The sequence below is a fragment of the Hypanus sabinus genome, chromosome 18, assembly GCF_030144855.1.
Source record: "Hypanus sabinus isolate sHypSab1 chromosome 18, sHypSab1.hap1, whole genome shotgun sequence".
NCBI lineage: Eukaryota > Metazoa > Chordata > Chondrichthyes > Myliobatiformes > Dasyatidae > Hypanus > Hypanus sabinus.
This window is the reverse complement of record NC_082723.1, coordinates 26,286,364-26,358,452: the sequence shown is the minus strand read 5'-3', so window position 1 is coordinate 26,358,452 and position 72,089 is coordinate 26,286,364. Positions and strand designations below refer to the sequence as shown.

General features: G+C 43.5%; 1 protein-coding gene across 1 annotated transcript; it reads right to left on the bottom strand.

Annotated features, from left to right (window-relative positions):
• Nucleotides 1–30,327: 30,327 nt before the first annotated feature.
• Nucleotides 30,328–55,527, bottom strand: LOC132377494 (WD repeat-containing protein 38-like). Its single transcript, XM_059943771.1, has 11 exons — nt 55,466–55,527; nt 54,190–54,232; nt 53,777–53,991; nt 50,256–50,376; nt 48,956–49,072; nt 47,213–47,310; nt 42,049–42,129; nt 39,413–39,535; nt 36,701–36,850; nt 36,484–36,531; nt 30,328–31,160 (listed from the first exon to the last, which is right to left on the bottom strand). Exons 3-11 carry the CDS (start codon nt 53,840–53,842, stop codon nt 31,053–31,055), a joined length of 912 nt encoding a protein of 303 aa, XP_059799754.1. The 5' UTR covers nt 53,843–53,991; nt 54,190–54,232; nt 55,466–55,527; the 3' UTR covers nt 30,328–31,052.
• Nucleotides 55,528–72,089: the final 16,562 nt, after the last annotated feature.

Genomic DNA, 72,089 nt, shown 5'->3' with positions numbered 1-72,089 from the left:
CTGCAAGAGAACTAGAATTAAGGCACAGATTCTGCTCCTGGTCCTCTGGTGGACTTGGAAACAGAAGAGGAGCCAGCAGCACTTGAAATTAAGTTACAGATCCCAACCTTATGGCCCATATAGTCCCACCTGGACCGTAGTTCTTCATACCCCTCCCATCCACGTACTTAACCCAGCTTCTCTTCAATTTTGCTGTAAAGTATTTATTTACTGAGATTGTTCCTTAAAGTTGTTATAGCCGGGGATGGTAATGGGGATAAGCTCCCACAACCTATTAAATGCTCCCAATGGTGTGCATCTCAAATAGCCTTCGACAACTAAGCCCAGCTCCTGGCCTTCATATGTGGCTTAGCTTCTAAACCCAGTGGAGCTGTTTCTACTGACAGGAGAAAGGGTAGAGACTCTTACTGGCACCTTAAAACCAGTCACTTTAGGTAGATGGGGCTCAACAGCCGTGGTTGACAGCTCATCTGGGAGAAGGAGAATTCGGATCTCAAACTTCCGCTGGCTTGCAGCTATACCCACTCATGGGGAAGGCTTCGTGCCATACTATTACTCAGCTTAGTCCCAGGATCATAGCCCTCCATACCCCTTCCATCCATGTACTTATTCAAACTTCCCATGTTGAGGTCAAACCTGCATCTGCCACTTCTGCTTTTCCACACACTCACCACCCTCTAAGTTAAGTTCCCCCTCATTTTTTTTTTAAACATTTCACCCTTAACACATGACTCCTGGTTCTTCAGGCGTTCAGAGTCCAGTTCTGTAAGGAGTCTCGGTACGTTCTCCCTGTGGAATGCATGGGTTAATTGTCCTGTGATTAGGTCAGAGTTGTGTGGTTACAGACGTGGTGTGGCTTGAAGGGAAGGAAAGGTCTACTTGACACTGGATCACAAAATGGATAAATTGCAGGCTGCTTCCAGCACAATTTAAGTTGCATTGGTTGTTAGCACAAATGACACATTTCACTGTATATTTTGATGTAAGACATGTAAACATAGAAACATGGAAAACTTACAGCACAATACAGCCCCTTTGGCCCACAAAGCTGTGCTGAACATCTCCTTACCTGAGAAATGACCTGGGGTTACTCATGGCCGTCTATTTTTCTAAGCTCCATGTACCTATCCAGGAGTCTCTTAAAAGACCCTATCGTATTCGCCTGCACAACTGTCACCAGCACCCCATTCCACACACTCACCACTCTCTGCATAAAAAACTTACTTCTGGTATCTCCTCTGTACCTGCTTCCAAGCACCTTAAAACTATACCCTCTCATGTTATCCATTTCAGCCCTGGGCAAAAGCCTCTGACTATCCACACAATCAATGCCTCTCATCGTCTTATACACCTCTATCAAGTCACCTCTCATCCTCCATTGCTCCAAGGAAAAAAGGCAGTATACATGTGATAAATAAATGAATCTTTGAAATGAGATCCCCTCTAATACAATCTGGAAACCAATGTCATTAACTGGTCCTGATCTGCTGCCCACACTGACCTCACTCATATCTTACCCTCTTCAGAAGGACAGTGTCACTGGTGATCAGACACCATCTCAGACTTCCCTGACTCCTGCTACCGTGCATCACGTGGTGGAGCTCGACAAGTTCATGCAGATCACTTAACAACCTGCAACGCTGCAGGTGTGAGCAATGTTTGTGGCTTATCTGCTTGAATGTCAGCAACAAAAGTGCATTCCGTTTCACAACACTGTCTTCAACGCGGCTGCACAGAAATCTCTTCCAGAGTGCAGTCAGCAAAACGTGCAGCAGAATTCAGCAGGGAACACAAGTCCTCCTGGGTGCTAGTATTTGATTTCATGTTCCTCTTCCTCTTAAGCCCATTTCCCCTACTGGGCCTGGACCACCGACAGCAGCTCACTGGAGGCCTCTGTCCTGGGCCGAAAACTGATCAGCTCTTTCATCACACAATTTCATACGGCTTCGAGGCGAAGATCCCTCCTCTCCCAGAGATGAGCTCTTTGGAGCTTCCGTTGGCATTTCTGTAGCTCTGGGTTTTTGCCTTCATGCCCACCTCTCCTCCTTTCACAACATGCTCGGGACTGTCCACAGCAAGATTATTATTTAGAAGTACGGCATGGTAAAGGCCCTTCAGTCCAGCGAGCTCATGCTGGCCAATTACGCCCAAGTGACCAAGTAACCACTAAATGTGGGAGGAAACTAGAGCATCCAGAGGAGATCCACACGGTCACCAGGAGAACCTACAGACTCCTTACAGATAGCGGCAGGAACGGAACCCACGTCACTGCTGCTGTAATCCCATTATGCTAACCACTACACCACTGATCCAACATGATAAATATCATATTGTGATATTTAAAGGGCATTTGGACAGTTACATGGAAAGGAAAGGTTGACAGGGATGTGACCCAAACACAGACAAATGGGACTGGCTCAGTTATGCAGCGATGAGATGGGCCAAAAGGCCTGTTTCCGTACAGAGAGATAGATACATGGAGATTCGCAACATCAAGTTCAAATTTATGGTCATCTGACTGTACACATCTACAACCAAACGAAACAACGTTCCTCTGGACCACAGTGCACCCACAAAACAAAATATTACCACAAATGAAGTTAATAAATACAATTTAAAATGCATGTAGTGTGTAGGTCAGGTAAACAGTGAACCACAAACAGCTTGTTGTCCTGGTGTTGAGTGTCCTAGTGTTAGTGTCGGTGGTGGTCGGGAATTTATTAGTCTCACAGCCTGAGGGAAGAAGCTGTTACCCAGTCTGGCAGTCCCAGTCCTGAACATGGAATTAAAACATCCAACTGCTTGGCTTCTGTTGGGAAGAAGTCCCAGAGATCGGAACTAAAGAGGGTTTGCGATGCTGAAATATTACCATGAGAAAAGATTCCACTTGCTGTCCTAATAGAGATTCCTCTGGCACGGCTGATCTCGAGGGAAGGTCCTCATGTGCGAGTGATTTCCCTTCTCCCTCAGTGCTGTTGGGGGATGGTGCCGGAGCAGGGCTTGGTAGCCGTGGTTTCTGGATTTGGGCTCGAATTCAGGTTTATGATGCGTTCTGCTTCTGCTTGCTTTCTTTGTTGCTATTCCTGGGTGATTTTTGAGTCGGGACAGCTTGTGGATGACGAACACTGAGCTGAACTGAAATATGCTTTTTGTTTTTGTATTTTGCATTCTGTGCTCTCCTTGGTTGCAGTTTGCACATGGGGGTGGGGGTTTGAAGTCTCTGAACAGGTTGGTTCTGTGGTGTTTTGTTTTGTGACTGTGAGAAGGTGAGTTTCAGGGTTGTAAACTGCATACATACTTTGGTAATAAATGTACTTTGAATCTTTAACGGCTGATAGGACAGTGAAGGAATTACAGTAGGAAATAGGGGTTTGCTGGTACTGATGCTGCAAAGAGAATGACATACAAAGAGTTTTGAAATGATTGGAGATAGAATTCCAAGGCCATTCAACTCCTACTAATCTCTGTTCAAGGCCAACCCTTTAATTAATTATTGTCTGAGCTTTGTCACTGCTTACACTGCTTTCTGAAGCAGATATCATTCAAGATGTCATTTCCAGTACACAGATGTACAAAGTACATTTATTATCATATATGTAACCCTCTCTCCACAGCTCATTACAAACTAGACTCGAGAGGTAACTCTGGCTAACTGCCTTGCAGGGGTAACGGCAAGAAGGCCACTTTCAATGAGCAACAAACATCTAGGGTCAGTAGGATCCGCTTCAAGCACACAGGAAAGTTGGAATGTTCCATTGAGAGAACAGGAATTATGGGGAATGCTGTATGAATGCAAAGTTATTGTTTGCCAGGAAATAACAGAACTTACACTGGCAGAAACGTCGAGTGGAAGTATATTTACAGATATTTCAATTTTTATCAATATTAATAGAAAAGAAAGAGGTCCATTACAGTTAAACAAGTCTAACTGTGCACATAAAGATTGGAGCTCGTTTCTAGCTAGTCGGGTGCTTCGCTTTAATTACCCACAGTGCTCAACCCACGTCACCAGCCACAGTTTGAACCCTCGAAGACCGTTACCAACAAACTGGCTAACTCTGAGGTATCGGCACGTCCTCCTTGAAATCATTTGTCTGCACAAAGGAGTTCTTACAACAGGATCTCTCTTTCAGGCGAGATTCTGCGAGCATCTTCCCCCGTGCTCCTCGGCTCCTCCTTCTTCCAACAACCTGCCAACAAATCACCCAAAAACCAACTCACTGTCTCCTGGAAATCTGATGCCACCCCACTGGACAGAATGTTATCAAGACAAACCTGACTGGCCGACACAATATTCCTAAGCCGGGCAAACGACTCTTTATCCTAGCTGAAACCAAAACACTGAGCTGTGAAGTTTAACTAACAGAACACGCTGCATTGTAGAGAAAAGCTGCAGAACATGAAACATTTAACAGCACAACGATGATAATACAAGAAAACATGTTCTTAACCAGGGCATTACATGTACATTATACAACCGTGAGATTCATCTCCTTGCAGGCAACCGCCAAACAAGAACCCCAAGAGAACCCATTAAAAAACACCGCCAAACACCCAGTGTGCATAGAGAGAAACAAACAATAAAAGCAAGCAAACGGCTTTCAAGGCGAAAGTGGGTCCAGAGATGGGAAGCCCGGAGCAGGTCTTTACTCTGCTTGGGGAAGGACGCTGCGTAGCCTCCTCCCTGATGGGAGAGGGACAAACGGTCCATGAGCAGGGTGAGTGGGATCCTTCATGATGTTACTGGACCTTTTCTGACACCTTTCTGAATATGTATCCTTGATGGCAGGTAGGCTGGTACTGGTGACACATTGGGCAGTTTTTGACTTCCCGTTATAGAGCCTTGCTGCCTGCCACAGTGGGGTTTCCCTACCATGCCCGGGATGCAACTTGTTAGGGTGCTGTCTACTGTAAATCTGTAGAATGACGTGAGTAGGGATGTGCATAGTCCAGCTCTCTTCAGAAAACAGAGGCATTGGTGAGTTTTCCTGACTGTAGGATGTGTTCTGGGACCATGAGTGGTTGTGTGTGATGTGCCCTCCCAGCAGTTTGACACTGCTCACAGTTTCCACGGCTGTGCTGCTGATGTAAGGAGGGGTGTGAGTGGTGTGAGTCCTTTGTCTAGTTAACATTGATGAAGACATTCTGCCTGGCACCAGGCCTGAAGCTCTTCTACCTCCTCTCTGTCAGCTAACTCGTCGCCGTTGGTGATGAGCCCCACCACTGTCGTGACATCGGCAAACTTGACAATGAGATTACTCGGGTGTTTGGCCGTGCAGTCATGTGAGCAGAGGGTACAGCACATGGCCCTGGGGGGGCACCGTGTTGAGTATAATGGGGAGGGAGGAGTGGCTGTGCATCCTGGCTGTCTGAGGTCTGTTGGTTAGGAAGTTACACGGTGGTCTATTTAGAATGAGGAGCAGGAGTTTGTTCACCAAGGTCTGTGGAAGAATAGTGCTGAATGCCAAAGCGAAATCCAGAAATGGCATTCTGACAGCAGTGTCCTTGTTTTTGAGGTGTGACAGGGCCAGCTGCATGACAGGTGTCATGGAGTATTCTGTCGGTAATCATGTTGGGGAGTGTCCTGCATGGCAGGAATGGAACTTTTGAAATGTGCCATTAACTGGCCATTCAAAGCCCTTCATGATGACTGGTGTCAGAGCTCCCAACCATTATGTCCTTTTATCACATCACACCAGGATTTGTTCTTCCACGAGTTGAAACGACTTTAAATCTAGAAGAAGATATTTTGGTTTGAAACGATTCTACTGTGGTGACCCACTTCCTAGCACACTCGAACCGGCTCACAAATAGCCAGCGTGCGGGCACAAAGGCCAGGTCCGCAACAAAGGGAGAAAAGCCTGCGGGGGTTTGTGAGTACGTGTCTCTTGGAGCATCCGCGCCCGGGGAGGGCGGGATGAGGGAGGCTTTAAAAGCAAGGCTGTGAAGTTCGAATAAAATTCTCTTTGACTGCAGTTTATCGACTCCGTGTCGTTATTTTAGCGCTGCGTGTAGCACACCACTACACTACAACACATTACACGGATTCAGCTTTGAAAGTTTAAATGAAGCTCCCCTCATACAGAGGCGTAGCAAACGACAGCACAGTGGACTGCTGGAGTTCTGCCCGCCCATCCAAGACTTTGCCAGAAGGCGAAAAAACTGACGAAGTGTCTGTTGAGAGGGTCGTGGAGAGCAGTGCTGGCCAAGGGACTATCAGAGCTCTGCTTGCCAATCCGAGACTTTGTTGGGGGAATTTTGAAGCTGAGCTCTTTGCAGTCGAAGGAACAGCTGTCAACGTTGAGTGATAATGATCTGGAACGTAGAGGATTCCGCCGTTGCCAGAGTGCAGAGATCTCAGGGGAGGGGGGAGATCGGTGATGTTACACAGATGGATGGGCTGAAGCCTCTGAGAATTTTTAAATGGAGACATTGCTGGATAGTGGCATGAGGAGTGAATAGGGCCTGACAGAACCAGCACAGCAAGTTTACGGATGGTGGAAAATGATAGATCAGCCAGGATGTATTCGAATAATAAATTTTATAAATGACAAAGAGATTAACAATGATTCTGGCAAACGATGCTTTGAGTCAGAAGCAGAGGGGGACAGCTATGTGGAATTCTCTTCCCCTTGAGCTGAGAGATAATTTTTTTGCTTATATAGAGTGCAAACATTTTCAAATAATTCCCGTCCCTCTAAACTGCCTTAAAATGACTTAAACACGAGGAAATCTGCAGATGCTGGAAGTTCAAGCCACACACACAAAATGCTGGTGGAACGCAGCAGGCCAGGCAGCATCTATAGGAAGAAGTACAGTCGACATTTCGGGCCAAGACCCTTTCGGTCTCAGCCCGAAACGTCGACTGTAATTCTTTCTATAGGTGCTGCCTGGCCTGCTGCATTCCACTAGCATTTTGTGTGTGTTAAAATAACTTATACTCTTCTCGTTCAATAATAATTATTTGTTTTAATTAATAATATCTCATCAGGGAACCCCACCACCCAGGACATGTTCTCTTCTCGTGGCTGCCATTAGGAAGAAGGTACAGGAGCCTCAGTGCCAACACCACCAAGGTCAGGAACAGTTATTACCCCTCAACCATCAGGCTCTTGAACCAAAGTGAATAACTTCACTCAACTTCCCTTGTCCCAGCGTTGAACTGTTCCCACAACCTATGGAGTCTTCGTCTCGCCTTGGCAAGAGTGTCTGAAGTTGAAAGATCTGAAAGCTGATGACCTCAGGTTACATCACTGATGATGTGTCCCAGTGCATCCTGCGACGTATCTCATCATCAGCTTATGTTAATGGTTGCACTGTACTGCTACCGTCAAGCAACAAATTTCACAAGATACGTTGGCGATAATAAACCTGATTCTGATTCATTATCTCAGGGAATAGTTTATTCTTTTGCTGCATATTAGCCATTTAAGTTAACACTCCAGTTGTATCGTTACTGGTTAAATTGCACTGGGAATTACTGAAGAGCAGGTGTCAAACTGCAGTTGCGGGATTCGTGCTAAGAAGTGTGCAGTCTGGAGAGCCCTGAGGTCATCAGGAGCTGATAATAAAGATATCAGTATCTGTGCAGATCTGGATTGTTACCAGGCAACTACAACAAGGAACAAATACAACACTCCCAGGGAGTTCTCTGACAGTGTGAAAAGCAATGATTAATTTCAGGGGAACGGCAGTAGTCAACTGGTGTTAGCAAGGGATTAATTTGTGAAATAAAAACCAGAAGTGAAATTTAAAATATCTCTTTAACAGCAGCTGGCAGGAACAGCTTTTCCTTAAACGTGGTGAAAGAGATGGTCGTGCAGTAGCTAGTGTGACACGAGTACTGCTCAGGGTGTTCTGGAGTTCAGAGTTCAATTCCAGCGCATTCTGTAAGGAGTTTCTACGCTCTCCCCATGACTGCGTGGGTCTCCTCACAGTGCTCTGGTTTCCTCCCTCAGTACAAAGACATACTAGTTAGTACCAGAATCAGGTTTATTATCACCGGCATGTGACGTGAAATTTGTTAACTTAGCAGCAGCAGTTCAATACAATACATAATATTGAATAGAAAAGGTAAATAAATAAAATAATAATAATAAATAAACAAATAAATCAAACATGCAAAAAATAGAAATATTATATATGTTTAAAAGTTAGGTAGTGTCCAAGGGTTCAATGTCCATTTAGGAATCGGATGGCAGAGGGGAAGAAGTTGTTCCTGAATCACTGAGTGTGTGCCTTCAGGCTTCTGTACCTCCTACCTGATGGTAACAGTGAGAAAAGGGCATGCCCTGGGTGCTGGAAGTCCTTAATAATGGACGCTGCCTTTCTGAGACACCGCTCCCTGAAGATGTCTTGGGTACTTTGTAGGCTAGTGCCCAAGATGGAGCTGACTAGATTTACAACCTTCTGCAGCTTCTTTCGGGCCTGTGCAGTAGCCCCTCCATTCCAGACAGTGATGCAGCCTGTCAGAATGCTCTCCACAGTACATCTATAGGTTAATAGGTCACTGTAAATTGTCCTGTGATTCGGCTAGGGTTAAATAGTTGGACTGATAGGCACTGCCAGTGTTGAGGGGCCTATTCCATACTGTATCCCAATAAAATAAAATATTTAACATGATAACCTAACAAGACGATCACTGAGGAAACTTTAAAATAATACCACTAATCACAAAGCTAGGCTTCTCTAACACACAGCCGGCTCTCTGCAGCTCAATGGGGTGACCCGGGGTTTGCTCTCTCCACACCGGTGTGAGAAACCATATTTAGTGGCCCGCTGAGCCTCGTTTACCCTTCAGCCATCAAAGTTGAAAGCGCATTTATTATCAAAGTATGTGTAAATTATACAAGCTTGAGATTCATCGTGCAGACAGCCACAAAACGAAGAAATGCAATAGAATCCATGGTAAAAACTCACACAACAAAGACCAACAGACGTCCAGCGTGTGAAGAAAGGACAAATTGAGCAAATGATAAAAGAGTTAAACAAATAACAGGCAGAACATGAACTGCAGAGTCTCCGATAGTGAGGTCACAGGCTGCGGGGTCAGCTCAGTACTGAGGTGAGTGACGCCAGTCCAGGAGCCCGATGTCTGCCAGGGAACCACTGCCCCTGAGCCAAGACTCGTGCACCTCCTGCCCAATGGTAGTGGTGAGAAGAGAGGGAAACAGGTCAAATGCAGGCAAACAGGACGGGCTCAGTGAAGTTGACCACACTGGTTCGGGAGACCACATCAGCATTTGCTTCTCCGCATCAGCCTAGGCAGAGAAGTGAAGTGAACTCTGGCTCGTTTCAGTCTCCTGAACCAGCGTGGACAACTTCACTCTCTTCACTGACTGCACAACCTACGGGCTCACTCTCAAGGAATCTAAAACTCATGTACTCAGTGTTATCCAAATAGAACAAAACTTTACTGTCATTGCTCGAGACAATGAGAATGGGGTGCTACTCCAGTCTGTGAGAAAACAACATTTACAGTGCATGAGGTATGGCTTTAGAAATAAAAATTCCCAAGTCACTTCAATAGTCCTTGAAAACAAGCAACGCACACAAAATGCTGGAAGAACTCAGAAGGTGTTTCGGCCTGATACGTCTTCTGAACTCTTTTCCATAGATGCTGCCTGGCCAGCTGAGTTCCTCCAGCATTTTGTGTGTGTTGCTCGGATTTCCAGCATCTGCAGATTTTCTCTTGTTTTTGATAGTCCATAACACTCAAAGGTGATTGGCAAGCCGGGGTGTGGCATTATTCAGCTGCACAACAGCCCTCGGGGAGAAACTGTTTTTCAGTCTCACTGAAAATGTTACCATCATTAAATATTAAATGTAGGCATTGAGGGTTGTAGGTTGTCTCCAGGTCTGGTAGTTGATGTTCTGAGCTGTCCTAATCACCCATTGGATCTGTAGCTGCAGCTGGAGTCCCATACTGTCGTTCCATATGTCAGTATGCTCTATCACATATCCATAAAAATTGGCCAGCAATGTTTGAGGCAGATTAGATCTCCTTAAGCATCTCAGGTAGTCTAGTCACTGTTGTGTCTTCCTGACTGTTGAGATTGTGTTTATTTTTTGTATTTATACAGTTTGTCTTCTTTTGCACATCGGTCTTTTTCTGTGTGCAGTTTTTCACTAGTTCTATTGTATTTCTTTGTTCTACTGTGAATGCCTGCAGGAAAGTGAATCTCAGGGTAGCAGTAGGTGACAGCATATACATACATAGATAACAAATTGACTTTGAACTTTCAACCAAAATGGCCCAGCACTGTTAGCCAAATCAAAACGTGACTGCAGGTTGATTAAGTGTTTAGTGTCTCTGAACAGGATGGATTGTGGAATGTTTTAGATTAAACTCTAAATTAAACACAGTTCACACTGGCAGTGAAGTGTCAGTAATTACCAGGGGGAGGTCAAGGAGCATGATTTCACAGTTCCTTTTAAATTCTTTCCTGGGTTGTGAGCCTCACTGGCAAGACCAGCGTTTACTTACCATCCCTAATTACCCCCAGTGCTAAGAAACTTGCTGGGTCATTCAGAGGACAGATAAAGATCAAACAAACAAATACAAATTTACCCTGATACCCTGACTTGCATGGAATGAGTTCCAGAGGGCAGGCGCAACACCCTCTCTCTATTTACCACTGCCAATTGAGAATGGATTGCCAATTACCAATGATATTTTAATTAAGTAAATAACAAGTTAACAGCAGCCAGCTGATTTTAGGTTTGCTCCTTAATTAAACCTTACAATCCCTTAAAAAATTAATGATTTTCCCCTTGCCTTAGTGCCTCACGTAAAGCCCTTATTAATAAAGCAGGAAGCCTTTTCTGGTTTTTTTGATGCACAATGCATTGGCTTGAATTGATTATTAATATTCAATGTCTGTTTATTTATTCATTTTAATTTTTGATATTAACTTAACACAATTCATGTGCCGGATCATATGGTCTTCCCATGACCATGATCGTCTTTGGCAAACAAGAGGAATACAACTATGTATTTCATTATTCCAACGATCCATAGTTAAATATAAATCAGATTTCCAAGTAACTGCGATAACTTTTTTAGCTACTGCCAATGCAATTTTTATAAATTTTTTTCTGATACTTATTCAATTTAAGTCTGGACCCGAAACATTGACCACTTCTTTCAACAGATGCTGCCTGACCTGCTGAGTTCTTCCAGTTTTTTTCCCCAAATTAATTATTTATTTATTTATTTAGAAAATTAGGAAGAATGAAAAATGGAAAAAAGAAAAATAATATTGATCCTCCCCCCTCCCCTTAACCCTCCCCCCCTTAACCCTTATCTAAAGAAAGAGAAAAAAGAAAGAAAGAAGTAAAAAGAATGCCTGGATATCGGAGGATCCCCACATGCTCCATGGAGTTCAAAATAATTTTAATATTTATTTTTACTTTCCCCAATTACTTTATAATTTTATCTTCAAAGGACCTATATATTTAATCCCATCTTTTGTAGGTATGGGAGCCAAATTTTCAAAAATATATCATATTCATTTCTTAGATTATATGTAATTTTTTCAAGAGGAATACAACTATGTATTTCATTATTCCAACGATCCATAGTTAAATATAAATCAGATTTCCAAGTAACTGCGATAACTTTTTTAGCTACTGCCAATGCAATTTTTATAAATTTTTTTCTGATACTTATTCAATTTAAGTTTCAGTATTGTCCCTTCAATATCTCCTAATAAAAATAACATTGGACTATGTGGGAATTGTACTCCAGTAAATTGTTCCAATAAAAGTCTTAAATTTATCCAAAATGGTTGAATTTTAAAACAAGACCAAGTAGAATGTAAAAAAGTACCAATTTCTTGATTACATTGAAAACATTGGTCAGACATATTTGAATTTAATCTATTTATTTTCTGTAGTGTTATATATAATTGATGTAAAAAATTATATTGTATTAATCTAAGTCGAACATTTATTGTATTTATCATACTATCAGAACATAATCTTGACCAACTTTTTCCATCAATTTTAATATTCAAATCAGATTCCCATTTTTGTCTTGATTTATGAATTCCAGATTCAATTGTCTGTTTTTGAATCAAATTATGCATACAAGATGTAATTTTTTAAATTTTTCCTTTTTGAATTAATATTTCTATTTCGCTAGGTTTTGGCATCAACATTGTTTGACCCAGCTTTTCTCGTAAATAAGCCTTTAATTGAAAATAACAGAAAAGAGTATTGTTTGACATTTTATATTTATTTTTTAATTGATCAAACGACATCAATATACCTCCTTCAAAACAATCACCTATATATTTAATCCCCTTTTGGAACCAATTATTTAAAAGTTTATTATCCATTGTAAAAGGAATAAGCCTATTTCGAATTAAAGTTCTTTTTGCTAATAAAGATTTCTTTATCTCATCATCCATATTTACCTTATTCCATAAATCAATCAAGTGTCTTAATATAGGAGATTCTTTTTTTTCCCGTATCCATTTGGATTCCCATTTATATATAAAATCTTCTGGTATGTTTTCTCCTATCTTATCTAATTCTATTCTAATCCATGCCGGTTTTTTTCCATCAAAATAAGACGCAATAAATCTAAGTTGATTTGCTTTATAATAATTTTTAAAATTTGTAAGTTGTAACCCTCCTAAATCAAATTTACACGTCAATTTTTCCAATGATATTCTTGACATCTTTCCTTTCCAAAGAAATTTCCTTACATATTTATTCAGTTCTTGAAAAAACTTCTGAGGTAATTGTATTGGTAAAGTTTGGAATAAATATTGCAATCTAGGAAATATATTCATTTTTACAGCATTAACTCTACCTATTAATGTTATTGGTAACATCATCCATTTATCAAGATCCTCTTTTTTTTAATAATGGCAAATAATTTTGTTTATATAAAATTTTTACATCATTATCAACTCTAATACCTAAATATTTTATCCCATTTATTGACCATCGAAATTGAGTTACTAATTGACATTGATTATAATTTCCTTTGGTAAGAGGTAAAATTTCACTTTTATCCCAATTTACTTTATACCCTGATACTTTCCCCTATACTTCCAATCTAAAAGATAATCTTTACAAAGATTGCAATGGGTTTGTTAAATAAATCAAAACATCATCAGCAAATAAATTAATCTTATATTCTTCTTGATTAACTCTAAAACCCCCAATGTCTGAATCTGTTCTAATTAATTCAGCTAATGGTTCTATTGCCAATACAAATAAAGTAGGTGATAATGGGCAGCCTTGTCTAGTTGACCTCGTTAAGCAAAATGGTGTTGAAATCTGACCATTTGTAACTACTTTAGCTTGAGGATTAGTATTTGAAGTTTTAATCCATTGTATAAAAGATTTTCCTAACTCATATTTTTCCAATACCTTAAATAAAAAAATCCCATTCCAATCTATCAAATGCTTTTTCTGCATCCAAAGCAACTGCCACACTCATTTCCTCTCTTTTTTGTGCCAAATGAATTATACTAAGTAACTGGGTTATATTATCCATTGATTGTCTGTTTTTAGTAAAACCTGTTTGATCCATATGTATTAATTTTGGTAAATAATTAGATATTCTATTAGATAAAATTTTTGCTATTATTTTATAATCTGTATTCAACAAAGAAATAGGTCTATATGATGTTGGTTTTAATGGATCTCTATTTTTTTTGGCAGTACAGTTATGATCACTGTTAAAAAAGATTGTGGGAGTTTATGCATTCTTTCCACTTGATATATTAATTCCATAAAAGGAGGAATTAATAAATCTTTAAATTTTTTATAAAATTCAGGAGGAAAACCATCTTCTCCTGGGGATTTATTACTCTGAAGTGATCCTAAAGCTTCTTCAACCTCTTTTAATGTAAAGGGCCTATCTAATCCTTTCTGTTCTTCCAAATTTAATTTTGAAAGGGTTATTTATGATAAAAATTTATCTATCTCAGCAATCTTATTTTGTGATTCTGATTGATACAGTTCAGTATAAAATTATTTTAAAGTTTCATTAATTTCTAAAGGTTTATAAGTAACCTTATTTACACTTGTTCTAATTGCATTTATTGTTTTAGAAGCCTGTTCTGTTTTCAACTGCCAAGCAAGAATCTTATGTGATCTTTCACCTAATTCATAATATTTCTGTTTAGTTCTCATAATTACTTTTTCTGTACGATATGTCTGGAGTGTATTATATTGTAATTTTTTATTAACAAGTTGTCTTCATTTTTCTTCTGTCATATATCTTTGAGATTCTTTTTCTAACTTTATGATATCTTTTTCCAATTGATCTATTTCTGCCATGTATTCCTTCTTAATTTTAGATGTATAACTTATAATCTGACCCCTTAAATATGCTTTCATTGCTTCCCATAATACAATTTTATCTTCAACTGAATGTAAATTTGTATCCAAAAAAAATGAATGTTTTTTCATAAAATCACAAAAATCTTGACGTTTTAATAAAATTGAATTAAATCTCCATCTATAGATCGATTCCTCCTTATCCATCATTATCATTGTCATTTTCAAGGGGGAATGATCCGACAGTATTCTTGCTTTATATTCCACACTTTTCACTCTATCCTGAATATTTTTTGATAATAAAAAGAATCAATTCTTGAGTAAGTTTTACATCTATTTGAATAAAATGAATAATCTCTTTCTCTTGGATTAATTTTTCTCCATATATCAATCAGGTTTAAATCTTTCATTTATGATAATGTTAGTTTTATTTCTTTTGATTTTGTAGCAACTTTAGTTGACCTATCCAAAACTGGATCTAAACAAAAATTAAAATCTCCACCTATTAATATTTTATCATGTGCATCAGCCAAATTCAAAAAAACTTCTTGTATGAATTTTACATCATTTTCATTTGGTGCATAAATGTTCATAAAAGTCCATAATTCTGAAAAAATTTGACAATGTATAATCACATATCTCCCCACAGAATCAATTACTACATTTTGTATTGTAATTGGTAACGTTATATTAACCAAAATTGCAACTCCTCTCGATTTTGAATTAAATGCTGCAATGACATTTCCAACCCAATCTCTCTTTAATTTCTTATGTTCTGTTTCTGTTAAATGTGTTTCTTGTAAAAAAAAAGCTATATCTCCTTTCATTTTCTTAATATATGTTAAAATTCTTTTTCTTTTCACAGGTCCATTAAGTCCATTAACATTAAAACTTTAAAAATTAAGTAAATTAATCATTCATAATACCTTGGGAACTCTTTGAAATTCTCCATGTTGCTATGAGTCTCTCCCCAATCATCCAGGCAAAAAAGAAGAAAAATAGAAAAAAGGTAACTAATATATAAGAAAAAAAACAAAATACCCCCCCACTAATGTTGCAAATAAAAAGAACACAATGTTACCCACCCCCCCCCCATTTTACGGGTCATGGCAATCGTCATGATTGTACATGTGAAACTCGCAGCCATCGATCAGGAGCTCCTCCAGCTCCCCCGCAAAAAAAAAGAAAGAAAATATATTAGTGAAGAAAATAATTAATGTCTCTACTCCCAATTAATACTCCTTAACTATTTTTGTTTTCCTTATAAATGTCCATCAAATCCAACCTTATTTCAGTCTTCATCATTAGTCCACTTCATTTCTATAACTCTTTATTCCTCTTCATGGACATTAAATAATTCTTGTACCAATTTCTCCACTTTCTGGTAATCAACAAAAGATCTTCTTTCTTCATTATCCAGGAAAATTATCAATTTTGCTGGGTAGCTCAATAAAGATTTATAGCCCTTTTCCCATAAAGATTTTTTCACTGGATTAAATTCCTTCCGCCTCTTCAGAAGATCGTAACTTATGTCTGGATAAAAAAAAACTCTTTTCCCTTCTATTATCAATGGCCCATTTCTCTTTTTAGCACCTTGAGTAGCTGCCTTCAAGATCATTTCTTTATCTTGATACCTTAAGCATTTTATCAAAATTGATCTTGGATTTTGATCTTGTTGAGGTCTTGGTCTTAAAGCTCTGTGTGCTCTTTCAATTTCAATTACTTGGCTTCCTTCTTTCATTTCCAAAATTTTCGGAATCCATTCTTGAAAGAATTTTATTGGATTTTCTCCCTCTGTACCTTCCATAAGACCAACAATTTTAATATTATTTCATCTACTAGAGTTTTCAAGCGCATCAATTTTTTCCAACATCTGTTTTCTTTTTTTTGTCCAGGCAAGATTATTGTCTTCTATCTTATCTATTCTTTCAGTGTTTTCTTCAACTTTTACTTCAATCTCTTTAACTTTATTATCCATCTTCTTTTGTTTTTCCACCACATTATCGAGTGTACTCTGCATCCTTCTTATATCTGTTCTTATAGCTTTTAATTCATTCATCATATATATCAGGATATTTCTTATGTCTCCTTTAATCTCCTCTTTCTTTTCCTCTTCTTCATCCTCTGCATTTCCCAGAGAGACTGATTCCACTTCCGATTCACTTCCAGCTGTAGTTGGGATTTGTAGTTTTGTTAATATCTGTTCATGCATACTTGTTTCTTCGCACATGCGTTGTTCTTGCCGTTTCTTCTCAGAGTCCGCCGAAATTGCTGCAACTTCCTGTCCGGCATCATCAGAAGTACCATGCACTTCACCGGGAGGAGATTCAACTTGAGTCCAAGGCTTCGCTGATACAGTTAGGCCTTCTTCCCCGCCGATTTGCGCAGTCTTCAAAGTAGTAGCTTTCTTCTGTTTCGGTTTAGGAGCCATATCCAAAAAGAGTCCTGAGTTACTCATAAATAGTTTCTAGTAGGTATTTATTAATTCTTCTTCAATTAAACCCTATTTCATTACTTTTTACGAGGGAGCTGGATTCCCAATGTCTCGACCCTACATCATCACATGACGACCCCCTCATCCAGCTTTTTTGTACGTCTTTTCTACAGAAGGTTTGCCGTTGCCTTCTCCTGGGCAGTGTCTTTACAAGACGGGTGACCCCAGCCATTATCAATATTCTTCAGAGATTGTCTGCCTGTCAGCAGTCACACAACCAGGACTTGTGATCTGCACCAGCTGCTCGTACGACCATCCACCAGCTGCTCCCATGGATTCACGTGAGCCTGATCGGAAGCTAAGCAGGTGCTACACCCTGCCCAAGGGTGACCTGCAGGCTAGCGGAGGGAAGGAGTGCCTTACACCTCCTTTGGTAGAGATGTATCTCCACCCCGTCACCCATAGATTGATTATTAATATTCAATTTCTGTTTATCAGTTCATGCTAATGAATTGTGTACAAAACTGTGCAATCAGTTTGGGGGAATACCTGTCTTTTTGTACACGATTCATTGGCTCAAAATGACAAACAGAAATTAAACATTAATAACCAATATACACCAATAAATTGTGTACAAAAGGATAGGTGTTGGCACGCCCTCTTCCCACTGTTATCATCAGGTAGGAGGTACAGAAGCCTAAAGGCACACACTCAATGATTCAGGAACAGCTTCTTCCCCTCTGACATCTGATTTTTGAATGGACAATGAACCTGTGAACACTACCTCACTACTTTTTATATTTCTGTTTTTGCACTACTTATTTGTCTTGTCTTGTCTTGTCCATTCTGTACCAACAGCTGCCACTGGGCTAATAACGTGTAGGAGCAGTGTGTGGGTAAGTGCTTTGCTCAAAGACACACACGCTGCCTCAGCTGAGGCTCGAACTAACGACTTTCAGATCGCTAGCCCAAAGCCTTAACCACTTGGCCACACGCCAACACATTAAATAGTTATTTAATTTAACTATTTAACATATATACGCTTACTGTAATTCACAGCTATTTTCCTATATTATCATGTATTGCACAAAGCTATCAGATTTCACGAAGATATCCGGTGGTGCAGTCCCACTTCGAGGTGAGTGGTCTTGAGTTCGAATCCAGCTGATTCCTCGAACCCTTTCCATCTGAGCTGGGTTGACCATCGAGCTGGCAGCTCAGCCTCATTAAAAAAAGACAAGAATGCTAAAGAAGCAGCAAGATTGCCCCCAGTGCACCACCAGGCACAGAAAGGGACAACAGAAGACAAAAATGTCGGTGATAGTAAACCTGATTCTGATTCTGTTATAGATTAGGAAACTCCTCTGGATTAGGAGTTATGAAACTACGGATAGTGTGGTTATAGATTAACTAACCAGACTTCGGAAAATAAAAGCTGTAACATCTGCTTGCATTTGATTCCTCTCCCGATCTTCTCACTGCTTCCTTTGGGCAGGAGGTACTTGGAGCCACAGGTGAGAGCTGAGTGTCCGGAGGGGACCGAACATGAGTGAGCTGCCCCAGAGTGGACCCAAGCCCCAACACCAGAGGTGCTACGTCTCCCCAGACACCGCACGTACTTCAGCGTATCCTCTGAGTGAGAAAGGTTTGGTTAAGGTCACCCCCAAATCTTTGCATCAGGTAAGGCGAAGTGTAAACGGAGCACAGTGGATATGGGCCACAGGTAATAGACACAAAATCAGATTTCAGTATTATTTTATTTGTTTATTTGAAGATAAACTCACTGGCCCAATGACTCGTGCCGCCAAGCAACCCAAACCTGATCACAAGACCAATTAACCTAATAACTAGTATATCTTTAGACTGTGGGAGGACAGCTACACGATTCACAGGGATAACATACAAATTCCTTCCAGATAGAGCTGGAATTAAACTCGGAACTCCCGCGTTACCCGCTTCACGACCGTGATGTACTGCGGTGTATGCAGTTTCATTGGTATTATTGACTATTTTGCATCAGGAGTACTGTGCAATATGTATAAAACACTGCAGGAAACGTATATTAAAAATTAAATTAAATATGTAGTGCAAAAAGAGAACACAAATAGTGAGGTAGAGTTCCTGGGTTGGTTTATCGTCCACTCGGGAATCTGATGATCAGCAGAGGCAACCCAAGAAGACAGATTGGGGCTAACACGTCACAAAGCTGGTGTATTAAATCAGAGAAAAAGCAGTCGATATTAACACTAAACATGTCAGGCCTTGCTGACACAGTGCAGCGCAGTATCCTTGGTCATAAACACAATTGACTGACAGGGTTTTCCACAGAGCCACTTTTCATTAATTATCTCCCTTGCTGGCATTGGGCCACTGATCTGCAGGCCCCAGCCTTTGTTCCCAGAGAACCGTCCGGCAGAATTGATGCCTTTGTCCAGCTGTCGCCCGCTCCTGTGAAGGGGACGACTTCTCTGCGGCAGTGACAGAACAGTGTTCCCATTCACAGCTGGGCAGGAGCCTGAGGCATGTCTCTCCCCACTGGTCTGCTGTGCAGGCCCGGCTAACAACGCACTCCATTGAGCACAATAGCCGGAGCCACGGCCCCTGACTCACACTGCGGCCTTTCAGCAGCACCCACAGAAGTGACATTTTCCCTTTCAACCCTCCAGTCATGGCAATGAGAGAAAGGCTGTTCAGAGCAAGGACAAAATTCCCTCCCTCACTACAAGCAGTCTCATTTGTATTCCAGTATAAACCCCACACAAATACTGTGAGGACTGGTGCCTCTTTCACACGGAGAGAACAGACAATTTTAGCTTAGAACATACAACACTTACAGGCCCTTCAGCCCAAAGTGTTCTGCTGACCCTTTAACCTACTCTCCCAATTGGTTGTCCACTTTTCTTTTCATCCATGAGCCTGTCTAACAGTCTCTTAAATACCCCTAATGTATCTGCCTCTGCTAGCACCCTGACAACACGTTCCACACACCCACCACTCTCTGTATAATTCACGAATCTATTAAAAAATCTCTTAAATGTCCCTAATGTATCTGCCTCTACCACTAATCCCGGCAGGGTGTTCCACACACCCACCACTCTCTGTGTAAAAAATTTGGCAGCTCTGTACACTGGAATGGAGGAGCAGGTGCGATGGGCTGAATGGCCTAATTTCTTTTAGTATTATGTATATTCCCTTTCCCGATACTTTCCTCCAAACACTTAAAGCAGGGCTTCCAAACCTTTTTTAGTCCCCTGGACCAAGACTATTATAGCAAGGGGTCTGTGAATCTCTGCCTTAAAATTAGCACAGATTAGCAATTTCTCCCCTGGGAAACAGTCTTTAACTGTCCACTCTGTTTAAGCCTCTTATCATTCTATACACCTCTATCGAGTCACCTCTCATCCCTCTTCAGTTCAGAGAGAAAAGCCCTAGCTTGCTCAAACTCTCTAATCCAGGCAGCATCCTGGTAAATCTCCTCTGAAACTTTTTGAAGTGACATTTCTAAGTGGGTAATGGAGAAAGGCTGAACAGCCGGCATGTTTAGTCACTGGAGTGTCAGAGAATGAGGGGTGATCTTACGGAGGTGTATAAAATCACCAGGGGCATAGAGGCGGTCAGTCCTTTCCCCAGGGTAAGGGGATCTAGAACTAGAGGTCTGAAGTTTATAGGGAGAGATTTACCACGCAAACATGAAGGGGCCATCTTTGTCACCACGAGGGAGATCAGACTGTGGAACGAGCTGCCAGAGGAAGTGGTTGAGGCAGGTACAGTAACAACATTTCAAGGACACTTGGGTAAGTTCGTGGGCAGGATCAGTTTAGATGGAAATGGGCCAAACACGGGTACGTACAATCAACCTATAAAAATATATGGGGATAACAGGGTTATGGAAGGCAGTGGTCCCAGTGCGGGTTGATGGGAGTAGGTAGTTTAAATGGTTCAGCACGGACTAGATGGACCAAGGGGCCTGTTGCAGTATTGAATTTTCCATGACTCTATGACAGTTACCTATACATTGTGTTTTATATGATTGTTTTTATATTTATATTTATTGTGGTTCCTTAAGGTTGTCATAGCTGGGGGTGTAATGGGTTCAAGCTCCCACCCACTTATTTATTGTTCCCACTGGGGTGTGCCTCAAATAGCCTCTGACAACCAAGTCCAGCTCCTGGCCTTCACGTGTGGCTTGGCTACTAAGCCTGGCAGAACCATTTCTACTGACAGGAGAAGAAGCAGAGGCTTTGCCGTTCCTTTGGGTTCTTCAGATACGTGGAAGGGGGGAGCCTGCTACAGGGGCAACAGCTGGCTCTCCATATCGTACTGCCCAGGCTTGTGTATCTAGACAGCCAGGACACAACACCCATGGTCAACCCTGACTGACCTATGGTCAATCCATCTCTCTCCGTGTTCTTTAGGATTACTCTGTCTTTTCTGCTGCATCATGTCCGGAGTAACGATCATTTCATTCTCCTTTGCACTCGTGTACTGACGAAGGACAATAAACAGTCTTGAATCTAGAGTAGGATCTTAGGATCAGTTGGGCCGAAGGGCCTGTAGGGTCAACAATAGAGTCATAGAGTCACAGAAGCATACAGCACAGGAACTGGCCCTTCAGCCCATCTAGTCCATGCCAAACCATTTAAAATGTCTACTCCCATCGTCCTGCCCCAGCGGAGAGAAGCAGAGAGAAAAGGGGAAATCAGTTACTACGGGGAGAGATTGGTTCATCATTCTGCGCTGTTCGGTAACCTGTCCGTCTTCAATGCATTCACTCACTTGTACACCTAGAACAGTGATGACCGTGACCAGCTGGGATCTTGTACAGAAAGGTTCACGCCACTCACTCTCCGAGTTATTCGTTTCAATTATTTTAATTCCCTATTTAAGGTTTTCAAACAAGTTCCATAGAGCAACACACACAAAATGCCGGAGGAACTCAGCAGGTCAGGCAGCGTCTGTGAAATGAATGAACAGTCCACACTTCGAGCCGAGACACTTCTCCAGTGAAGATGCCCAAATTAAAAGGTGGGGGGAGGGGACAGAGGCTAGCTAGAAGGTGACAGGTGAAGCCAGGTGGGTGGTAATGGCCAAGGGCTGGAGAAGGAGGATCTGATATGAGAGGAGAGTGGGCCATAGGAGAACAATGTACAATGCTTTCAGAATTCCCTTTTGTCATTGCAGCTGTGCTGCCAGTCTGCCTCAAAAAGGCAGCACCCACCGTGAAGAACTTTCACCACCTCGGACATGTCCTCTGCTCATTACTACCATCAAGGAGCAGGTCCTGATAAAGGGTCTGGGCCTGAAACCTCGACTGCTTACTCCTGCCACAGACGCTGCCTGGCCTGCTGAGTTCCTCCAGCATTTTGTGTGTGTTGCTTTGGAATTCCAGCATCTGCAGATTTTCTTTAGTTTATGAAGGTACAGGAGCCTAAAGACACACACTCAACGTTTTAGGAATAATTCTTCCCCTCTGCCATCAGGTTTCTGAATGGACAATGAACTAACCCAAGAACTATTTTTGCCATGTCTTTATACTACCCAATTAATTTAATTTCTATATTTTTTAATTGTCATTCATTGTGATTTATTTATTGCAATGTACTCCCAATGCAAAAGAACAAATTTCACGACGTATATCAGTGAAATTAAACCTGCTTCTGACCTGTCAAAGATATCTTGGCAATAGAGGAGTCTCTATGTCCACAAGCCCTTTGAGTTGCAGGGATTTTGGAAACGTCTCTTGCAGTTGTACAGAGGCTGAGAATGAGTGGCTTTGAGTGTATTCACTCCCTTAACTGTCCTCCCACCCCACTCTCACTCCTCAGGCGGGCTGCAGGCTCCCCCTCCCCACAGGTGAGAAAGGCCTGTGACCGGGGGTGGGGGGGGTACATCAGCTTTCGTAACTCCAGCGCACATCTGGATCGGAGATGAACCGTGACAGAGGACACAGCTGGAAGCAATGTGCTGATGGACTGTTCTCAAGTTGGATCGGAAGTCTGGGAAAAATTGCTCTTTTTTATTTATACAGCACGGAAACACAATGAGCCCACCTGACCAATTAACCTACTGACTCGACATTGGTGGGAGGGCCACATCGTCTTGGGGAGAACGTATGAACTCCTTACAGACGGGGCAGGAATTGAACCCAGTCACTGGGCGCTGTAACACTGTAACTCTAACGCGCTGCCCCTTTTCCGAGTCGAATCAGCAAGGATTGAGCTGAGGTGGGGGCACCGCCCGGTGGAGAGAAGGGACGATTAGGGTGGTGGACAGACGAACGATCAGATTGTACTAGGGATGAGCAAAGAAGGTGTGAGATTATTCATCCTGCAAGGTTTTGCAATCACTCACTGTGATCAGGGCAGCAGTTGGTGAAAGGATATTGCCTGGTCCCAAGGCAGACAGCTTCGTCAGGTGTCCAAGATGCTCCTTCTGCCCCAGTCTGGGGGCTGGATGTGAATAGGACACTGCCTGCCCATCAGAAGCACCAGAATCTGATCGGTAACAACATCAAACATTATGAGGAGAGGCAGGAGAATGGGGTTGAGAGGGTTAATAAATCAGCCTCGATAGAATGCCAGAACAGACTCGATGGACTGAATGGTCTAATCCAGCTCCTACAAACAGTGTAGAGCCGTACGGAAGCAAAACAGGCTCTTTGGACCTGGAATTCATACTGACCATGTTTCGGGAACAGTGCCTCACCCTCTGCCAATCTGAACAGTCCATGAACCCTTCCTCACTATTCCTTGTTTATACTATTTATTAATTACTGTGACTTGTAGCAAATATCATGATCGCCTAAGACATAGGGCACAGCACATAATGACGATGATACAAAATAAATGCTCATTTTATTTCACATCTGTACTTTAAACTCTAACTTTATTTTTTACATAATTATTTACAATTTGTTTGTATTTATTGATTGATAAATACAGCGCAGAACTGGGACTTCCAGCCCAACAAGCCGCGTCACCCAGCAACCCACTGATTGACCCTGGTCTCATCAGGGGACAATTTACAAAGACCAATTAACCTGCTAATCGGGAAGTCCTTGGCCTATGGGAGGAAGGCGGAGCACCCGGAGGAAACCCACGTGGTCATGGGTGGGACGTACAAACTCCGCACAGACAGCAATGGAATTGAACTCTGAACTCTGACACCCTGAGCTGTATCAGCTTTGTGCTAACCACTACGTTAGTTACCATGGCACCCCACATCGCCCCCTGGCCAACACACCATAGCAAATTCCTAATACACATAAATGTATTCAGTGAATAAAGTTGACCCTGGGTCCTTTGCTTATATCTTGCACTGTCCAGCTGCCACAAAATGATAAATTCCATGACATACATCAGTGACAATAACTTGACTCTGATTCTGAACTCTTGTTACATTCTCCCACGTTCCCACCAAACCCATCCCCGCCCAGTTTCTACCAAGTTAACTACAGCAACCAATTAACCTGTCAAGCCACGAGCGTTTGGGGTGTGGGAGGTGGCCACAGTATGAATGTGCAAACTCCTCGCAGACAGCGCTGGAGGACAGCATTGAGCCTGGGTTGCTGGAACTGTAAGGCAGCAGTTCCACCAAAGTTCGAAGTAAATTTATTATCAAACTACGTATATGTAACCATATACAACCCTGAGATTCATTTCCTGGTGGACATAATCAATGAAAGACTGTACTGACAGAACAAGTAACCAGTGTGTAACAGGCAACAAGCTGCAGATACAGGAAGAAAGAAAATAAAACAATAATCACAATAATAAGCAATAATTATTGAGAACATGAGATGAAGAGTCCTTGAAGGTGAGTCAGTGATGGGGCGAGTGAAGTCGAGTGAAGTTGCCAGCGGAGCCAGCTTCCAAACCTCCAGGTGTTTTCTGCACAAGGATGTGACCCTTGATATTTGACCCTGGCTGGATGCCCAGGCAATTTCCATTTCCAGGAATGGTTAAACGTCAATCTCACCAGAGCTGGAGTCACATCAGGACTACAGGTCCCCTCCCTGAAGGACAGCACCAAACCAATGGGGTTTATGATGATTTGGTAACTTTATAACCTCTGAACCCTAACCCTAACACCCAGGGAAACTCAATATTCACAAATCCATGAGTCCGAATAGGTTTAATATCACTGACTCTGTCATGAAATGTGCTGCTTTGTGGCAGTGTTTCATTGCAATACATTAAAAAAATACTACAAAGTGCAATAGAAATGTATGTTTTAAAATTAGTTAAAGAAATAGTGCTAAAAGAGAGCAAAAATAGTGAGACAGTGTTCATGGGTTCGTTGTCTGTTCAGAAGTCAGATGGCAGAAGGGAAGAAGCTGTTCCTGAAATGCTGAGTGTGTGTCTTCAGGCTCCTGTACCCCCTTCTTGATGGTAGCGATGAGAAGAGGGCACGTCCTGGGCGATGGGAGTCCTTCCTGGTGGTTGCTGCCTTTTTAAGGCCTCGCCTTTTGAAGATGTCCTCAATGGTGGGAGGGCTAGTGCTCAGGATGGGGCTGGCTGAGTTTGCAGCCTGCTGCAGCTTCACACCCCCTCTTCCTCCTTACCAGACGGTGATGACACTGGTTAGAACGCTCTCCGTAGTACATCTGTAGAAACTTGCCAGAGTCTGTGCTGTCATACCAAATCTCCTCTACCCTCTAATGAAATATAACCACCCGAGGCCAAAGACTGCCCGCCTTGGGGCTGAAGGACTGTATATGCGCACGGGTGGGAGGGAGGGACGAGGCTTGTTTTTTTGCTTGTTGTGTTCTGTGCTGTTCTGCCAAGTGTTGTGGGTATGCTGCTATGTCGGCGCCAGGAAATGGGGCAACACTTGTGGGCTGCCCTCAGCACATCCTTAGGTTGAGCTAGTTGTAAACACAATTGACATGTTATAAATAAATTAATCTGAAGCTGAATCAATTCTCTACTTTTAGGCCTATTCACTGAAATTTAAATTCTCTGACATCCTCTAGACCATTACTTCCGGACCATTCTTGCAGATCCAGATCACTAAACCCGAGGATAATCTATATTCAAATCATCTGCTTTCTGCAAAAGAAATACTCTTGTTGGAACACGACACCGGGGAACACCACCACCACCTCCCCCAACACACACACACACTCTCACTCACACACTCACTCACTCTCTCACACACACACACTCACTCACTCTCACACACACACACTCACTCACTCTCTCACACACACACTCACTCACACCTGTAACAGCAGCTCAACTTGTTCATCCGAAGTCTGCAGCCACGCTGCTCCTGGTGGAGCTCTGCTGCCCCCTAGTGTTTACAGCTTTTGTTGCATCTTTACAATCCCTTCACAACCAGAAAAAAACATCTGAATTTTCAAAAAAATTCTAAGTAACCATAACCACAGATGGACTGTCACTTCTTTTGCCTTTGTCTGTCATTAAAGGAAATCTGTCTACTTTACACACAGCCTTCACGTTATAACATATAACAATTACAGAACAGATACAGGCCATCTCGGCCCTTCTAGTTGTGCCGAACACTTACTCTCACCTAGTCCCACTGACCCGCACTCAGCTGATAACCCTCCATTCCTTTCCTGTCCATATACCTATCCAATTTTACTTTAAATGACAATATTGAACCTGCCTCTACCACTTCTACTGGAAGCTTGTACCACACAGCTACCACTCTCTGAGTAAAGAAATTCCCCCTTGTGTTACCCTTAAATTTTCGCCCCCTAACTCTCAACTCATGTCCTCTTGTTTGAATCCCTCCTACTCTCCCAGAAGGGCAGCATGGTAGCGCTTTGCATTTCAGTACCAGCTACCTGAGTTCAATTCCCACCACAACCTGTAAGTAGTTTATATGTTCTCCCCATGACCAGGTGGATTTCCTCCGGGTGCTCCGGTTTCATCCCACAGTCCAAAGACCTACTGGTTGGTAGGTTAATTAATCATTGTAAATTGTCCTGTGATTAGGGTAGGGTTAAATCAGGAGGTGCTGGGCAGTGCAGTTCAAAGGGCCAGAATGGCCTTCTCCATGCTGTATCTCAATAAAATCCAAATAAAATAAACAGGAAAAGTTAACTGGTGAATTGGTAAAATGGTTTATTATTATTGTCATAAGTATCAAAGTACAGTGAAAAACTTTGTTTTGCATGCCATCTACGTGAAACATCATCGAAGGGAAGCAGCATCCATCAACAAAGACCTTTGCCACTCACACCATACTTGTTTCTTGCTGCTATCATCAGGAAGGAGGTACGGGAGACTCAAGACTCGCACCACCAGGTTCAGGAGCAGTTACCATCCCTCAACCATCAGGCTCTTGAACAAAAGGGGATAACTACACTCATTTGCCCATCCAATGAGATCTTCCCACAACCAATTATCTCACTTTAAGGACTCTTTATCTTGTTATCTCCTGTTCTTGTTATTTATTGCTTTTTATTTATATTTGCATTTGCACAGTTTGGTGTCTTCTGCACTCTGGTTGATCTTTCACTGATCCTGTTATAGTTACTATTCTATAGATTTGTTGAATATGCCTGCAGGAAAATGAATCTCAGGGTTGTATATGGTGACATACATGTAATCTGATAATAACTTTACTTTGACTTCGACATCCATCCGCATAATTTCATTACACAGTGCACTGAGGCAGGACAAGGTAAAACAATAGCAGTAAAGTGCAACAGTTACTGAAAAAGTTCAGTGTAGGCTGGCATTAAAGTGCAAGGTCACAATGAGCTAGATTCTGAGGTCGAGGGTCCATCTTACTATTTGATAAAATGGGACGATGGACTGTTCAATAGCATCGTAACAGCAGGATAGAAGTTGTCCTTGAGCTTCATGGACAACCCTTTCAGGCTTTTGTATCTTGTGCCCAATGTGATGGGGGGGGGGGTGGAGAAAGAGAGAACGTTCAGTCTAGGTATGGTCTTTGATTAATCTGGCTGTGTTACCAAGGCACTGAGAAATGTAGACACAATAATAAAACCAGCAAATCAGACAGTATCTGTGGAAAGTGAAACAATTCTGGTCGGAGACCGTTCTCTGCAACCCTTTCAGATTTCTGCCATCGATCACTTTTTTTGGTTCTCATCCACAGTCATATAGTTCAGAGGTTCCCGACACTTTTCTGCCATTGAGCCTGTAACATTCACAGAGGGGTCCGTGGACCCCAGGTCGGTGCCCCTCCTATAGTTGATCATTATCTGCCCTCAGAAAAGCCCCAGGATCCACCCGCTCCAAGGGTAACTAGGATCATGATGCCAGGAAAACACTTTTTCCAAATTTGACTTTCTATCCTGGTGACTTGAATCCTTCATTCAACTCCTTCCTCCCCAGGTGCTGTCTGGTCTGCAGTGCAATTCACAAAGACGAGCAACACTACCACAGCACAGAACCAGGCCCTTCAGCCCATCTAGTCTGTGCAGAACTGTTATTCTACCTAGTCCCATTGATCCACACTTGGACCATCACCCTCCAAATCCCTCCCATCCATATACTTACCCAAACTTCTTTTAAATGTTGCAATCCAACCCACATGTACCACTTCCACTGACAGCTCGTTCCACACTCTCACTGCCTTCCATGTGAAGATGTTTCTCCTCAGGTTCCCTTAAATATATCACCTTTCACCCTTAACCTATGACCTCTAGATCTACTCTCACCCAACCTCGGGTGAAAAGCCTGCTCATACTTACCCTATCTATACCCCTCATAATCTTGTGCATCCCTTCAAATCTCTTCTTGCTCTTCTCCGTTCCAGGGAGTAAAGACTTAACCTGTTCAGTCTTTCCCTATAACTTAGCTCCTCATGTCCAAAGAAAATCCTTGTAACTTTTTCTGTGATCCTTGTAAATTTGACCAATAAAGACTTCTGATCTTGATTTTAATTAATTTTAGTAATGCCTTCTGGTTCCTTTGGCAATGAGGTCATAGTTACGTGCTTGCTTCCACTAAGCCTCTGGCGTTTGGGGCAGTGATCCACAGCAGTCTCCAGAGCCTCCTTCATCGTGTCAGTAACTTCCTCTCGGTTTTCACTGTCAGCCATACACATCCCGGGTGGAGACTCAGAAACACCGTCACACTCAGATGTAGAAGGATTCTTCATTGCTGTTTCCGTAACAATTTTGTTTTACCAGTCTGTGTTGTTATTCCTGGGCTGACTCCCTGAATCACAAGGCCCCGACTCCAGCCAGCATCGCTCTCCAGGTCATTGAGGCACGCAAGCCTCTGAAACACGACTAGATTGTGATCCTCTTGGAGGAATGAGGTCAGAAAAGGTTTTAAAAAGATTGCCTTCTCATGTGGAATGTGCTCAGATTCTGACATCTTCATATTCTGTTGAGCTAAGATATTAATTTAAACTTAATTTATCCTTGTCCAAAGAAAGATGGCCTCTCTGTCTGAGACCTACCTGGATGTAACCAACGAGTCCCTGTACAGCACATCGACCTCAACCATTGCAAGTCAACCAGGTGCACGTACCGGAACAAGTCCCACCACCAAATTCCCCTGAAATACTTTGATTGACAGCAAAGCCAAGCCAAGCTTTGCTGTCTGTTAAAACCCTTCAGGACTTTCAATGTTTCTGAATGTCCTTGATACTTTATAAGTTACTAAAATTAAAATAAATAAAATATATTTTAAAATGTCTTTTATTCTGTTGGTAGCAAAACATTACAATAAAAATAATTTATAAAATTATAATTTACTTTTTTTTTCACAAGATACAAGAAGTCATAGTAGAAGTGGACAGTGGATACTAGAACCTATATAGCCGTACAATTAGATCACAGTTAATGTCACCTTGTCTCCACTTCACTTTCTGGCATTGTTCTCCCTTCACATCGACTCCAGGTCAAACAGTTAACAGACTATCGGTCACTCCATTCCCATAGTTCCCACAGTGCAGGAATTTCAAAGATGCACCGTCCTGGAGATGGGAATTACCTCCTCTTCAGGGCCAAGCCTGTATTTCGAGAGTATATCCTTTTACTCTAGATTCCACCCCTACACCCCCCGCCTCACAACAGCCAGGAATCTCCAATGAACTGAGAGGGTTCATGGTGCAGAATCCCAGGACAGATCTCACCCCTCCCACCCCCCATCTAAGTGCTACATTTATCATTAGCTAGAAATTCTTGGCGCGGATTGGCTGGGAAAATTTGGACTACCACACTCTGACAAGAATCTCAGACTTATAAGCATTTATGAGGATGACTCACCGCTGCTCTGTCAAAGAAAACCTAAACCCGCGGTCAAAGATGAAACCGCTTCCCTCCCCCCAGGCTACACGCAGACCCAGGGAGCCACGAAGCAAAGAGCGTTGCTTGGTGCCATCGTTGCCATGGCAGCAGTTTTGACGTAACAATTATTTTTAGTGACCTTGTTACTCGGTGGAGGGAAGATGGTAAAAGTTAAGTTATCTTCTGCAGACAGCAGTTGATGCTAAAGACAAACTGCTGGAGAAACTCAGCGGGTCAGGCAACATCTGTGGAGGGAAGTTTAGTTATTTATTTGAGATAATGCACAGTACAAGTCCTTCTGACCCCTTGACCCACACTGCTCAACAATCTCCCCCCCCCCACTCCCCGATTTAACCCTAGCCTAATCACGGGACAATTTACAAAGAGCAATTAACCCACCAACTGGTACGTCTTTGGACTGTGGGAGGAAACTGGAGCACCTGGAGGAAACCCACAAGGTCACGGGGAGAAGGTGCAAACTGCTTACAGACAGCAGGGGGAGTTGAACCCATGTCGCTGGTACTGTAAAGCGTTGTGCTGACCAATATGATAACGTGCAACCCAATGGACAATGGAAATCAACTTTCTGGGTTGAGGTCCTAAATGTCCATGTCCTTCCATGGATGCTGCCTGACCTGCTACGTTTTTCCAGTAGTTTGCATATTGCTCCAGGTTCCAGCATCTCTCGATTCTCTAGTAATTCCCCCTAGCACAGATGTAGTTATGAGCTACAGGTGGTGAAGGGAGAGAGGAACCAGTGGGCAAGAACATGGAGTCAGCTTACTGCTTATATTGAGTCTCCCCTCAGCCTCCTGCACTACGCTCCAGAGAAAACAACCCAATTCATCCAGCCTCTCCTGATAGTTTATACTCTCTAATCCAGGCAGGCAATCAATACTCTCCAAATGTCTTTTAATCATTGTCCTTGCGTCTGAATTTTACAAACATTCGTGTCAATTTAATTTAGATGCCAGCACAGTTACCTTGCAACTTAAGCCCAACAGTTGAAATACTCCTGTAACTGAATCAGGTTTCGGTCTGAGAGCTGAGGTGGGGGGGCTTCTAACTAACTTTTTATCTGATGGTAGGCATCGTCGCTAGCAGACTATCGTCAGAGGTCCCTGCGATTAGAAGCGTCTCAAAAAGAGAAAACTGGCAACTGGTGACAACGTCCAGCTTCCCCTGGAGAAGAAAATGAAAGGGTGTCATTCAGGGAAATCAATTTCGGTGGGAGAGGTCCGTCACAGGATAGAAAACACCTCTATCAATGACTCAGCCAAGCGGAGAAAAACGTCACATTTGCTGATGACAGCAAACCATGTGGGATGGGATTGGGGAGACAGTTTCTGGGGGATATGGACAAACTGAGAACATGTGGTATTAATATTGGATTCTTGCCCTCACAATCTACCTTGTCACGGCTCTGCACTGCACTTCCTGTGTAACTGTAACACTTCCTTCTGTGTTCTGTTATCGTTCTTATATTTTTAGGTAGAAGAACCCTTAGGGAAGAGTGATCATAATATGATGGAAAACACCCTAAAATTTGAGAAAGAGAATTTAAAGTCAGGTGTATCGGTATTACAGTGGATTGAAGGGAATTACAGAGACAAGAGAGAGGAGATGGCCAGAATTGATTGTAAGTGAACACTGGCAGGGATGATGGCAGAGCAGCAATGGCTGGAATTTCTGGAAGCAATTTGGAACCGTGTATATTGGAATAGGATACAGTATATACATCCCAAAGAAGAAGAGTACTCTAAAGGAAAGAGACACAACCATGCCTAACAAGAGAACTCAAAGCCAACATAAAAGCCAAAGGGAGGGTATATAATAAAGCAAAATTTAGTGGGAAGTTAGAGGATTGGGAAGCTTTTAAAAACCAACAGAAGGCAACTAAAAAAGTCATCAAGAAGGCAAAAATGGAATACAAAAGTAAACTAGCTAATAATAAAGAGGATACCAAAAGTTTCTTCAGATACATAAAGTGCAAAAGAGAGGCGAGAGTGGATATTGGACTGCTAGAAAACGATGCTGGAGAGGTAGCAATGAGGGAAAACAAAATGGTGGACAAACTGGTTAAGTATTTTGCCTCAATCTTCACGGTGAAAGGCACTAGCAGTATGATGGAAGTTCTTACTGCTGGGGGTCATGAAGTGTGTGAAGGAAGAAAGTTCTTAGGAAACTGAAAGGTCTGAAGCTGGATAAGTCACCTGGACCAGATGGTGTACACCCCAGGGTTTGGAAAGACATGGTTGAAGAGATCATGGAGGCATTAGTAATGATCTTTCAAGTTTCACTAAATTCTGGAATGGAATGGAAAATTGCAGATGTCACTCCACCCTTCAAGAAGGGAGAGAGACAGAAGAAAGGAAATTATAGACCAGTTAATCCAACATCAGTGACTGGGAGTCGATTGTTAAGGATGAGATCCCAGGGTACTTGGAGGCACATGATACAACAGGCTGTTGTCAGCACTGTTTACTCAAGGAAAAATCTTGCCTGACAAATCACACATGAGGCTGCTTAACAAGCTACAAGCCCATGGTATTACAGGAAAGATTGTAACATGGATAAAGCAGTGACTGGTTGGCAGGAGGCACAGAGTGGGAATAAAGAGAGCCTTTTCTGGCTGGCTGGCTGCCGGTGTCTAGTGGTGTTAGACAGGGGTCTGTGTTGAGACCAATTCTTTTCATGTTATATGTCAATGATTTGGATGATGGAATTGATGGCTTTGTTGCAAAGTTGGCAGGCGATATGAAGATAGGTTTTGAGGAAGTAGAGGCTACAGAAACCTTTAAACAGATTAGGAGAATGGGCAAACAAATAGCAGATGGAATACAGTGTTGGGAATTGTATGGTCATGCACTTTGGTAGAAGAAATTAAAGGGTTGTCTATTTTCTAAATAGGGAGAAAATACAAAAAAAAACTGAGGTGCAAAGAGACTTGCAAGTCCTTGTTCAGGATTCCCTAGAGTTAATTTGTAGGATGAGACTGAGGAGAAAAAGGCAAATGTAATGTTACCAGTCATTTCAAGAAGACTAGAATATAAAAGCAAGGATGGAATGTTAAAACTTTATAAAACACTGGTGAGTATTGTGAGCAGTTCTGGGCTCCCAATAAAGGATGTGCTGAAACTTGAGAGGGTTCAAAGGAAGTTCACAAAAATGATTCCAGGGTTGAATGGCTTGTCATATGAAGTGTGTTTGTTGGCTCTGGGCCTGTGTTCACTGGAATTCAGCAGAATGAGGGGTGACCTCATTGAACCCTTTTGAATGGTGAAAGGTTTTGATAGAGTGGATGTGCAGAGGATGTTCCCCATGGTGGGAGAGTCTAAGACCAGTGGACACAACCTCAGAATAGAGGGGCATCCTTTTAGAACTGAGATGAGGAGGAATTTCGTTAGCCAGAGAGTGGTGAATCTGTGGAATCCATTGCCACAGGAGGCTGTGGAGGACAATCTTTATTTATATTTAAGGCAGAGGTTGATAGATTCTTGATTGGTCAGGGCATTAAGGGTTACAGGAGATTGGGGCTGGGAGAGAAATGGATCAGCCATGATGAATTGGCGGAGCAGACTTGATGCTCCGATATCTTATGGTCTTATGGTTTTACCTTATTCTACCTCGAAGCATTGATGAGATGAAATGATCTGTATGGGCAGCATTCCAAACAAAGACTCTGACTGTTTCGTGGACATTGGACGATAATAGCCAAGTTATGGAATGGAATGAGTTTATCATTGTCACATGAACTGAGAGAAAAGTGAAAAGCTTGTCTTGCATACTGTTCATACAGATCAAATCATTACACGATTGTATCATTATACAAATCAAATCTGCAATAACAATGCAGATTAAAGTGTAACAGCTACAGAGAAGGTGCAGCGCAGGGAGACAGTAAAGTGCCAGAATAACAGGGTGAAGATTCCATCTTGTCGTACAAGGGAACCATTCAATAGCCTTAGAACAGCAGGAGATTGGTGGTACGTGCCTTTGGGCTTGTGCATCTTCTACCTGGTGATGGGAGAGTGGAGAAGAGAGAATGTCTGAGGTGGGGTGGGTAGAGTCTCAGCTGCTTCACTGAGACTGCAAGAAGTGTCAACAGAGTCTTATTATTGTCACATGCACCAAGATACAGTGAAAAGCAAAGATGAGAAAATCTGCAGTTGCTGCAAAAGTAACACACGAAATGCTGAAGGAACTTAGCAGGCCAGGTAGCATCAATGGAAAAGAGTAAACAGACAAAGTTTCGGGCCGAGATGTTTCATACCCTGAAAAGCTATTGCTTTGCATGTCGTCAAGACAGATCATGCCAACAGGACCACTAGAAAATAAGGCAGGAGAAATAATAATGGGGACAATGAGATGGCTGCTGAACTAAATGAGTATTTTGCGTCAGTCTTCATTACTACTAGCAGTATACCTGAAGTTGTAGTGTGTGAAGGAAGAGAAGTGGGTGCAGTTACTATTACAAGAGAGAAGGTGCTCAAAAAGTTGCAAGATCTAAAGGCACATAAGTCACCCGGACCAGATAAACAGCACCCTAGGGTTCCAAAACAGGTAGTGTTAGAGATTGTGGTGGCATTAGAAATGATCTTTCAAAAATCATTGGACTCTGGCATGGTGCCAGAGGACTGGAAAATTGCAAATGTCACTTCACTCTTTAAGAAAGGAGGAAGGCAGTAGAGAGGAAATTATAGACCAGTTAGCCTGACCTCAGTGGTTGGAAAGTTGGGAAGATGTTAGAGTCAATTGTTGAGGATGAGGTGATGGAGTACTTGGTGACACAGGACAAGATAGTACAAAGTCAGCATGGTCTCCTTCAGGGAAGATCCTGCCTGATGACCCTGGTGGAATTCTTTGAGTAGGATAGATAAAGGGGATGCAGTGGATGTTGCATTTTTGGACTTTCAGAAGGCCTTTGACAAGGTGCCACACATGATGCTGTTTACCAAGTTAAGAGCCCATGATATTACAGGAAAGTTACTAACTTGGTTAGAGCATTGGCGGATTGGTAGGAGGCAGCGAATGGGAATAAAAGGATCCATTTCTGGTTGGCTGCCAGTGACTAGTGGTGTTCCACAGGGGTCGGTGTTGGGACCACTTCCTTTTATGCTGTTCATCAATGATTTAGATGATGGAATAGATGGCTTTGTTGCCAAGTTTGCAGGTGATACAAAGATTGGTGGTGGGCAGGTAGTGTTGAGAAAACAGGTAGGATGCAGAAGGACTTCGACAGATTAGGAGAATCGGCAAGAAAGTGGCAAATGTTGGAAAATGCATGGTTATGCACTTTGGTAGTAGAAATAAATGTGCGGACTATCTTCTAAACAGGGAGAAAATCCAAAAATCTGAGATGCAAAGGGACTTGGGAGTCTTTGTGCAGAACACCCTGAAGGTTAACTTGCAGGTTGAGTCAGTGGTGAGGAAGGCAAGTGCAATGTTGGCATTCATTTCAAGAAGTCTAGAATACAAGAGCAAGGATGTGATGCTGAGGCTTGATAAGGCACTGGCGAGGCCTGACCTTGAGTATTGTGAACAGTTTTGGGCCCCTCATCTTAGAAAAGATGTGCTGGCATTGGAGAGGGTCCAGAGGAGGCTCAGAAGAGTGATTCCAGGAATGAAAGAGTTATCATATAAGGAATGTTTGATAGCTCTGGGTCTGTACTCACTGGAATTCAGAAGGATGAGGGGGAATCTCATTGAAACCTTTCGAATGTTGAAAGGCCTAGACAGACTAGGTGTGGAAAGGATGTTTCCCATGGTGGGAGAGTCTAGGACAAGAGGGCACAGCCTCAGGATAGAGGGGCGCCCTTTCAAAACAGAGATGCGGAGAAATTTCTTTAGCCAAAGGGTTGTGAATTTGTGGAGTTTATTGCCAAATGCAGCTGTGGAGGCCAGGCCGTTGGGTGTATTTAAGGCAGAGATTGATAGGTTCTTGATTGGACATGGCATCAAAAGTTACAGGGAGAAGGATGGGAACTGGGGTTGAGGAGGAGAAAAAAAAGAATCAGCCATGATTGAATGGCGGAGCAGACTCGATGGGCTAGATAAATTAATTCAGCTCCTATGATTTATTGTCTTATACGTAATTACATCAAGATAGGAAAAGGTCTTGAGCTATATTATATATATTTTTAGTGTGACTATATGTCTACTGCCACCTTATATGTGCTATATGTGCTTTGTGCTGTGTGTGACTGTTGGTACTGTGTTTTGCACCCTGGTCCTGGAGAAACACTGTTTCCTTTGGCTGTATTCATGGGTGTTTGTGTATGGTTGAATGAAAATTAAACTTGAACTTGAACTTGTACCTCCTGCCCAATGGTCGTAATGAGAAGAGAGCATGGCCTGGATGATGGGGGACAAACGGCAAGAATTGGTGATTCTATCGGAACATTAAGATCTCAATTAAAGATGTTGCTTGATCATGGTCTTGCTAAATTGACCTTTGACCAAGGGTGAGAAACCGCGATACAGTAACGATCGTGGGTGGAGTTACCTCAAGGATTCTCGCACAGGATCCATTTTCACAGTCCCAAATAAGAATCTAGAGGAGCAGATAAAGTGAGTGGGTCAGGGCACAGCTTGCTGGATTTTGTCTAAAGTGCAGAAAGACCGGTTTCAACTGAAGTGGGGAGTAGGGGTGGGAGGGGTGGGGTGCAGTGGCAATAATGGGTAAACAGACAGGGAGAGTTGAAATTGTTCAATGATCATACCTTTCTGTCCTGGGCTGCTGTCACAAGCAGAATTGCATCCAGGGAGAATGAGAGGGCCGTCACTGGCCCAGTGTGCTTATCCAGGACAAAGATCAGGCTCCCTCGCTTTGGATCCCACACACGGACGGTCTTATCCCAGGAACCTGAAGCCTAGGACACAATCAGAAGGGATGCATCTGGCATGGTTGGTTAAAACAACGTGGGACACATTTTCCACCCAATATTGCTTTATTTTCCTCACACCCCCTTCCCCAAAGTTCAAAGTACATTTATTACCAAGTGTGTATACATTATACAATCGTTGAGTTTCGTCTCCTCACAGACAGCCACAAAACAGAGAAGCCCCAGAAGAACCCATTAAAAAAAGACAGTCCAACACCCAGCGTGCAGAGAAAACAAACCGTGAAAATAATAAATGTAAGCAAATAGCATTCAGAGCTGAAGTTTGACAGAAGGCACGAAGCCAGAGCTGGGGCAGGCCGCAGCCTCAGTTCAGCGCAGAGCTGAGTAAACGTCATGGTTGTGCCTCAGAGCCTAAAGCCTGACAGCACAACTTTCAGATTCAAAGACAGCTTCTATTCTGCTGTTATTAAATGGACCTCTCATACCAACTAACTCATAACAACTAACTCTTAATCTCTCAAACCATGTGCTGCCCAGCTTCTAACCCTAGGGATTATTTATAGAGGGGGCATGTTAGGCCACCATTACAAGTGGTCACCTCCTTCCTCCTGGTGTTTCAAGTACTCATGAACATAGGCCATCTTTCACCCTCAATAAGCTCACCTGGACCTCTGACATCTGTACACGTTCACTCATGAGCTCTGACCTACACTACTGCCACCTACCTCTCAGTTCTCCATGGTCTCACCTCCTCTCGTCTCCAAAACTTCCTCCTGTCCTGTAACACTCTGAGGTATCAGCCCTCCTCCAAATAAACCGCCTTGTAAAAAAGAACCTAGTGGTCTAAGCAATCTTGTCTTCACACAACGCTGAATGAGTGATGGAAGGAGTTGGCTTATTATTGTCTCATGTACTGAGATACATGGAGAGCCACTGTACAGGATCAGAACAGCTGCAGAATGTCACAAATTCAGCCAGCTACACCATGGGCTACATCGCCAGCTTCCCCACCATCGAAGACATTTTCTAAAGCTGATGCCTCTAGAAAGTGACGTCCGTTATTAAGGACCCCACCACCCAGGGCAAGCCCTCCTTTCGTTGCTACCATCAAGGAGGAGATACAGGATCCTGAAGACACACACCTAACTTTTTAGAACATAGAATAGTACAGCACAGTACAGGCCCTTCGGCCCACAATGTTGTGCCGGCCCTTAAACCCTGCCCCCCATATAGGAATGGCTTCTTCCCCTCCACCATCTGATTTCTGAATGGACAATGAACCAACCCCTGAACACTAATTCACTTTTTTTTGCCTCTCTTTTTCACTATGTATTTAATTTAATTTCTAAATATTTATTATTGTAATTTACAGTTTTATGTACCAGATTGTACTTGTATTGGACTGTACTTCTACAACATATTTCATGACATATTAAACCTGATTCTATTAAGTGAAAAGCTTTTGTTTGGGTGCTGTCCAGTCAGACCACACCGTACGTAATTATACTGAGGTAGCACAAGAACAGTAGTTAGAGAGACAGTGCAGTGCAGGGACACACTTGGACTTCTTTCGCCCGTTAGTTGCTTGTCAGTCTTTGACTATTAATGTATAATTAAAGTGCCGGGGCCACAAAGAGGTAGGTTGGGACATCAAGTTTATCTTTTAGCCAGTGAGAGGTCCGTATGAGAATCTGATAACACTGAGAAAGAAGGTGCCCTTTGAGTCAGGCGGTACCTGCGATTCTGCCCAACGGGAAAGAGGAGAATGACCAGGATAGGAGGGGCTCACGATTACGTTGGCTGCTTTCCTGTGACAGTGGGAGTGCAGGTGGAGGGAAGGCTGGTTTCCAAGATGGACTGGACTGTGTTCAGAACTCGGTGCTTAAGAAACTTCTCTAGACTTATCCTAGGCCAGGCTTTTGGACATAGCACATTAACTTCATTTGGAGAGCCCTCGTGTGAAACACAGTGGGAGTTAGTTTCATACCAGGGCTCAAACTAGCCAACATTGCTTTACCTGCATTCACTTCCCAAAGTAAATCCTCCGGGGCAGGAAGTAAATTGCCTTGCTTCCCATTATAAAGAAGCATTGCAGCCCAGAATCCAGCTGGACCCTGTGACACCAGTCACTGGGCCATTGAGGGTGCTCCTGCTCCCTTCGGTCCCTACACTTAGAACATAGATCATTACAGCACCGTACAGGCTGCTCAGCCCATGCCATTGTACCGACCCTGTGACCTACTCCAAGAACAATCCAACTCCTCCCCCCCTACATCACCCTCCACTTTTCCATCATCTATCTGCCTATCTAAGAGTCTCTTAAATGCCCCTAATGTGTCCCACCACTACCCCTGGAAGGGTGTCCATTCATCCACCACCCTCGAGCGAAGAACCTACCTCTGACATTCCCTCCAATTTCCTTAACATTAAACCCCCCCCCCCCCCCCCGCCCCGTATTAGTAATTTCCACCCTGGAAAAGTCTCGGGCTGCCTCTAATCACCTTGAGCACCTCCATCAAGTCGCCTCTCATCCTCCGTCACTCCACTGAGAAAAGCCCTAGTTTCTTATCAAACCCTAGATTTGCTCACCAGCATCCCGATGCCAGAAAACGCCACACAGCTCACGTTTCTCGTATGACCTTTCAGAGTCCTTTTGCGTTTCAGACTTTGTATGTTCCACACGATGACGGTAGAATCCCAGGATCCGGTGGCCTGTGGAAAGAAAATGATGCCTTACGCCATGGTATGTAGTGGTTGATGCGAGACTATTACAGCTCAGGCAGTCAGAGCTCAGAGTTCAATTCCGGACTCCTCTGTATGTACGTCCTCCCTGTGACCGTGTGGGTTTCCTCCGGGTGCTCCAGTTTCCTCCCACAGTCCAAAGCCGTACCGGTTACTAGGCTAATTGGTCACTGTAAGTAGGCAGGGTTAAACAGCTGGGTTACTGGGCAGTGCAGCTCATTAGCCTGGGAAGGCCTGCTCAGCATTGTACTCTAAATAAAATATTGCCAGCAATAAGAACTAGACCTGGGGCTGTTTACAATAGAAGATTTGGTCAGAAGCCAGGCCACTGGTGAATGCATTTAACTATCAGATAACCAACAGTTTCATAATACCTTTTAGATTTGTCATGCATTGCCCTGACCATATATGTCTTTGAATGTGGCTTATCCAGGTTTTCAACTTTCAAGTTCAAGTTTTTTGTCATTTGACTATACATCCTTGCAAGCAAATGAAACAACGTTCCTCCGACCACAGTCCACAAAACAGATTTATTTATTTGTTGGGATACACACAGAATAGGCCCTTCGAGCTGCACTGGCCAGCAACCCCCGACTTAATCCTGGGACAACTTGCAATGACCAATTAACTGACCAGCCGGTGTGTCTTTGGACTGTGGGAGGAAACTGGAGCACCCGGAGGAAACCCACACGGTCACGGGAAGAGCGTACAAACTGCTTCCAGCAGCGGCAGGAATTGAACCCAGGTCACTGATCCCGTAAAGCACTGTGCTGCCGCTACACTACTGTCACCCAACACAGTATCACACCCAGCGCATAAACCAAAATATTACCATAAATAAGTTCATAAAATGTAATTCCTTTGTTTATTTCATCTCTTTTAATTCATTTCATTTCTTAATTCATTTGATTCTGCCCCAGGGAGAGATGAAGTGGAGATATCTAGCAAAGGGTGTTTGAAGAGTTGGGAGCGTCCTGCTCAAAAGAGACAAATTCTCTGCCCGAATCATGGTTCCTGGTTTGCCTTCTTCGGCACCGGAGAGTGGGGGTGAGGTGAGAGCTTGAAGTGGTTCCTCTGCTAACTGTGATGCTGCCACAAGCAAGTTTGTCTTCACACCATTCAAAGATCTAAAGTACATTTATTATCAAAGTGTGTCTACAGAATACAGCTTGGAGATTCTTCCTCCCGCAGGCAGCCAGAAAACAAAGAAACGCCATGAAACCCGGTCAAGGAATCATCAAACACCCAGTGCTAATAAAAAAAAAGAACTAATGGCATGAACAGCACAGCGAGAATCAAACATCAACACTGGAGACCAGCAGCATTCCGCTCGCTCAGTTCAGGGCCAGGGCACTAGCCACTGCCGGTCACGGGGCCACTCTTTGCTGAAGTGCCCCAGTCACATCGATCAAACCGCTCAAGACAGCAAAAAAAATTAGTAATCAGCTTCCAGCACTACATGCAAGCATTTACGACAAGTGTATATGATAATGAACTCAGCCTTGGCTTTGACTTTCACAGTAACCTAACTCCATGTTCCCACCAACACACACAAAATGCTGGAGAAACTCAGCAGGCCAGGCAGCGTCCAGGGAAAAGAGTAAACAGGGCGAGACCCTTCATCAGTGTGTTTGTGATACTCCGTGTTCCCACCGTTCCTCTATTCCTTCATCACCTCTCAACATCAAACACAGCTTCAATTCACAACTATCAGACACTGCAGATGCAGAGTCTCTCTGGGAACAAATAGTCAATGTTTCAGGCTGAAACCCTTCATTCGGACTCATGATGAACTGTCTTGACCCAGAACATCAACTGTTTATTCCCCTCCTGACCTGCTCAGTTCCTCCAGTATTTTTTGTTTGTTTACAGCATCTGGAGAATCCCTTGTGTTTATTCATTTTCAACTGTGCCTGAATTTCACAACTTAAGCCTCCAGTTCTCTCCCTGGCTTTCAATGCATCAGAGCCCATCTGTCTGCTCAAATTTTCAAACTCCGTTCCTGCTAAGTGATTCATTACAGATTAGCTTCGCTTGTCACAAGTACACCAAAGCATTCAATGAAAGACGTCAACGGAAAACAGTCTGAGGGTTATGCTGGGGGCAGCCCGCAAGTGTCACCACACCTCTGACTGCAATGTAGACTTTCCACAACTTACTGACGCTAACCTGGACATCCTTTGGAATGTGGGAGGAGCCAGAGCGCCCGGAGAAAACTCACAGTCACAGGGAGACTGTACGAGCGCCTTACAGACAGCTGCAGGAAGCGAAACCCAATCTTACAGCTGATGCTGTAAAGCGATTGTGTAACCGCTAGGCTAACGTGACACCCTGTTCTTTTTATCGTCCATATATGTTTGTTTTTTTTTAAACCACATTTAAAGTTCCTTGCAGCCTTGCCCACTTTAACAGGTGTTTTATTACAGTGGGCTATATACAACTGACAGCATGGTGAGTTATACCATTAAAGTAAACCAGGTTACCAAGTATTCTCCGTTCTTTGAAAAGTCACAGGCTTTGATGACGTTCCGATGTTTTGAGAAGATCTTCACAACTTGGCCCAACTGTTTAAGATAAAGAAAAACGCTTTTAATATTTTAAGTTCTTTGCTGGTTGAGGAGGAGTGAAAGACCAAGTCTACAAATATTCCTTAGACACACGAGGGACTGCAGATGCTGGAAATCTAGAGCAATATACACAATGTACTGGAGGAGCTCAGCCTGTCAGGCAGCATCTACGGATGAGAATAAGCAGTTGATGTTTTGGCCCGAGACCTTCTGTCAGGACAAATATTCCTTATACTTTTATCACATTGAGAGTGAAAGGTGAGAAGTTTAAGGGGAACAAGAGAGGAAACTTCTTTACTCAGAGAGCCTTGAGAGTGTGGAATGAGCTGCCAGTATACATGGTGGGTGTGAGTTTGATTTCAACATTTAAGAGAAGTTTAGACAGGTACATGGATGGGAGGGGTATGGAAGGCTATGGTTCAGGGGATGGGACTGGGCAGGTTAAATGGTTTGGCATGGACTTGATGGGCAGAAGGGCCTGTTTCTATGACTCTAAAAGCAAATTTACACTCTCCTCGCAAGTTGTTGGGATTGTTAAGAAGGCAAATGGTGCATTGGCCTTCTTTAGTTGGGCATTGAGTTCAAGAGCCGGGAGGTAATGCTACAGCTCTATAAAACATTGGTTAGACCACACTTGGAATATTGTGTTCCATTCTGGTTGCCTCGTTATAGGAAGGATGCAGAAATCCTTAGAGAGGGCACAGAGGAGATTTACCAGGATGCTGCTTAAATTAGAGAGCATGTCTTATGAGGATAAGTTGAGCAAGCTAGGGCTTTTCTCTTTGGAGTGAAGGAGGATCAGAGGTGACTTGATAGAGGTGTACAAGATGAGAAGCGTGGACAGCCAGAGACTTGTGCCCAAGGTGGAAATGGCTAACTTGAGAGGGTATAATATGAAGATAACTGGAGGATTGTATAGAAGGATGTCAGAGGTAGGATTTTTACAAAGAGAGTGGTGGGTGCATGAACGCACTGCCAACAGTGGTGGTAAAGGCAGATAAACTAGGGGCATCTAAGAAATTCTTAGGTAACCACAGGGGTGATAGAGTAATAGAAGGCTATGTAGTTGGGAAGGGTTAGCTTGCTCTTAAAGTAGGTTAAAAGGTCAGCACAACATTGTGGGTCAAAGGGCCTGTAGTGTTCTATGCTCTGTTCTCCCAACACTACCATACTCCCCAAGTTGCAAACCCAATTGTTTATAGTTTCAAATAAAATACAATTGAAAATACAAAACTCATAAGGAACCATCTCAACTTTCCACATAATAAATAGAACTATAACTTAATCACTCATATAAACCCTTAATGGATCAAATCAACTCTTAATTTTTGCATTCATTTCAAGAGAACCAGAATATAAAAGCAAGGATGTAATGTCGAGATTTTATAAATCACTGGTGAGGCCTCACTTGGAGTATTGTGAGCAGGTTTGGGCCCCTTATCTGGGAAAGGATGTGCTGAAACTGAGAGGGTTCAAAGGAAGTTCACAAAAATGATTCCAGGGTTGAATAGTTTGTCATATGAAGAGCACTTGATGGCTCTGGGCCTGTATTCACTGGAATTGAGAAGGATGAGAGGTGACCTCATTGAAACCCATCAAATGGTGAAAGGCCTTGATACCCTGGACGTGGCGAGGATGTGAGAGTCTAAGCCCAGAGGACACACTGCTCAGAAAAGAGGGCCATTCTTTTAGAATGGAGTGATGAATCTGTGGAATTCGTGGCGCCTCTAGGATAGAGTGTGACATAGGTATAGAATTTGGATGACATGTAATTCTTTGAAAAACTTCTATAGATGTGTGGTAGAGAGTATACTGACTGGCTGCATCACAGCCTGGTATGGAAGCACCATTGCCCTTGAACAGAAATCCTACAAAAAGTAGTGGATATGGCCCAGTCCATCAATGGTAAAGCCCTCCCCACCACCAAGTACATCTACATAGAGAATTATCGCAGTAAAGCAACATCCATCTTCAGGGACCTGCACCACCCAGGCTGTGCTCTCCTCTCACTGCTGTCATCAGGAGCCTCAGGGCCCACACCACCAGGTTCAGAAATAGTTATTACCCCTCATCAGGCTCTTGAACCAAGAGAGATAACTTCACTTGCCCCATCACTGAAATGTTCCTACAACCAAAGGACTCATTATCTCATGTTCTCAATATTCATTGCTTATTTATTTACTATTATCATTTATTTCCTTTTGTATTTGCACAGTTTGTTGTCTTCTGCACACTGGTTGAACTCCCTTGTTTATGTGGTCTTACATTGATCCTATTATGGTTTTTATTCTGTTATGGATTTATTGAGTATTCCCATAAGAATATGAATCTCAGGCTGCATATGGCGACGTATATGTACTTTGATAATAAATTTACTTTAAGCTTTGAACTTTGAACCTTCAATTAGGCCATTTAGCTCAACAAGTCTGCTGTACCATTCAATCACAGCCAATTTATTTTCCCTCTCTACATCATACTCCTGCCTTCTCCACGTAGCCTTTAGAGCACTTAATAATCAAGAAACTTATCAAGCTCTGCTTTAAATATACCCAATGACTTGGCCACCACAACTGACTGTGGCAATGAATTCTACAGATTTACCACCATTAAGATGAAGAAATTCTTCCTTATCTCTGTACTAAAGAAACGTCCTTGCACTCTGAGGCTGTGCCCTCTGGTCCTAGACCCCCTCCCCCTCCCCCACTTTTGTAACATCCTCTCCACATCCACTCTATCCAGGTCTTTTAAAATTCAATTGGTTTCAGAGATCCCCCACCATCTCATTCTGTTAAACTTTAGCGCCCTCTAGTGTGGATTGCTGGAGTCAATTCAAGCTCTATTACTTTTTTGTACTGTAAAGTAACTATGTGGAGAAGAGGAATAGTGTAGGACTGAAAACAAAGGAATAAAACCATCAGGCATTCATTCCACAACATTTCACTGCCACAGGAGGTGAAGTGCTGTATATAACAACAGAAATGACCTCTTTAACAGGGGTGCAGAAAATCCACGTTCCCATATATTTGATTTGAAACCTGTTAAAGGTTTTCTGGCAAAACGTGGATGAACTCTGTCATGGACCGTCCCAAGCCCAGCTGTGGGAGGAGGAGGGTTGGGTATGGGTCAAGCAATCCTATCCTGTAAAAACGCAGAGGTACGGAAACGCCAACAGAAGCTTCAAAGACGAAACCTTGGTGAGCTGCTGTCAGCTGCCCATGCCGCAGGAGGGGAGATGGGCTTAACCCAGACAGTCATAAGTCAAACAATAAAGTACCCATTCACCACACAAGTGCAAGAAAGGCATTGCTGCTGTAACTTGCATACTTATCATCAAACTGAAGTTCAGAAAATAACCAGGTCCTTCTTAATTTTGACAATCAAAGAAACTGCAGGTGGTAGATAGCTGAAACACCAGAACTCCTCATTATCGATGGAAAGAGAGACAGGGTTAAGATTTCAGTTCAAACCCCCTTTAATGGACCAGTCACTGAGATCTGACAAAGGTTCTACAGCCTGAAAAATTAATTTTGTTTCTCTTTTTGTACGCGCTGCCTGACTTGCTGACTGGTTTCCTGCATTTCTGCTTTTGTTATTCGTAAATTTTAAACAGGTCAAATTAAAGGTGTCGAAATTCATTGCAGAATCACAAGGTTTCAACATATTTTCTGGTGCTCAGTTTAACTGATAAGCATCCTGAGCTATAAATCCCAATATCTGCCAGTTTTCAGAAACAGGTTTACTATCACTGGCATGTGTCGGGCAATTTGTTGTTTTTGCAGCAGCAGTACATTGCAATTCATAATATTAAACATTGTAGATTACAGTAAATATATATATAGTAAATTAATAAAGTTAAATTAAGTTAGTAGTGCAAAAAGAGAGAAAAAGAAGTAATTAGGAAGTGTTCATGGTTCATTGTCCTTTCAGAAATCTGATGATGAAGGGGGAAAGTATCTGTTTCTGAACCGTTGAGTGTGTGTCCTGAGCCTCCTCCCTGATGGTAGCATTGAGAAGAGGGTGATGGGGTTCCTTAATGATAGACGTCACCTTTTTAAGGCATCGCTCCTCGAAGGCATCCCTGATGATGGAGCTGACTGACTTCACGACTTCCTGCATCTTATTCCAATCCTGTGCCGTGGCCCCCCCACCCCTCCATTACCTGACGGTGATGCAGCCAGTTAGAATGCTCGCCATGGTAAATCTGTAGAAAATTTGTGATTGTCTTTGGTGACACACCAAATCTTCTTGAACTCCTAATTAAGTGCAGCCGCTGTCGTGCCTTCTTTTGGTGGCCCCAATAAGAACACTCCTGGTACTTGGAAAGGGTCTATGTCAAAATTCAAAATTTATTATCAAAGTATGTATATGTTGCCAAATACTATCCTACCCTGAGATTCATTTTCTTGTAGGCATTCACAGCAGAACAAACAAATACTATAGAATCTATGAAAACTACACACAAACACTGACAAACAACCAATGCGCACAAGACAAACTGTACAAATACAAAAAAAAACAATCAACATACAAATAAATAAATGGATGAATGATTAAATAAATAACACTGAGAACATGAGGTGTAGAGTCCTTGAAAGTGAGTCTATAGGATGTGGGCTCAGTGATTAGTTCAATGCTGTGGTCAGTGTAGTTATAGTAACTGTTACTTTAACTCCTGTTTAACTCTTTCCAGTTAACTGCTGAGATTGAGTTTTAAAGGAAAATATAAGGTTTAACTCAAGGAATAATATCCCATCAGCTGTCATGTCCCAGCGAAAAATTAGACCGTTTGGTTTCTGATCTGACAAAGGGTCTTGGCCCAAAATGTCAACTGTTCATTCCCCTCCATAGATGCTGCCTGACCTGCTGAGTTCCTCCAGCACTTTGTGTGTGTTCGTCTGGACTTTCAGCACTGGAGGAATCTCTTGTGTTCACGATATCTGACCTGCAGCAAATTCTTCTGCAGGCCAGGAGGGCACCAATTTTACATGCCCAGATGACGGGGCAGGGAGTGGGGTGGAGGCAGGAGGTGGTGACTGCAATGACGGGAAGTGTGATCAAAATGAGGAGGCGCACAGCTAACCTGCAGATCCCACAGAACAGCTTTATTGTCGTAACTTCCAGAGGCGAGAAGCTTCGAATCCTTGCTGAAGCAGATGGTCTCCACGCTCTTAGTGTGCACTAGGAATGAGAATAGGGGAGTTTATTGGCCTGGTCAGAGAGTAATAGAACATAGAACACTACAGGCCCTTCGGCCCATGATGTTGTGCTGACCTTTTAACCCACCCTAAGATCAATCTAACCCTTCCCTCCTACATAACTCTCCATTTTTTTCTATCACCCATGTACCTATCCAGGAATCTCTTAAATGTCCCTAATATACCTTATTCTCCTACCACCCCGGGCAGGCATCACTCTGCGTTAAGAACGCACCTCTGACATCTCCCTCTCTACATTCCTCCAACCACCTTAAAATTAAGTCCCCTCACATTATTAGCCAATTTGGCCCTGGGGAAAGAAGTCTCTGGTTATCACCCAATCTAACCCTCATCCTCTTGTTCACCTCTATCAAATCACTCTCATCCTCCTCCAACACAAAAAGAAAAGCCTCAGCTTGCTCACCCTGTCTTAATAGAACATCGTGTCTAATCCAGGCAGATTCCTGGTAACTCTCCTCTATCGGACACTGCCTGAATTGGACAGAATGTTTCCTAGGAAGCGATTGTCTACTTGCCTTGCATTTTATACACAATTAACTAACTAAACATGAATGTTAAGCCAGAAGCCTGTAATTCCAATGTGATTCCAATGTAATTCCAATTACATTTAACCAGAATCTGGACTGTTGATAGCCACGGAAACCTGTATCTGATTTTGGTTTAAAATTACGTCTGACTTCTTGAAGTGTGAATATCTTCACTGAGCACAGCCTCTGGATTCACTTCCAAAGACTTTACAACTCAATTGTCTGCTTATCTACTTGTTTGTTTGTTTATTTATCATTATTAGTTTTATTTATTTATTTTATTGTGATGCAACATGACCCTTCGAGCCATGCAGCCCAGCAACCCCGATTTAACCCTCGCCTAATCACGGGACAATTCACAATGACCAATTAACCCACCAACCAGTACGTCTTAGGAATGTGGGAGGAAACCAGAGCACCCGGAGGAAACCCATGCTGTCACAGGGAGAATGTACGAGCTCCTCTCAGGCAGTTGAAACCCTGGCCACTGGTACCTTAAAGCATTATTTGTGTATTTGCACAAATTGTCAGTATTTCTGAGTACAGTAGTTTTTCATTGGTTCTATTGTACTTCTTTGTTCTACTGTGAATGCCTGCAAGAAAATGAATCTCGGGTACTAGTTGGTGACACATGCATACTTTGATAATAAATTTACTTTGAACTCTGAACTTAAAGGGGCAAAGGATATGAAACAACTCACAGGTCAGTCAGCATCTATGGAGATGAGTAAACAATTGACGTTTCGGGCCAAGGACAGGAAAGGAAGGGGGAAGATACCAGAATAAAAAAAGGTGGGGGGAGGGGAAGGGGAACAGGTGAAGCCAGGTGGGTGGGGAAGGTAAAGGGCTGGAGAGGAGAGTGGACCATAGGAGAAAGGGAAAGATGAGGGGCACGAGGGGGAGGTGACAGGCAGTTGAGAGGCCAGAGTGAGGAACAGAAGAAAAGGGAGAGAGAGGGGAAAAGGATACAGAGACAAGGAAGCTATGCTAATCCCTTATGATTAGGCCCCAGCTAAATTATCACATCCTGTTCCGGGCTCTGAGCCGAGAGAGAGGATGAGGTTTGACGTGCTCGCCTACCTTGGAGAACGTGCAGACAATGAGCCTTTACTGTGTCCCACACCCTGACCGTACAATCGGCCGACCCACTGGCGAAGAGGGTGGAGTCAGCAGAGAAAACACAAACCTTCACTGGGCCTGTTGGAGCAGAAACAGCGTTGATAGCACTGGCTATGGTTTCATTTTTTGCAGCCTCGCTCTGCTATCCAACGTAGGAGTTTAAATAATCGGTTACAACCGCAGACGCAGAATCAGGACCCCAATCTCACAACAAAGCAACAGCAAATGAAAGAATCAGCCCTTCTCACCCCCCAGTGGCTCCAATTTGCTTCCAATGGCTTCTGGCGTTCGTGCAACCTGACGGGTTCTAGTTTGGTTCCTGCTTTAGCAGAATTGGAAGCCCACAGGATGGTATGGGAGGACCAGAGGCAGCACGATGGAGCAACTCTTCACCATTGGGTTAATAAATCCATAAGGCACAAGAGTAGAATTGGGCCATTCAGCCCATCAAAATCTGCTCCTCCATTCCATCACAGCTGATTTATTATTCATTCTGCTGCCCTTAACCTTTGATGCCCTTACTAATCAAGAACCTGTCATTTCTGTTTTAAATATACCCAATGACTTGGCCTCCACGGCCATCTGTGGCTAGAACACTGGAATCGGGCCAGCACAACGCAGAACTGAGAATTATAATTGAGTATTAAACCATTGAGAAACAAGCAAGGGCAGGTACACCCAGACGGAAAATAACCTGAACACATAAAATATGTTCAGCAAAGTACCTGACTTGACAGCTCATTTGGTTGCGCTAATTTTAGGAGCATTTGATGGTTCTGGGCCTGTATTCACTAGAATTCAGAGGGAAACCTATCAAATGGTGAAAGGCCTCGATAGAGTGGATGTGGAGAGAATGTTTCCTATAGTGGAAGAATCTAAGACCAGGGTACTCAGCATCAGAATAGAGGGACATCCATTTAGAACAGAGATGAGAAGGAATTTCTTTAGCCAAAGGGTGATGAATCTGTGGAATTCATTGCCACAGACGGCTGTGGAGGCCAAGTCACTGGGTACATATAAAGTGGAAATTGATAGATTCTTGATTAGTCAGGGCCTGAAGGGATATGGGGAGAAGGCAGGAGATTGGAGCTGAGAGGAATATGGATCAGCCATGATGAAATGGCGGAGCAGATTCGATGGACTGAATGGCCTAATTCTGCTCCTGTATCTTGTGACCTTATGATCTAAAATTAGCGCAACCAAATGAGCTGTCAACTCGTAAACATGCAAGGAAGGTCAACAAGGTGATGAAATCTGTTACCTTTGTGCCCTTTTGCTTTAACTTGACATTTTCCACTTCCAATGTCCCAGACACAAACGTTACCATCATTGGAACCGGTTATTAGGAGGTGCCCACTGTGAGAGGTGGAGCAGTGATTCACCTGGACAAAACAAAGCAAGTCATCGCAGGCTCTGGATTTCCAACTGTTAATGAAAATACTGGAAATACTTTTTGTTAATCAAAAAGACAAAGTCTGAATTTGAAGGCCTGATATCTACGAGTCTGACAGTCCAGGGCCAAGGACTGGAGGTCTGGAGGTGGCCTGTCCTGGAGTTGGAGGCGTGTGTTTCTCCTCTCCTATCAGATTCCTTTGCTTCAGCCTTTTACCTTTCCCACCTATCACCTCCCATCTTACACTCCTTCCCCTCCCCCACCCTCACTCTGGCTTCGCCCCCTTCCTTCCAGACCTGACCAGGGGTCTCGGGCAAAACATCGACCGTTTATTCATTTCAATATCACTTCCACCAGCATTTGCTGTGTGTTCCATCCATCCACTCTGGGAAAAGAAAATGTTCCTCAGACTGTGAAGGTTTCTACCCCACTATTCTAACGGCTTGCTAAAGAGACGGCACCATAACGAGGCATAACGCTTTACAGCACCAGTGATCGGGGTTCAATTCCTGCCGCTGTCTGTAAAAGGGTTTGTCTGATCTCCCTGTCACCATGTGGCCTTCCTCAGGGTTCCTCCCACACCACAGGTTAGTGTTAGTGAGTTGTGTTAGTGTTAGCATTAGTGTTAGTAAATTGTGTTTGTGTTAGTGTTAGTGAGTTGTGTTAGCATTAGTGTTAGTGAGTTGTGTTAGTGTTAGTAAATTGTGTTTGTGTTAGTGTTAGTAAATTGTGTTAGTGCTAGCTACCGTTAGTACTAGTGTTAGTAAGTTGTGGGCATGCTAGCAAGGCAACACTTGCACTGAGTTGGTCATTGAAGCAAACGATGCATTTCACTGAATGTTTCGATGTTTTGATGTACTTGTGGCTAATAAAGCGAACCATTAAAGAAAGGGAGGTATGTCCTTTTACTTCATTTAGAGATGCAGCACACAACAGACCCTTCTGGCCCAACAAGCCAAGCCACCCAGCATCCCACCTATTCAACCCCAGCCTAATCTTATAGGCACCAGTTTGTGTCTTGGAAGGTTTCCAGGGCGCAGGATTGGGCAGGGTTGTATGGGAGACCAGCAGTTTCCCAAGCTGCAGGCCTTCTCCTCTCCACGCCACCGATGTTGTCCAAGGGAAGGGCACTAGGACCCAAGCAGCTTGGCACCGGTGTCGTCGCAGAGCAATGTGTTGTTAAGTGCCTTGCTCAAGGACACAACACGCTGCCTCAGCTGAGGCTTGAACCAGTGACCTTCAGATCACTAGACCAATGCCTTATCCTCTAGGCCATGTGCCAACACAAGCCTAATCATGGGTCAATTTACATTGACCAATTAACCTACCAACAGTACGTTCTTGGACTGTGGGAGGAAACTTACACGGTTCATGAGTAGTACGTACAAACTGCTTAAAGACCACTCTGGAACTGAACTTCGAACTCTGATGCCCCTACACAAATGTTAAGCCCTTTATTCACACCTGTCATTTCATGTGTCCTCTTAGCCTTGTCTAATCAGATCCGGTCTAGCCCAGTCACTTCCAGCCCTGGTAACTTCCTCTGAAATCTCCTCAACAACCTCTCCATTGTTCTCCCAACAACGAAGCTCTTCAGACTTCACTACCTTTAGACTTCAACCGTGTTTGATACAGTTCCACTATTGCCTCCCTGTTCTGGACCGAGGTATTGAAGGAGTCTGAATAATAAATTTAGGAATGGTGCTAAACAAGTCTAAGTTTCACACTTCATTCCATTTTGTGTGAGTGTTACTCTGGATTCCCAGCATTTGCAGAATCTCTTGTGTTCTGCATTTTAGTTGGGAGCTCAGCTGGAGATTGTTCTGTGTTGCCGATTTGCTGCATTTAAGGTTTACCAGGTTTACTAAACTTCATTTGGCATTGTCTGGGAGGGAGGAAGACAAATGGATTACCATGAGGGGAAGTGAGGTAGTCTTCCTTGACACAAGCCATTGTTGAGATTTGCAAATCACTCCTCTGAAGGAAGTTCTAAATTGAAAAGGTGGATGAAATTGATGAAAATTAACTTGTGGGATTCTGGAGGAACAGCACAAAAGCTACAAAGGGGGTTTGACAATGTAGATAATGAACGCATTGGAGAACCTACAAGCAGAAGGTGTGGCTTCAGAATAAGAGTCATTGCTTAAGGTGGAAATGAGGAAGACTGTCTTCTCTCAGAGGGCTGCGACTTTTCCAGATGCTCAGTGGAGAGTCTCCTAACTGGTTGTGTCACAGACTGGTACGGAACATCGACGGCCAGGAAGGGAAAAGACTACAGAAGGTGGTGGATACAGCCCAGTCCATCACAGGCAAAGCCCTCCCCACCAGTAAGTGAATGTACATGAAGTGCTGCCGCAAGAAATCAATATCCATCATCAAACACCCCACCATCCAGGCCATGTTCACTTCTCACTACTACCATCAGGCAGGAAGTACAGGAGCCTCATGTCCCACACCACCAGCTTCAGCAACAGTTATTACCCACAACCATCAAGCATCCTACCATCCAGGCCACGTTCTCTCTCAGTACTACCATCAGGCAGGAGGTACAGGAGCCTCAGGTCCCACACCACCAGGTTCAGGAGTAGTTATTACCCCTTAACCATCAGTCTCCTTATTGAATGGTGAGGTAGGCTCAATTCAACTCAACTCCTTTTCCTGCTTATGTTCTAATGTTCCATTAAATTGGCCTACTTTCAAAGAGGCACAATGTGTCTATCGAGCATTCTCCCCCAGTGCTGAAAGGATCCATTCCAGTTTCAGCATAAAGGATTCAGAAATGGGGCCAACTGGTACCTTTAATGATTCAAACTCCTGCTTTCCCAAAACACGTTCATCAGTTACCACAGCAACACACACACAAAAAGCTGGAGGAACTCGGCAAATCAAGCAGCATCAAAGGTGAGGAATAAACAAAGTTTTGAGCTGAGACTCTTTTCTCCTAACAGATTCCTTCTTCTTCAGCCCTTTACCTTTTCCATCTCTCGCCTCCCAGCTTCTTACTTCATTCTCCCCTCCCTCACCCACCCACCTCCCCACCTCACCTGGTCTCACCTATCACCTGCCAGCTTGTACTCTTTCCCCTCTCCCCCCCCCCACCACCTTCTCATTCTAGCTTCTGCCCCTTTCCTTTCCAGTCGTGAAGAAGGTTCTTGGGCTGAAACATCGGCTGTGCGTTCCCCTTCATAGACGCTGCCTGGCCTGCTGCGTCCCTCCGGCGTTTTGTGTGTGTTACATCTGCAGAATCTCCTGTGATCAGGCGTCAAGTTATCCCCTCAGCACTCCTGACACCATCTTACGCGGAACCAGAGAACAGGGTTTCAGCTGGCCATCTGCAATAAATCGGAAATTATCCACGGTCCGAGGTTAACACACCCTTTGCTGCCTACCACTGCATGTGTGGGAAATCGTTTTGCTGAGATCTCGGTGAAGTAGGAGGCCAGTGACTTCCACATGGTCGGCTGGCTCTTTCCCTACCACTCTGTAGTTTCACCGCAGGCAGTCAAGCAGTGGCAGAGTTTGTCAGGTGCGTTGCTGCTGTAGAGCACGGGGTCGTTGGGACGGTGATTCCAAGCAGCTTCGGTTGCTACTCTGAACCTACTGGCTAAGAGAAAAAGGAGATTCATTTCTATTCTAATTAAATATATTTACTGGTTTGCCTTCTTCCCAGTATAATATTGATGCAATTATAGAAAAGGCTCGCCAGTGGCTATATTTTAATAGGATTTTAAGGAGATCTGGTATGTCACCAAAGACTCCAGCAAATCTCTACAGGTGTATTGTGGAGACCATTCTGACTTACCGTTCGTCCGTCTGAAAGCTCCACTGCACAGGATCGGGAAAACCTGCAGAAAGTTATAAACTCAGCCAGCTCCACCATTAGCACAAGCCTCCCCCCACCCTCAAGGACACCTTTGAAAGGTGACGCTTCATCTTTTAGGACCCCATCACACAGGAAATACCCTCTTCTCACTACTACAGTCAGAGAGCAGGGACGGGACCCTGAAGGCACACACTCAATGTTTCAGGTAACAGCTTCATCCCTACTGCCATCAGATTTCCGAATGGACGATGAACCCATGCACACTACCTCATTTTTATCTCTTTTTGTGCTACCGATTTGATTTTATATATTTCTTACTGTAATTTATAGTATACAGTACTTTATGTATTGCACTGTACTGCTGTTGTAAAATAACGAAGTTCATGTTATACATCGATGTTAAGAAACCTGATTCCGATTGTGATTAATAGTCTGCTGTTCTGGTTGCTACATTATAGGACTGATGCAGAAGATGTTGGGATGTTATGTTGAAGTTGTAGAAGATGTTGTTGAGTCCTAATCTGGAGCATTGTGTGCAGGTTCTGGTCACCTACCTACAGGCAAGATATCAATAAGATTGAAAGAGTACAGAGAAAATTTACAAGGATGCTGGTGGGACTTGAGTTATAAGGAAAGGTTAAATAGGACTTTATTCCCTTGAGCACAGGAGAATGAGGAGAGATTTCAAGTCAAGTCAAGTCACTTTATTGTCATTTCGACCATAACTGCTGGTACAGTGCATAGTAAAAATGAGACAACATTTTTCAGGACCATGGTGTTACATGACACAGTACAAAAACTAGACTGAACTACATAGAAAACAACACCGAGAAAGCTACACTGGACTAGAGAGGGTTACAAAGTTATGAGGGCTGTAGATTGGGTAAATGCAAGCAAGTTTTTTTCCACAGAGGATGGGTGAGATTAGAACGAGATGTCATGGGTTAAGGGTGAAAGCTGAAATATTTAAGGAGAACCTGGGGAGGAACTTTTTCATTCAGGGGGTAGTGAGAGTGTGGAATGAGCTGCCAGTGGAAGTGCTGGATGTGGGTTCAATTGCAACATTTAAGAGAAGTTTGGATAAATACATAGATCGGAGGGATATGGAGGACTATGGTCCAGGTGCAGTTCAACAGAGCTAATAACAGCTTGGCATGGACTAGATGGGCCGAAGGGCCTCTTTTGTGCTGTAGTGCTCTGTGACTATAATTCTTTGGTGAAGACACTAGATATTTTCTGCCCAATAACGTTTTACCTTGACGTACATCACCTCTTGCTGCAGCTATCAGGAGGATGCTAGGGGATGATAGAATCCTGTAGAACCGTATCCCAAAGTCTCTGCTTCTGGAACTGAAGGATAGAAGGTTTGCATTTATATCAAATATTTTGCAACCTCTAGACATGCCAAAACATTGTTAGAATAATGAAGTACTCTCTTACCCCTTCTCTCCTCATCCGTCCACCACCTCCCTCTGGTAACCCTCCTCCTATGTTGGCAGCAGAGTGTGTGCTGACAGCCTCCATCACATCCCTAGGTTGTGTTGGCTATTAATCAAATGATTATGTATGTTTTGACTTAAGTGTTATAAATAAATGAAACTGAATCTTTCTCCCATGGACTGCTCTCCTCTCCTATCAGATTCCTTCTTTTTTCAGACCTTTACCACCTATCACCTCCAGTTTCTCTCTTCATCCTCACCCATCTTGCCCCTACCTGCTCTCACCTATCACCTGCCAGCTTGTATTTCTTCCCTTCCCCTCTTACTCTGGCTTCTGCTCCCCTCCTTTCCAGTCTTGATGGCCCAAAATGTTTATTTGCCTCCATAGCAGCTGCCTGACCTGCCGAGTTCCTCCAGCATTGCATGTCTGTTGGCCAGGTTAATATGTTACTTCCCTAGTTATTTTTGGGCATTCCAGAACAAGGGACTTCTAATGGCATAAACTTGAAAACAAGGTTGTAATTTGCTCAGCAGTGTGGTATTACCTGGATTCTTCACTGTAATATCTGGTGGGGGAGTTACTTTCAAAGTAAAATGATTGCCTGTTATTATGAGGTCATGTGTGGTCACACCCGGGGTCGTGATGCGGCCTTAATTGGCAAAATATGTGATGGAGCTTTATTGCTAAAACTAAAACTCAAACATTTAACTGGTATTAAACAGCTTTGTGAATTAAAAATATCCATCCTTAACACCAGGGCAGATAAAGTGTGACATCAGAAAACGTCAATGATGTTGGGGACTAGCCCCTCACATCGATGCTGCTCTCAGTGTTCGCTCGGTGGAAGACCAGCTGGATCACATACGTCCGTGGCTGCACTAGCGCACGATGATCGGACTGCTGCAGCTTGTTCTTGCAGACAACATCTACAGGATGGGACTCTCAGGGACTTGGGCTAGGTTGTTATTTTTTGTGCGTTTATTGCTATCTTATACAATATGTGCTTCATGCTGAGTGTGACTGTTGGTACTGTGTTTTGCACCTTGACCCCAGAGGAGCCCTGTCTCATTTGGCTGCATTCACGGGTATTCATGTATGGTTGAACTTGGACTTGTACTTGATGGTCGGAAGGAAGATGGTTGTTGGATGCCAGTCAATGAATGGTCCTCAGATCTCTGATGCCTCAGCAGCAGAGGGCTCTGCAACAGGTAGTTAAAACTGCCCAATGCATCACCGGTACTGGCCTACCCACCATCAAGGACATACAGGCAGAAGAATGCCAGAGAAAAAGCTAGCAATATGATGAAGGATCCCACCCAACCTGCTCATAGACTTTGTTCGGTTCCCATCAAGGAGGAGGCTACAGACCATCCATGCCAGGACCACTGAACTGAAGAACAGTCACTTACCCCAAGCTGTCAGGCTGATCAATACATCTACCCCATTAACACACCCCACCACACCCCCACTGCCTGTACATACACATCACCTAGCATCAGGTTATGTACATGCACTCAGTCTATGTATATCACAGTTACCTGCACACTGTGTTTTATAGGAATGCTTTTATATTTTGTGTTTTGATGTTGTATCAGATCCAGAGTAGCAATCATTTCATTCTCCTTTACACTCGTGCTCTGAAGAATGACAACACACAGTTTTGAATCTTGCACTGTTTCAGGAATCCTTTAGGATGAGATTCTAGGACAGGTTGTCCTCAGCTGCTTCATCAGTACCTTCCCTCCATCATGCAGGTTGGCAGGCCCCATGGAAAGCGACTTCCCCCCAACCCTTCCGCAGATCGGCGAGTCCCAGGGTCAGAGGTCCATGCGAATCTGGACTTCAAGGCACAGAATTCAAAGTCTGTAATCGGCAAGTCCTAGGGTTGATACCCAAGGCTGAAGCCAGGAGACTGAAGACTGAGGAGGGCATGTCCAGAAGTTCAGACCAGATGGTCAAAGACACTAGGTCAGTGTGGCTGGAAGTCAAATGCCCGATGTCAGCAAGTCTGCAAGTTTGGGCCAGGGGAGGGAGTGAGTGAGTGAGTGAGTGAGTGAGTGAGTGAGTGAGTGAGTGAGTGAGTGAGTGAGTGAGTGAGTGAGTGAGTGAGTGAGTGAGTGAGTGAGTGAGTGAGTGAGTGAGTGAGTGAGTGAGTGAGTGAGTGAGTGAGTGAGTGAGTGAGTGAGTGAGTGAGTATATAGGGGCTTGTTTTGTTTGTTGTTGTGTTGGTTTTTTTTTAAGGTAAGATTAGTTTTATCAGACAATAAGACCATAGATATAGAAGCAGAATTAGGCCACCTGGCCCATCAAGTCTGCAATTTGTCGCATGTACCTCGAAGCATCAAAACCAGCGAGGATTTTTCAGAGACCCACTCTGAACTTCCCCCAAAATAGCCTATCAAATGACCTGGTGAAGGATCTCATCTGAAACGTCCGCTGTTTATTCCTCTCCATAGATGCTGCCTGGGCTGCTGAGTTTGTGTCAAACGACTGCTCACTGCCATGTACAATAACTGATTACCTCACCCAAACCCCAGCAAAGAATAAAAAATTACAAATGCTTTTTTGGGAAAAAAACAAGGACTGTACATTAATTAGAGGTTATTTTGATAATTCTCATTTCCACATTAACAGCAAAGGAGTGATTCTATAAGTAGGAGATCGGTACGAATAGATCTGTTTGAATCTATTGAGTCAGTACTGTCAAGGGCCCCTCCTATCTATCCCGCAATCTCCTTGATCTCCTACCGTCAGGCAGAATGTATTGCTGTATAAGAAGAAGGACTGTCAGGCTGGGTATTAGCTTCTTCCCCCAAGGCTGCGCGACTTCTGAACATCCGGCTATCACCCCATACACCTTATTTATGACAGGGCCAGTAACAGTAATACTGTTGTATATTGAACTACATGTCACAAATGCACTTTATGTCACCTTGTACATCTACTGAACACTTTGTGGTCTGTTAATATTATGTGCTGTGTGTGACATACAGTGCCTTTATTCACCCCCCCCCCCCTTGGAAGTTTTCATGTCTTATTGTTTTTCGACATTGAGTCACAGTGGATTTAATTTGGCTTTTTTGACATTGATCAAGAGAAAAGACTCTTCATGTCAACGTGAAAACTAATTTCTATAAATTCATCTAAATTTATTACAAATATAAAACACAAAATAATTGATTGCATAATTACTCACCTGTTCAAGTCAGTGTTTAGATGCACATTTGGCAGCATTTACAGCCTTGAGTCTGTGTGGATGGGTCTCTACCAGCTTTGCACATTTGAACACTACAATGTTTCCCCATTCTTCTTTACAAAGCTGCTCAAGCTCTGTCAGATTGCATGGGGATCATGAGTGAACAGCCCTTTTCAAATCCAGCCATAAGTTCTCTGTTGGATTGAGGTCTGGACTCTGACTTGGCCACTCCAGGACCTTAACTTTCTTGTTTTTTTAAGCCATTCCTGTGTAGCTTTGGCTTTATGTTTGGGGTCATTGTCTTGCTGGAAAACAATTTTTTCCTCCAAGTCACAGCTCTCTTGCAGACTGCATCAGGTTTTCTTCCAGGATTTCCCTGTATTTTGCTGCATTCATTTTACACAAGCCTTCACAAGCCTTCCAGGGCCTGTTGCAGTGAAGCATCCCCACAGCGTGAGGCAGCCACCACCTTGCTTCACGGTAGAGATGGTGTGTTTTTGACAATGTGCTGTGTTTGGCTTACACCAAACATAGCATTTAGTCTGATGGTCTAAAAGCTCAATTTTGGTTTCATCAGACGATATTGTTTCCTTCCAGCTGAGTTTAGAGTCTCCCACTCGTCTTTTGGCAAACTCTAGCTGAGATTTCATGTGAGTTTTTTTCCAACAGTGGCTTTCTCCTTGCCACTCAGCTTGTAACCCCTCCAGAGTTGTCATAGGTCTCGTGGTGGCCTCCCTCACTAGTCCCCTTTCTGCGCAGTCACTCCGTTTTTGAGGAGGACCTGCTCTAGGCAGATCCACAGCTGTGCCATATTCTTTCCATTTCCTGATGGCTGTGGTTCTGGTGGTTGGCGTCCGTCTGTCTCGAAGAACAATGGGTGATCATTGTCGTCATCACAAGAATGGGCAGAAGTTATGGAGATCCTGAGATGACCAGTCATCAAGATCCCCCTCTTGGCCTCACCAGTGTAGTCCAAAGGAAAGTTTAGCTGGGCTGCAGGAGCTGCCAGAGGGATGTTCAATGATGTCATAGGGGCTCCACGCCAGTTTTACTCCCATAGCCTTCATCTCTCCCAAGGCTGCCCACAAGGCAGTGGGGCTATTTACCCATAGCTGGGGAACTTGTTCATGAGCGCCAGGGCATGTTCACACGCCGGTGGGCCTGCGTGCTATGTGTGCAGGGGCTAGGACTTCTCCCTATCCTCTGTAGTTCAGCACGAGTCTGAAAGGAGTTCAGTTTGAGTGTGTCGTCAGTGAGGAGGTACTACATGAGGCTTGCTGTTGGACAGGCTGTGTACTGGCAGGGAGAGACATACACATTCAGCTCTCCTTTTCGCAAGACCGCACTGGAAGCTGAAAGTGAAAGTGATGAGCGCTACCCACTACATGACCACACTAGACACATCACAACAACCATTTTGACAACAACACACACAAAATGCTGGTGAAACACAGCAGGCCAGGCAGCATCTATAGGGAGAAGCGCTGTCGACGTTTCGGGCCGAGACCCCTCGTCAGGACCATTTTGACATTCTTAACTGTACTCCAAGAGATATTCAGTGATATGGAAATTTTTGTGTATTTATCTCCTGACTAGTCCTTTTCAGTAATCTTTTTACGGAGTTGCTTGGAGTGTTCTTTTGTCTTCATGGTGTAGTTTTTGCCAGGATACTGACTCACCAGCAGCTGGACCTTCTTCTGACTTTTAATGGCGGTTGACAGTCCAATTTAAAGATGCATTACCACCAACTGGAGTGTGGTGTAGAGAGTTGGGAAATAAAACCCCTACTAGTTCTTTATCAACTGAAACATAAATTACCCAAAAAAGCCCTATAGATTTTAAATAATAAAAGGCAATATTGTGAATTAAATTAAAGTCACTTCCATAACTTTGTAAAGTTTTTAAATGAAAACTGTCAATCCCCAAAGCTAGTAGTGCAGTCTGCATTTGCTTTCTTTCAACCTTGTATGCTTCACATTGTAAAAGAATGTGTTCAGCTGTTTCATAATGACGACACCCACACACCCAGAGTGAAGTTTTCCAACAATATATAAGGAATAAATGAGTGCAGTATGTCCAATTCTAATTCGAGTCTATACGATGCCTTCCCTTGTTATCTTAACCTCCTTCTCCTATCAATCCAACAGTTTTATGTATTCTGTAAAGAGGTCTCTCTTTATCCCCATCATCCCACAAGTCCTGTCATAATCCCCTAATTCTTAGCCCCACCAACCCCTTAGTTTCTGACTTGCTAAGTGTCTATATACACAGACAAACTTTTAACAGCTTTTTTGGCCAAACAATCAACCTGCTCAATCTCCTCAGCACCCCTAGGTGCAGGAACCCTTAAGAAGATGTGTAGACCAATACTTTGAATATGAAATAATGTTTGAAGAGCTTCAAGCAGTAAATCAGACCTACTGTTAGAATGACCTGCTTAAGACCTGTCAAAACCGAAAAAGAATCTGAACAAGTTATAACTTTGCAAGGAGAGATTTCCCCCACCCACTGTAAGCCCAAAATGATGGCAGTCAGCTCTGCAGTATACACTGATAAATAAGACATTAGTAAGTCGTTTCTTTGTCTTACCTGTAATTCAGGCTCAGAACAACCACACCAACATTTCCTGTTGTTATCTTTAGACCTTCCAGATACAGGTTAATTTTCACCTCTCTCAATTGAAACACCTTGCCTGCACACAGGTGATCTCCATTTAACTAATTTTGTGACTTCAAAATCCAATTGGCTGCACCAGTGATGGTTTGGTGTGTCATATTAAAGGGGGTGAATAATTTATGCGATCAATTATTTTGTATTTTATATTTGTTATTAATTTAGATCACTTTGTAGAGCGATCTGTTTTCACTTAGACATGAAAGGGTCTTTTTCTGTTAATCAGGGTCAAAAAAGCCAAATTAAATCCCCTGTGATTCAATGTTGTAAAACAATAAAACATGAAAACTTCCAAGATGGGGGGATGAATATTTTTATAGCCACTGTATGTCCTGTATTTTGCATGTTGGTCCCAGAAGGACATTGTTTCATTTAGATGTATACATGTATACAGTTGAATGACTATAAACGTGATGTTGGACTTGACCTTGAATCCCACAACACCTCTTCCTAATCCAAACGATGATTATCCATTCTTTATCTCCAGTGGAAAAGTTAGATTTTGTCACCAGTTGCCAATTTTTGCCTTCTGTCTGCCTGCAGGAATCTCTGATTACATGATGAGAACAGAAAGCTACAATGAATCTATCAAACCCCACCAGCAGAGCCAATAATTTGCAAAACAAACTCTGAACCTTGAAGAATAGTTCCACAAGCATGTAACTTTAATTTTAAGGTGTAAAATGACATGTTGACATCAAAATTAAAATATATTTTATACAAATTGTTTGAGCTGTAAATCTGAAGGTAGTATGTCATTTTTACCCTCACTCCAGTACTAGTCTCTTATTCTCCTAAACGGAAAATCAGAATTTCATCAGAGTTGCTATGGAGATGAGTAATGAGGAATCTAGAGGAATTCAAATTGTTTCCATGGGCAACACTCACATTTAGAATGAGGGGGAAAAAATAACTCGTTCTTGTCATTTGGCCTCAAAACAATTTCTACATTATAAACCATATCTAACCATATAACAATTACAGCACGGAAATAGGCCTTCTGGGCCCTTCTAGTCCGTGCTGAATGCTTACTCTCACCTAGTCCCACTGAACTGCATTCAGCCCATAACCCTCCAATCCTTTCCTGTCCATATACCTATCCAATTTTACTTTAAATGACAATATCGAACCTGCCTCTACCACTTCTACTGGAAGCTCGTTCCACACAGCTACCACTCTCTGAGTAAAGAAATTCCCCCTCATGTTACCCCTAAACTTTTGCCCCTCTCAACTCATGTCCTCTTGTTTGAATCTCCCCTGCTCTCAATGGAAAAAGCCAATCCACGTCAACTCTATCTATCCCCCTCATAATTTTAAATACCTCTATCAAGTCCCCCCTCAACCTTCTATGCTCCAAAGAATAAAGACCTAACTTGTTCAATCTTTCCCTGTAACTTAGGTGCTGAAACCCAGGTAACATTCTAGTAAATTTTCTCTGTACTCTCTCTATTTTGTTGACATCTTTCCTATAATCCAGTGACCAGAACTGTACAAAATACTCCAAATTCAGCCTTACCAATGCCTTGTACAATTTTAACATTACATCCCAACTCCTATACTCAATGCTCTGATTTATAAAGGCCAACATACCAAAAGCTTTCTTCACCACCCTATCCACATGAGATTCCACCTTCAGGGAACTATGCACCATTATTCCTAGATCACTCTGTTCTACTGCATTCTTCAATGCCCTACCATTTACCATGTATGTCCTATTTGGATTATTCGTACCAAAATGTAGCACCTCACACTTATCAGCATTAAACTCCATCTCCCATCACTCAGCCCACTCTTATAACTGGCCTAAATCTCTCTGCAAACTTTGAAAACCCACTTCATTATCCACAATGCCACCTACCTTAGTATCATCTGCATACTTACTAATCCAATTTACCACCCCATCATCCAGATCATTAATGTATATGACAAACAACATTGGACCCAGAACAGATCCCTGAGGCACACCACTAGTCACCGGCCTCCAACCTGACAAACAATTATCCACCACTATTCTCTGGCATCTCCCATCCAGCCACTGTTGAATCCATTTTACTACTTCACTACTTTACTAAACACAAGAGATTCTGCAGATGCTGAAAGTCCAAAGCAACACACACAAAATGGTGGAGGAACTCAGCAGGTCAGGCAGCATCTGTGGCGAGAAATAAACAGTTGACATTTCAGGCCAAGACCTGATGAGTCCCAGTGAAGGGTCTTGGCCCGAAACACCAACTGTTAATCCTCTCCATAGATGCTGCCTGACTTGCTGAGTTCCTCCACCATTTTGTGTGTGTTATTCTACAGTATATTCTCAGTCTTTAGTGTTTTGCGTTGAAGTTGGTCACAGGCCATCGATCTTGTTACCATTGAGAAGTGCCTCATCTGGAGAGAACTGAGCAGGTGACAAGAGAAGCTACAGAGGGACCATTGGATTGGAGCAGTCGATCTGTCCCCAAACACGAGATACTCTCACTGGTTCAGCTAAGTTGCAAGCTTGGCACTGAGTGACCCCACCACTAGTCCAGCCCAACATGAGCCTGTCCACACAAATCCATCAGGATTCAGTTTCCTAGAACATCAGCTGGTGGCTAAGGTTGTTTTAATAGCCCCATGGTATTTCCCAGAAGGGAACTTTAGGAGAAGGCAGTTTGCTGGGTGTGAGCTGGACACATACAAGTCCTGCTGTGATGGTGAGCTTCAGCCAGTGACCTTTTCTGCTGACCCAACCTATCACCATTATTCCATCATCTCTGGAATTCCATCCCAACAGCACTGGGAGCAGCCCCTTCTTAAAGGCCCTGTAATTTAAAGGGGCAGCCCACCCCCACCTTCCAAAGAGTGTAGTTACACCTCACTGACATCAGTGTCTTTTGATGACATCAGCTCATTGCCATCACTTATGATGTCATAATCAATATTGATCATCTTACACTCAGTCCTTCCAGTATTACAATAAAGGAACAGGTAATTAATCTCTCAGCACAGAACGATGGTATTAGGTTCAGTGAGAGAGAGTGTTTACAGCCCCAGGACTGAGGCTCCTCAAAGAGTCATTTAGTATAGAAATAGGCACCTCAGTCCATAGAATCCACAGTGGGAGCAGGTCACCATAGCAGTTAGCATAATGCTTTACAGTGTCCGCTATCCGGATTGGGGGTTCAGATCCTACTGCTGCCTGTAAGGAGTTTGCATGACTGTGTGTGTTTCCTCCGGGTGCCCTGGTTGCCTCCCACATTCCAAAGATGTGTGGTCAGGGTTAGGGTTAGTGCAATGTGGGCATGCCATGTTGGCACCAGAAGCTTGCCAACACTTGACTGTGACTGCGTTGGTTGTAAACATAAATCATACATTTCACTCTGTGTTTGGATGTATATGTAACCAATCAAGCCAACCTTTAACCTTCTATCTTGAGTCTGTAGTGAGCACTAAGCACCCACGTACAGTCATTCAATTAAATTCTCCCCACATTCCCCCAGATTCTACCATTCACCTATGCGCTGGGAGTGACTTACAATTAACATACCAACACGTGCGCCTTTGGGGCACTGGGGTGGGGGGGGAGCCCATCGCCCAGCGGAAACCCAGGTGGTCACAAAGTGAACATGCAAACTCCACACTGACAGCACTGGAGGCCAGCAGTGAGCCTGGGTCACCAAAGTTCTGAGGAGCAGCCCTGCTAGATGAGCGGTTGTGCGATCACTCGGGTCAAGTGCGATGTTCTCCTAAGGGGTTGTCATTTGCTGGGTCCTCAGGTGCGCTCTGACAAATGGAAGCAGGCACTCATGCTTCTGTTATGTGGAGCAAATCCGATCCAACGGGACACTGGAATGGCTGACTCCGGAGTAACACAAGACTTGCTGAGGGTTTGCACTACAAATGGGCCGAGATAGAAACTGAACCATATTTCAAGTAAATTTTTATGTGAGGAAATTGGAATCCACATGCAGAAAATAGTCAGGGATTTTGTGAACATGTTAAATTCACCTTTTGCTTGGGCTTCAGATAATATTATGAGACCCTCCACTGGATGGGTTGACCATGGGATGTTGCTAGAACTAGGGGACATAGCCTCAAGATTCGGGGGAGTAGATTTAGGATGGAGATGGGGAGGAACTGCCAACCACGACTACCGAGCCCCATCTGCCTGAAGCGACTGGTTTCAAAGCTCCAGTAACCCACCTTTGCCCCTTCTCCTGTCAGCAGAAACAGTTCTGCCCAGTTTAGTAGCTGAGCCGCACGTGAAGGCCAGGAGCTGGACACTAAAGCGCAATGTTTTTGAGCAAGTCAAGTTTATAAAGGTTTAAATTCTCATCAGTTCTGTTAACCAGAACAGATGTGTGACCATCCTTGTCAATGATGGAGGCTGTGGTGAGGGGTCTGGATCACAGAGGTAACTTTGTGACATACAGGTACCCATAGCCAGTGAGGAACCTGAAATAGCTTCCCTTTAGTGAATAATAGGCTGTCACTACAGTTAACGATGCTTACTGTGAACACATGCAAATTGATGCACCAAGACCCAAAGTCAATCCTCTTCTGAAGAATTGCTGCTTCTTGTAGCTTACAGCAGATACATGAATTCCACACCAGCTGCCCATTCTTACTTGTCGCCTGTAAGTATTGATCTCTACCTCAGCAACTGATCATGTGGAGGACAATAGTGACAGGCTTCAATCAAAAATCTGAGAAATTCTTCAAAGCCCACAAAGCCCAGGTAGGAAGCTAAGAAACCAGCAGCTGACCTTAGACTTTGGGATAGTCACTGTGTGGGACACCACAGTAGCATAGTGGTTAACACAACGTTATTACAGTTTGGGACTTCAAACTTCCGGGTTCAATTCCCTGTTTGTAAGAATTTTGCACATTCTCCCCATGAGTACATGGGTTTCCTCCGGGTGCTCCAGTTTCCTCCCACAGTCCAAAGACATACCGGTTAGCAGGTTAGTTGGTCATTGCATACTGTCCTGTAATTAGGCTAGTGTTAAGTAGCTGGGTTGCTGGGCCGTGTGGCTCGTGGGTCAGAAGGGTCTGTTCCATACTGTATCTCTAAATAAATAAAGTACAGCCCTTATCAGAAATAGGCTATAACCAGCAAGAAAATTTGTCAAAGTTTGAGATGTTATGCCAGATCTTCACAAACTCATAAGGAAGTAAAGGTGCTGCTGTGCTTTCTTCATAATTGCACTTACATGCTGGGCCCAGGACAGGTCCTCCAAAACGATAACACCAAGGAACTTAAAGATGCTGACACTTTCCACCTCCGATCCTCTGATGAGGATTGGCTCGTGGGCCTCTGGTTTCCCTCTCCTGACGTCAATAATCAACTCTTGGTCTTGCTGACATTGAGTAGGAGGTTGCTGTTATGTAATAGAACTACACTAACCACTACGTTACCATGGTCACCCTGATTATATTCAATTTATCCTCTTTGGTTATTAACTGATATCCCAGAGAAAATAGATGTCTCAAAAGAGCTATTGAAAGCCCCTGTAACTTTGAACATAAAGAGAACTTTTGGCACATTGACCTTCATAAATCAAAGGGGTCAGGATGTTTTGTATAAAATGTTGGTACAGTTCTGGTCACCTCCCTACAGGAAAGATATCAATAAGATTGAAGGAGTGCAGAGAAAATTTACAAGGTTGTTGCCAGGACTTGAGGACCTCAGGTATGTATAGGGAAAGGTTGAATGAGTTGGTATATTATTCTCTAGAGCATAGGAGAAAGAAGGGAGATGTTAATAGAGGGATACAAAATTATGAGGGGTATAGATAGGGTAAATGCATGTCAGCTTTTTCCTCAGAAATTGGATGAGACTAGAATCAGAGGTCATGGGTTAAGGGTGAAAGGTGAAATGTTTAAGAAGAGTAGGAGGTTACTATGTAATAGAATTACGCTAACTACAGCATTACCATGGTCACCCTGATTATATTCAATTTATCCTCTTTGGTTATTGACTGACATCCCAGAGAAAGTAGACATCCCAAAAGAGCTATTGAAAGCCCCTGTAACTTTGGGAATTATGTCTCTCAGAGGGTGATGAAAGTGAGGAGTGAGCTGCCAGTGGAAGTGATGAAGGCAGGTTCAATTTCAACATTTAAGTAACATTTGGATAGGCACGTGGATAGGAGGGATATGGAGAGCTATGGTCCGGGAGCTGGTTGATGCGACAAAGCAGAATAATTATTCAGCACAGACTAGATGGGCCAAAGGGCATGTTTCTGTGTGTGTGGTGCTCTATACTCTTTGTCCAAGAATGCTTCTCTTAGCCTTCCTGGTGAAAACAGTCAAAGTTCCTTCAGACGTTCCTCTTCACCATAGTGCCTCCTCCAGGGTTGTTAACAACTTCCAGCAACTGGGTGCTACCAAGACCAATTTTAAAGTTCAAAGTAAATTTATTATCAAATATATGTATATGTTACCATATACAAAATGAGGTTTATTGTTGTGTCTGTGCACAACTACGTATCGATTAAATAAAAGCCTGGACACTGGAGGTGGCTTTAACTGGTGTATTCACATTGTAACGAGAGAGGGAGATCAATGCACATGCATAGACCACAGATCAATATGTAGTGCTGGGGGCGGTCATTGCTCTAAAAGAAATAGATCCGTATATTACATTTATTTTCTTAAAGAAAATTTAACTTAATTCGATTTATCAGGGTGATGATGATTATTTAGTGAACATTGGCAGGCCATTCCTAAATGCATTGAGGTGTATTCAGTTCATCAACACTGGTGAAAGGAGAATATGGTGATAAATTTCTGTCACTCAGATGAGCCATTACACTGGAGACACAATCTGGAGCAGCATACAGTCTGCTGGTGGAAATCAGCATCTGTGAGGGAGAATTGTCATCCTTTAGGGTCGAAAGCCTGCATGTCTACAGGCGTACAATAGAACATGGCGTAGCGATGTGCTACACACAGCGCTGAAATAACGACAAGTCGTTTCGAGACTAGTTTATTCAAACTTTGCGGCGCTGGCATTTAATCCCTAGTGCCCGCCCCCTCCGGGCGGAAATGACGTCAGAGGGGCATTACCAAAGTCTCCCCCCGCGCGCTGGCTATTTGTGAGCCTGCGCAGAAAGTGGGTCGCCACATAAACCCCCCAGAACCGGCGATACACCCCCCAGTGTCCACAGTCTGGATCAGCCTCTGTTTGGGAGGTCTGCCTCTGCACCGCGGTGCCTGAACCTCGACCGGCTGCACCAGGTCCACGTGGGCTGGTTCGAGTGGGTCCACCGTGAAAACCTCCTCTCTCCCCCCAATGCCCAGAACGAATGTGGACCCGTTGTTGTTGATCACCTTGAACGGCCCCTCGTACGGCCGCTGTAGCGGTGCCCAGTGCCCGCCCCTTCATTCAAACACAAACTTACAGTTCTGCAGGTCTTTGGGTACATGGGTCGGGTTCTGCCCATGCTGTGAAGTTGGTATGGGAGCCAGGTTACCGAGCCTCTCGCGTAGTCTGTCCAGGACTGCTGCTGGTTCTTCTTCTTGCCCCCTTGGGGCTGGTATGAACTCTCCCGGGATGGCCAGGGGCGCGCCGTACGCCAACTCGGCCGACGAGGCGTGCAGATCCTCTTTGGGCGCTGTACAAATTCCAAGCAGGACCCAGGGAAGCTCGTCCACCCAGTTAGGTCCTCTCAGGCGGGCCATGAGAGCCGACTTCAAGTGACGCTGGAAGTGTTCCACCAGTCCATTCGACTGTGGGTGCTCGGCAGTTGTGTGGTGCAGATGTGTCCCCAACAGGCTGGCCACAGCCGACCACAGGCTGGAGGTGAACTGGGCGCCTCTGTCGGAGGTAATGTGGGCCGGTACCCCAAAGCGGGACACCCAGGTTGCGATCAGTGCTCGGGCGCAGGAATCGGCAGATGTGTCGGTGAGTGGGACCGCCTCTGGCCACCTCGTGAACCGGCCTACTATAGTTAGGAGGTACCGCGCTCCTCGGGCCACTAGTAGGGGGCCCACAATATCTACCTGAATGTGGTCGAACCTGCGGTGGGTGGGTTCGAACTGCTACAGCAGGGCTTTAGAGTGCCGCTGCGCCTTGGCTGTTAAGTGGCTGTTAAATAATTAAATGGAGATCACCTGTGTGCCATCAAGGTGTTTCAATTGACTGTAGTAAAAATACACCTGCATCTGGAAGGGCTAACTACTGGTGAGTCAGTACCCTGGCAAAAACCACACCATGAAGACAAAAGAACACTCCAAGCAACTCCACAAACAGGTTATTGAAAAGCACAAGTCAGGAGATGGATACAAGAAAATTTCCAAGTCACTGAATATCCCTTGGATACAGCTAAGTCAATCATCATGAAATGGAAAGAATATGGCACAGCTGTAAATCAGCCTAGAGCAGGCCGTCCTCAAAAACTGAGTGACCGTGCAAGAAGGGGTCTAGTGAGGGAGGCCACCAAGAGACCTACAATAGGTCTGGAGGAGTTACAAGCTTCAGTGACTGAGATGGGAGAGACTGCATATACAACAACTGTTGTCCGGGTGCTTCACCAGTCACAGCTTTATGGGAGAGTGGCAAAGAGAAAGCCACTGTTGGAAAAAAACTCACATGAACCCTCAGGTAGAGCTTGTCAGAAGGCATGTGGGAGACTCTGAAGTCAGCTGGGAGAAGGTTCTCTGGTCTGGTGAAACCAAAATTAATTTTTTGGCCATCAGACTAAACGCTATTTTTGGTGTAAGGCAAACACTGCATATCATCAAAAACACACCATCTCTACCGTAAAGCATAGCAGTGGCTGCATCATGCTGTGGGGATGCTTCACTGCAACAGGCCCTGTGAAGGTAGAGGGTAAAATGAATGCAGCGAAATACAGGGAAGTCCTGGAGGAAAACTCAATGCAGTCTGTAGAGAAATGTGACTTGGGAGAAGATTTGTTTTCCAGCAAGACAATGAAACCAAGCACAGAGCCAAACTACACAGGAATGGCTTAAAAACAACAAAGTTAATGTCCTGGAGTGGCAAGGTCAGAGTCCAAACCTCAATCCAATTGAGAATTTGTGGCTGCACTTGAAAAGGGCAGTTCACTGATGATCCCCATACAATCTGACAGAGCTTGAGCAGTTTTGTAGAGAAGAATGAGGAAAAATTGCAAAGTCCAGATGTGCAAAGCTGATAGAGACCTATCCACACAGACTCAAGGCTGTACTTGCTGCCAAAGATGCATCTACTAAATACTGACTTGAAGGGGGCGAGTAATTATGCAAACAATTATTTTGTGTTTAATAATTGTAATAAATTTAGACCAATTTGTTTTCACGTTGACATGAAGTCTTTTCTGTTGATCAGTGTCAAAAAAGCCAAATTAAGTCCACTGTGATTCAATGTTGTAAAACAATAAAACATGAAAATTTCCAAGGGTAATGAACACTATTTATATACACTGTATGTATACTTACTGTGATTCACAAATCTTTTTCACAGTTATTATGTATTGTATTGAACTGCTGCTGTAAAGACAACAAATTTCATAACATATGCCAGTGATATTAAATCTGATTCTGGTTCTTCTGCACACCATTGTTGTAACGTGTGGTTATTTGAGTTACTGTCACCTTCCTGTCAGCTTGATCCAGTCTGGCCATTCTCCTCTGACCACTCTCATTAACAAAGTGTTTTCACCCACAGAGCCGAGAACCTGTCGTGCATGAAAACCCCAGGAAATCAGCAGTTTCTGAGATACTCAAACCAGCCCATTTGGCACCAATAATCATTCCGCAGTCAAAGTCACTTGGATCACATTTCTTCCCCATTCTGATGTTTGGTTTGCATGGTTTTATGCATTAAGTTGCTGCCACATGATTAGCTGACTAAAGATTTGCATTAATGAGTAGGTGTACAGGTGTTCCTAATAAACTGGCCGCTGAGTGAATGTTCTCTCCACAACATCCTTTCCTTCCAACCAGCACTCTATCAACATATGTGGTGGTTGTCCATCAAATCGGATGAAAGTCTTCAAAGCTGTTGCACTGGGGCGGTTTCTAGTACCTCAGCCTCAGAGCTCTGAGTGGGTGTTACAAATTGAAGTCTTCCTTGGTCGCAGTGGGTGTCCCTCGTCTTGGCCTTCACCCTCCACGGAGTGTCGCAGAACCACCTCGCTGGCCATTGGATCCCACTGTAGATCTCATCCGTCCAATCCGCTCGAGCTGACTTCACATGCTCGGACAGCCATGTCCCCGTCTCTCTGGAGAATGAGGCAGTGAGCCACCCTCAGCTGGTTTAGCCACCTGTCGAAGCGTTCCGGGGCGTGGCCGCTGTCGTCTGCAAACTGCTGCTGAGAGCCACAGGTGACAGCCTGTTGAGGACCAAAAGTGAGTGAGTTGCCCTGGAACGGACCAGAAGTGCTCCCCTCCCTGGACACCCCTAACACATAGTAAACAAATAAGATGTATAAATTAGAACAAAAATGTTGGCAAGTTGTGCTAATAAATCGGTTGAAATCTGAAATAACACGCAGTCTGTCTTGTCCCTGGGACAAAATGCAGTACAATCACTAATGCTTGGCAATTACAATGATGAATTTAGACCCTGATTAACTGATTGGAAAGT

Bases quoted from the DNA above. Each gene is read 5' to 3' on its own strand.
- LOC132377494 (XM_059943771.1), bottom strand. From the start codon at position 53,842: ATGTGGAAGTCACTGGCCTCCTACTTCACCGAGATCTCAGCAAAACGA. The intron at 42,130-47,212 runs GTTAGCTGTGCG...TATCTTAAACAG, and splicing joins CTGTTCTGTGGGATCTGCAG to TTGGGCCAAGTTGTGAAGAT. The intron at 31,161-36,483 runs GTAACTCCACCC...TTTCTTCTCCAG, and splicing joins CCTGTGCGAGAATCCTTGAG to GGGAAGCTGGACGTTGTCAC.